The 72089-nt window shown below is 40.4% G+C and overlaps 3 protein-coding genes and 1 long non-coding RNA gene across 4 annotated transcripts; 2 read left to right on the top strand and 2 right to left on the bottom strand.

Annotated features, from left to right (window-relative positions):
- Nucleotides 1-21860: 21860 nt before the first annotated feature.
- On the top strand, nucleotides 21861-31564 carry LOC137075957 (uncharacterized). Its single transcript, XM_067444904.1, has 16 exons — nucleotides 21861-22060; nucleotides 22303-22399; nucleotides 22494-22565; nucleotides 22929-23324; nucleotides 23505-23606; nucleotides 24833-25065; nucleotides 25906-26084; nucleotides 27351-27444; nucleotides 27638-27985; nucleotides 28080-28197; nucleotides 28314-28405; nucleotides 29690-29807; nucleotides 29946-30050; nucleotides 30170-30340; nucleotides 30425-30592; nucleotides 30709-31564. The coding sequence occupies exons 1-16, from the start codon at nucleotides 21908-21910 to the stop codon at nucleotides 30948-30950; spliced, it is 2688 nt and encodes an 895-aa protein (XP_067301005.1). The 5' UTR covers nucleotides 21861-21907; the 3' UTR covers nucleotides 30951-31564.
- Nucleotides 31565-34779: 3215 nt separating this feature from the next.
- Nucleotides 34780-39416, bottom strand: LOC137075838 (uncharacterized). Its single transcript, XM_067444792.1, has 7 exons — nucleotides 38926-39416; nucleotides 36918-37083; nucleotides 36093-36290; nucleotides 35861-35953; nucleotides 35594-35686; nucleotides 35323-35415; nucleotides 34780-34865 (listed from the first exon to the last, which is right to left on the bottom strand). The coding sequence occupies exons 1-7, from the start codon at nucleotides 39163-39165 to the stop codon at nucleotides 34780-34782; spliced, it is 969 nt and encodes a 322-aa protein (XP_067300893.1). The 5' UTR covers nucleotides 39166-39416.
- Nucleotides 39417-42965: 3549 nt separating this feature from the next.
- LOC137075956 (uncharacterized) lies at nucleotides 42966-44945 on the top strand. The gene is made up of 3 exons (XR_010905129.1): nucleotides 42966-43898; nucleotides 44030-44278; nucleotides 44359-44945. It is a non-coding gene; the product is annotated as an uncharacterized lncRNA (long non-coding RNA).
- A 6854-nt stretch (nucleotides 44946-51799) lies between these two features.
- On the bottom strand, nucleotides 51800-53107 carry LOC137075837 (uncharacterized protein F54H12.2-like). Its single transcript, XM_067444790.1, has one exon. The coding sequence runs from the start codon at nucleotides 53105-53107 to the stop codon at nucleotides 51800-51802; it is 1308 nt and encodes a 435-aa protein (XP_067300891.1).
- Nucleotides 53108-72089: the final 18982 nt, after the last annotated feature.

Below are 72089 nucleotides of genomic sequence, written 5' to 3'. Positions count from 1 at the left end.
AAATGTATCATTATTTTATCTAGTCGTTTATTCTGTTATTTATTTTCATATCACATTTATTTATCTATTCATGCGTTTATTAATTTACATATGTGTATATTTATTTATTTATTTACTTATTCATTTATTTATTTTTAATTTGTGCAGGGTTGGTCCTCCATACAAGGCTGCATTTATTTAATTAAAAATGCAGTGAAATATTCTTCCAGTGTAAATCAGCTGTTTTCTGTGTGAATATATAGTAATGTGTAATTTATTCCTGTGATTAAAGCTGAATTTATCATCATTATCCCAGTCTTCAGTGTCACATGATCCTTTACTAATCATTCTAATATGAGGTTTTGATGCTCAAGGAACATTTATGACATCATTGTTGTCATTGTTGAACATAGTTTAGCTGCTCATGGTGCTGCTTCATTTTTGTGGAAACCTAGCCTGGATGCCAGCCGAACTCAGCCCCGCCCACAACATTTTTAGGTCCGGCGGTTCGGTCTGGCCTCGATCCATAGAGGAGTAATTATCTCTGAACAGAAACTGTTCCAATGAGATCATCAGATGAAACCAATGAGATCATCAGGGCGGGCTTTAGACGATGATGGACAGATGATCAACAGTAACGTAATCATGCACGTCATCAAAGGTACTTGGATTATATTTGTTTGAATCCTAAATGGAGAGCTTGTTTGTATATGCATTCACCTTCACAATTTCTCTCAAAAATGATGATCATGTTGGGTAAGTACTCTGTGTATCATTAAATTATGTTATTTTTTTACAACACCGGCTAAGATTGTTTTTTTCAGTGTGCATGCAGACAGGGTTGTGAAGTTTTTACAACAAAATGTGCCAACTGCAAAATGTGCCAGGTTGCCTGCTAAAATCACAACCCACTCATGGGTCTATATATCACATAACAGCCACTTAAACCCGCGGACATAGAACACAACCCACGGAAAAAAACGCAGACTTGGCAAGCCAGTGCTGTTGAGCTCTGTTGATATTTGACAATGTGTCGCTTCGTTGCTCTGATTGGTTGTAGGTCTATCCAATTGAGGTCTTTCCTGGTTCGGTTGAAACACACCCCATAATCACAACCCAATGGAGCAGTTTCAGACTCATATTGGCCCTCATTTATCAATCTTGCGTAGAAACTGGTGTATATGTTGTCTTAAGATTATGCTTACACTCCTCTCACCGCCTGATTTATGAAGCTGTGCGTACCTCTGCAATCCAGGTGTACGCAATACTTGCCCTTGATAAATGCCGCGGCTGAAACCGATCGTCATTAGAATAACATGCCCCTTTATATTCAAGTCTCCGCCTCCCCCACGCCCTCATTTTACGCCATGGACAAACAGAAGACGGCAAAGAAGCGAAACTTCTCTGACGTGGAGATCGGGTGCGCTCAATCATCTCACTAGTCCACTTTCAGGGCACTGATTAGGACATAAGTCAATGGGCTGACTCCCTGATCGGTGCTCTGACTACTGAACTATTGAGATGATTGAGCCGCGCCCATCAAGATCACCAGGGAAGTGGAAAAAAAAACCCGAAATTGTTTTATTTGAGAGTTTAAAGAGTGGAATTAAAGGCACCTACAAAAACAAAATATGGACACAAATAACGAGTACTGTTAATAGTGTGGAGATTGAGAAGCGCACTCCAGCAGTTTAAATCTGTTTGGATGATAAATTACCATCACTGCATTATTTTACAGCACGTTTTGAAAAAATTAGCATTTAATTTCGTATCACGGCACATGTATTGGGGTGTACAATAGTGATGATGATGTGATGTGGAGTACTACCATTCATTCACATTAATAATTACATGACAATTTGTAAGATTCTTCTTATTATTATGATCATTATTCTTAATGACGCTTGTTATTTAGAAGAAGAATGTCGTTTTTATTGATTTTATTATTATTTAAAAGAAGAAGGTCATTTTTATTATTTTGTCAGTCTGAATTATTTTAGTCCCATCCGTGCGCAGCTGCTGAGCCAGGCGGGCCTGAAACGTCAGATAAAGCGCACAGGCTCGCGACTGGAGGAATACTACATATGCCTACAAATCAAACGCTTTGGTAAAGTCACAAAAATTAAACATTGACGTTGATGTTGCACAAAAATAAACACTGAATGTTGTTGTTGTGGTTTTTAACAGTGGGTCATATAGCATATCTTGTCAGTGCGTTTTGTGGTGGTAGGAATTGCTTTTCTGCGCATTTTCCCACTAACTCAAACGTGCGTACACCACCTCCTGAGCTGGCGTAGGATTTGAGCGTGCCGTACGCCAACGTCCATATTGATAAATCTCAAAGTCACCGTGGGTTTGGGTGTACGCAAGGTGTACGCTGGAAATTTGGTGTACGCACTTTTGATAAATGAGGGCCATTCTGTCTAGAATTGAGTATGAACATGTCAGGCTAGTGGAAACCATTATACTACAGGGCTTGACATGTCCATGTCCTTTTCCTTTGGACAAGTAAATTGGTCATTTACTTGTCCGAGTAAAAATTTAGCTTGTCCGGAAAAAAGTTAGATTTGTGTGTTTTGTAACTATAACTTATTCTGAAGCAATATTCTCACCAGTGTTCAATCAGATTTTGACACATTTAAATCTGCATATGTTATATTTGTACCTTTTATAAAGGGGATTTTTACTCTTATTAAATATTAAAAATGTATTTCTCTGTTTTGTAATCTCATTACAAATGTTTAAATAGTACAGGGCTCGAATTAATCGTTTGAACGAACAACTCAATGACTCACTCATTAAGACGGTCACTTGCTGCCACCTACTGTAAGTTTATATTCATGTTTAAACATACTTTCCAACATTTCTTATTTGACTATTCAAAACTACAAATCTCAAAAATGTAATGCAGTTATAATTTTTCAGTGTAAATTATTGAATATGATTGGTAACAGCCCTTATAGTGTCTTATTTTAATTTAATGTATTGATCAAATTTAACAATATAAAATGAAACCTAAAGCATAACCCTGTATTAAAAAAGATTATAGGTAAAAATCCCCTTTATAAAAAGGTAAAAATATCACAAATATGCAGATTTAAATATGTCAAAAGCTGATTGAACACTGCCAGACAAGCACATTTTTTACTCGGACAAGTGAATGACCGATTTACTTGTCCAAAGGGATGCAAGGATGAAACTATCATATTAAACAATTTCAAACATGAAGTATAGCCATTAAACATTACAATGTAATTAAACTCCAAAAAAACTCCTTCCTTCACATAAACCCAACATAAATGCCATATTTACCTGTGCCCTGTCTGGTAGGAAATATACATAATTCTAAATAGTTATCAAACCGTCTGCACTGCGTAAATTAAACATAGCTGAATCGTTAGCTACAAAAGCTATTTAGACAATTTTCCCTCTTACCTTTGTTCTTTGTTCCTTAATGTTAATCAAAGAACAAAGGTAACAGAAAACCCGATTCTGGGATTCGTCTTTCTGTGCGTTGTCAGGACATTCACAGACAGCACGTAATGGGTGTATGACGAGGCTGCTTTTGCATATTTATGATTTTTTGTCTTTTCACTCTAACAGCTATTCACCAACAAGGAAGGGAGGAGGAGGACCCATACAATAAATATTTTAAAAAAGGAACTTTATGGATTGTTGTTATTTATGTGTATTTTTTTAAATGTTATTCAAGATGTTTTAAAGGTAATATTTTTCTCATTATTTACAATCATAAATGGACTTTACATTGAAATATATTAGTTACAGTGCAAAGTGTGACTTTATTTGGCCCAGCCCTTATGAAACAAAAATATATTGCAGTATATTGGAAAATATCATGTAATACATTAGGCAATATATTTACATATATGGGATTTAATATTCATATTCTCCAATATATTGAAAGCGGCAATCATTTGTATATTTTGCAATATATTACAGGAATATATATAATATATTGTATAATACCATCAATATATTATTCCATATTTCAAGTAATATTAGTAAATATATTTTCCTTTCATAAGGGAGAAACAGTATAATTGATGTCTAAAAGTTTGCAGTTGACATTTTGAAACGTTGAAAATACATCCACAATGACCACATTTTAACTAAAATGTAATCTTCTAGAGAAATCCTATGGACGTCGATATTGGACGTCCAAAACACGTCATGAAAAGACGTCATAAAAACTTTCATTCTGGCTCTTTAAAGCCTAGTTCAGACTGCACGATTTTCAAATTCGTCGGGTCTCTGCTCTATTCACACTGCATGACTATCTGGGGTATCATTCAGTCACTGCTGTGTTCACACTGCACGATGGTTTGATGACAGAGGAGTTCACACTGCATGACTGAACAAGAGGAAGAATCGCCGACAACTCTCTCTCTCTCCGGTGCGCAAACTACGTTTCCCAAACACACGTGCGATGTGACAAGTAAACAACGCGAAACATTTGTAAATAAAAAAACAAGTAAACAACACGAGAGCACACGTGCGTCAGCCCGGAGTTCTCGCGCGAGACTTGGAATTGTTATTAAAAATGATAAACTGCACAAAGTTTGCTTCAAATTGTATGTACACCGATTTGTGGAGAAAAAGAAAAAAAGATTATGGCGGGAAGAAATTGTTGGAGAGGCAGAGGGAGCCAGGATTGTGTTCTGCAAAGACAGTTTGAGGTAAATAAACAATTTTGTAATGTGCTGCTGCTGTGGCTGGATGTGCAAATGTTTGGGCTTTGTTTCTGTTCGATAGAATTGTAAATATATCTATTAAAATACTGAAATTCTGCTCTATAACTCCTCCCTGAACCTCTTGCTGCCCTGTATCTCACTCTCTCATTGGCTGTCGGTGTAATTTTCAGTCAGAACGCTGTTCACACAGCAGGAGTTTCAATCGCCGACAGGTCCAGATATTTAGCATGCCAAATATCTCACCGGCGTCGGCGATTCTCTCTGATCGCGTCTTTGATCATTCACACTGCGTGATTGTCACTCGCGTACACGAGCACCGATTTGCCCATGATCTCGGGCATTTGTCGGCGATTTCACAAAACCTGTCGGCGACTCAAAATCGGGGCAAAAATCGGGCAGTGTGAACTAGGCTTAAGGGATGTCCGTTCAACGTCCGATAATGACGTACAAACGGCGTCGAAAAAAGACGTCCAAATGACGTCATAAAAAGACGTCGTAAAAACTTTCATTCTAGCTCTAATAGGGACGTCTTTTCAACGTCCGACAACGACGTCGAAATTACGTCTTTTGGACGTCCCTTTGCTCAGTGGGAAGTTAACTCGTGTTTATTCAGAGCTCTCAGATACAAACAAAATAAACTCACACTCTCAAAAACTCGGTACAATAACACTTCCTCAGCAATCTTTCCCCAGCTCCGTTTCTCTCTGGCCCCATTTACACTGCATGGTTCAAGTGACCCAATTCCGATTTTTTCCTCTCATGTGGCACAGATCGGATCTGACATGTGAACGTGTAAGCAGTAAAAAACACATGAATTCCGATATCCTCATATGTGGTAATAAATCCGATATGATGTAAGCAGGTCGTCAAAAAAATCGGATATAGTCACCAAATCGGAATTGTGCATCAAGACCTGCAGTGTAAATGCATCCTAACGCCTGTTTCACACCAAGCGTGAGCAGCGCTTCAGCGTAACTACACCATGACTGCAGCTGCAGACGCGCGAGAGTATTCACACTGGAAGCGTTGGTGCAGCGTCACAGCAGCGGCTCCCACAATGATAGAGCCTATACCTGTCTGAGTATTAAATACTAAGCTAAACGAAAGTTTATTATATTTTCTGGCTAGTTTACTTTACTTTTTATAATACTTTCACCCAAACAGAATAATTAAAACAAGTTTAAATGGGTAAATCTACAGAAGATTTTTATTCTTCGTTTTCTTTAATGACATACTCCAGTTATTGTTAAAACACACCACATGTGCTTCTTTTGTGCATTTTGAGCGCTTTTGTGATATTATATTTATTTTGTCCATCAAAAGTGTGCTTTCACTTTACACCGTGACTGCAGCTGCAGACCGAGAGCCTTTACCTGTCTGAGTATTAAATACTAAACTAAACAAAAGTTTGTTATATTTTCTGGCTAGTTTACTTTATTTTTTATAATCATAACCATACTTTCACCCAAACTGAATAATCAAAACAAGTTTAAATTGCTAAAATCTTCCACAGATATTTTTTATTTTTCGTTTTCTTTTCTGACATACTCCAGTTATTGTTCAAATACACTACACGTGCTTCCTGTGTGCATTTTAGGTACTTTTTTTAGGCCGAAAAAAATATGCGCTGTAACGGCCATAAGTCTCTCTCTGGACTGGCAGGCAGCGCTGCAGCTGCTCAAAGCTCATGCCTGACTAAACCACGCCCCCTCTGCAGGTATTCTCATTTCAAATGGGAAGATGTCAGCCAATCACAACAGTGGGTGTTTTCACTGAAGACTCACAGCAGACACGCCTCTTGAAACAGAGCATTCTGGGCTAATAGAGTGCCAAATTCATGACGTCACTTTGTAGGCCAACCCGGAAGTTAGCGGCGCATGGGTTCCCTCGATCAAAAGCCTATGCATTTTCCCCATAGACTTTTGGACAATCGCAAAAAATAAGATCTGTGTTCAACAAAGAGTTATGACCCTTACACGTTTTGTCTATCAAGATAATCTTTACAAGTGAATCCAAAATGTATACCGTTTGAAGCCTAAGTAAAGCTGTCAGATATAAAATGCTAACGGTAGGCTATAAACGGACTACAGCACACATTCGCAGCTCTACGTCATCATCAAGCTTCCTCAAACTTTATTTAAAAAACACGTTAGCTCATTATGATCTGCGCTGTGTATGAGCACTTATCCACTTTTTCATGAGAAATATTGCCCATTCGTTTTTTCGAAAAATGTTAGAATCTAATTGGGTTTATGCATGCCTCTCTGAGATTTGTTTTCTCGTTTGTTAATGTTGTATTTATTCGTTTATTATTTTGTTAGTTTATATAAACCTTAATATTATTTTCTTTGTGATTAAGATTAGGCTATTATGCCAGATCATCGTGCCCCAAATAGACTTTAAAGATTATCTTTCACTGTATTATGTTTGATTGTATGTTTGCATACCATTTGCTAATTCGCCAGAAAAAAATGTGTTTTTACCACCTCAGACGCACTAACAACATAAGCTATAGCAGTATCAATTTACAATCGTATGTCATTTTCCTTAGACGATTGATCATATATCGAGGACAGAACCACTATAAATCTGGGCATGTAGAACAGTGCTGCTTTCATTCGACGACTTGTGGTTCTACCTCGGGACAAAACAAAACACTACAGTCTCTCCACAGAAATGAAGAACAATTTTTGGAAACACTACTATTTGAAAGGACTAAATATATAACTTTATGTGTATTAACTGAAAGGTAAACTTCTATGAACGAGAGGCTGAAATGCAGGCTAGTTTTTTTTTTTTTTTAATTAAACATTTACTTACAAAATTCAAAAGTGAATGAAGCGCGGGTTGGTGAGATTTCCTGTTTGTCACGATTACGTCTAAAGTCCCGGCCAAAGGATGTAGTCTCTTTTAGCAACTGCCGTTTTTAAAGCAGCACTTGGCAACTTTTGCTCTCGGGGTCGCCCTACAGTTGGGAAAAAATAATATCCTCAACTACTGTCGTAAGCTCTGTCATCCTACATCAGGGGATGCCATCGCGCGTGCATTTGTTGACATGACAACCCTGATAGCCCTGAATAACTTCATAAAAGCATCCCCGTGGGTTGGTGCAGCACTAACAGTTACGCCTGTTTCACACCGCAAGCGTGAGCAGCACTTCAGCGTAACTACACTGTGACTGCAGCTGCAGACGCGCGAGAGTATTCACACTGGAAGCGTTGGTGCAGCGTCACAGCAGCGGCTCCCACAATGATAGAGCCTATACCTGTCTGAGTATTAAATACTAAACTAAAATAAATTATTATATTTTCTGAGTAGTTTACATTACTTTTTATAATACTTCACCCAAACTATATAATTAAAACAAGTTTAAATGGGTAAATCTTCTACAGATGATTTTTATTCTTCGTTTTCTTTAATGACATACTCCAGTTATTGTTAAAACACACCACGTGCTTCTTGTGTGCATTTTGAGCGCTTTTGTGATATTATATTTATTTTGTCCATCAAAAGTGTGCTTTCGCTTTGCACCGTGACTGCAGCTGCAGACCGAGAGCCTTTACCTGTCTGAGTATTAAATACTAAACTAAACGAAGTTTTGTTATATTTTCTGGCTAGTTTACTTTATTCTTTATAATCATAACCATACTTTCACCCAAACTGAATAATTAAAACAAGTTTAAATAGCTAAAATCTTCCACAGATATTTTTTATTCTTCGTTTTCTTCTCTGACATACTCCAGTTATTGTTCAAATACACTACACGTGCTTCCTGTGTGCATTTTAGGCACTTTTTGTGTGAAATCACATTTATTTAAAAGTGTGCTTTCACTTTAATTGAGCAGCAGGAGCGTCAGCAGCGCAGCAGAAATATGCTGTTGTAAGTCGATTTATCATCACAAGAGTCTTGAAAATATATTATGAAGGTTGAAAAGTTACCTAGTGCTGATTTAATACACAATAAAGTTTTTAAACAAATCACAAGCAGGTTAGAACTAGTGTGTTTTATGTCATAGATCAAAACGTGAAAATATTTAGAGGCTTTGTTAACCACAGACCTTATTTCAGGCGATTTAGCAAAAACCCATTCAAAAAACCCATAGACTTTAGAGCGAGGGAACCGGAAGCCTACAAAGTGACACTCTATAGGCTCTATGCAGCGGGAATCGTGACGTGTTTCCGACTACACTCTCTACTGGGCTAACAGTTTCCGGAAAATGCTCTATCTTACGGGGGTTCAAGATGGCACCTTGTTAAGACGAAGTCTCCAGAGCTCGTGACCAAAACTTTGTTTTAGACAATCAAGCTGTATCCGCATTGTAGGCTACTTTATGATTGTTAGAGTAGGTGTCAGTACGTCATACTGCAAATATGCCAAAGTTTGAAAAACGCTAAGAGCGCCTAGATGCGGTCGACATTAGTATGAATGTTCATTATTATGTCTCTCCCGCTGGTAACGAGACAGATCTTTGCGCAACTTAGCTCCCTGTCACTCCAAGCAAGCCACCGGTTAATAAAAAAGGTAAAACTTCAAATCTAGATGAGCAGGCTGATTCTGCAATCATTTCCACACTGTCCTCGTTGATCAATTCCTCGATCTGACGCGCTTGAAGGAATGATTAGCGCTAACGCTCTTAAGATAGAAGGGCTGAAGAAAACTATAGACTTTGTATGTGCCGAAGTACAAGATCTAAAGACAGGGTCCCCGTGGAGTCTTAAAAAGTATTACATTTCAAAATCAAAATATAAGGCCTTAAAAAGTCTTAAATTCGCGGAAGCATTGCGTTCTAGGTCTTAAATAATGTTAATCAGGTCTTAATTTTCCTACGTCCATGTAAGGCTACCTCATTGAAATGCTCTCGCCTCCTGCAGCGTGCGAGTATGTGTGTGTGTATTTGTTCCTTGGTGTTTGTAGTTCTTTCTTTCGCTAGACCAACTATTGTTCGCTCTATTACAACTACAAATTAGACAAGCATGCCACTTATATTGCAGCCAATCAGCTTTCTTGTTATTGGCACGAGCCTCTTTTTTATCATACCCCACAGACGCATAAAACGGATTTTATTCTTCAGCTGAGTCTAACGGTTCTTGCAGTTCCGCGATCGTGAACGCGAAGGCGAATCTTTCTCACAATCTTGCTTAATGACCAAATAAAAGTATCATATACCCGATTGCACTAAAAGAGTTAATAACAGTGATGTAAACTTCGAACTCCGATGTCAGGCTGCGTGTGCTTGCTTCCTGTCAGCGCCTGCGCGAGTATATTGAATGTGTTAATACTAGGCTCATTAGCCTAACGTTACTCTCGAACGATGCACATTATGCACATGTCTATATCCTGATTTGAGTTAAAAAGTTTGGGACGTGTCAGTAAGCACTGGATCTGCACATTAGTACGTTTTCAAAGTGAAAGCAAACTAATATAGTTTAACAACATCACAAACGGGGAAAACAGCACTTACACTTAAAGGAACACTCCAACTTTTTTAGAAATAGGGCTTATTCCACTTTGCTACTTTGCTACATTTAGATATGTGGGGAAATGCATTTTAAGCTAAGCTAGCGGCGACCCTGCCAAATTAAAACAATGCATGCACTGAGACAAATGCATTTGCCACATATCTAAATGTCTAAAGAAGTTGAATAAGCCCTATTTATAAAAACTGTGGAGTGCTCCTCTTTGTAGATATGCATCTTTGTTGTATTTATGTCCTATTGTCATTTGTTTATAAGTGTATATTTTATTACTGACCGATTACTTGATTACGTAATTACTTGAAAACGTTTTACTTATATTAAGCAATTATTGCTGTGATTTACTTTTAAGATGTTTGTCATATTTCCCACCCCAAGCGATCGTGTTAAAGATAGCACACCACTGAACCAGCCTTTTTTGTAATACCAAACAAGATTCATGCATTTTGTCAGTTTTATTGCCATGTGTGACTGTTGTGCATCTAACATAATAATATGGTTAATGTTGCATCCTAATTATATATATATATATATATATATATATATATATATATATATATATATATATATATATATATATATATATATATATATATATATATATATATATATATATATATATATATGTTTTATATAAATACATATGCTAATCTTGGTGGGATTGAGCTATGAATAATAAGTTTCCTAATACTTTGTTCAATTTAAATAAATTAAATAATATAAGTTTAAGTAATTGAGTGATTTTGCATTTCCTATGCATGTTTTTTTATTGCGTGATATAGGTCTTATATTTTATTCATAATGGTCTTAAAAAGATCTTATAAAGTCTTAAATTTGACTTGGTGAAACCTGCAGATACCCTGTAAAGAACAATATGAAAGATGTAGATGCCAGGCTTAAAGCTTAAGAACGTCTCACAGGCACATGTGAAACACGCATTTGCATAGGTGGAATTTGAGATTATTTGGGGTTCCTGAATCTCACAAGGAAGATGTCAGATCCGTGGTACTTCGAATCTGCAGCGAGATTTACCCCGAGGCCAAGAGCAAGTACCCTGATGCTGTTGACACAGTGCATCGGGTAGGGAAAAGAGATGAAAGCACAAAAACATCGCGCCATCATCATGCAATTCACCTCACGGGTTGTCCGCGATGCCTTGTGGAAAGTAGCCAAAAAGTCTCAGTTTCTTAAAGATAACAACATGCGCTAAGCAGAGGATTTAACTTCTTCAGACCGGGAGAGACAGAAGAGTTTATGGCCGAGAGTAAAAGAGGCGAGGGATGCTGGAAAAACTGCCTATCACATCAGAGCGCGCGCGTTCATTGAAGGGGTGGAGATTCATTTGTGAATTCCATTAAAAATCACGCATCATTTCAAAAATGGTGACCATGACCTGTCATTATGACATTTGAGCTTTCTTCACATTACATTTCGTCGTATTACAGCTGGACCTTTTCAAATGGTCACGTGTTCCTCTCAGTTTTCTTCTCATTTACCAGTCAATTTCGAGTCAATTTTTGACTTTTTGCATTTGTTTATTTCTTTTTATTAATTGTTCACTGTTTATTTATTAATGTCATTATCGTTCATTTCACTTAATGCCAGGGGACTGAGAAACAATGTGAAACGCAAAGCCCTTTTTTTATTTGCTAAAAACCACAAATTTGTTTTTTTTTTTTTTTTCAAGAAACCCATTCCACGCGGAATGATGCAAAATTTTGAGACAGGGGTAGCTGCAGCTTGGAGTATTGGGCGTGGCGGGAGATAGGGGTGTGGTGAGAGGTTTCTTATTGGTCAAAAGAGCTTCCTCCTGGCAACTGCGTTAGCCAATCAGCAGTAACCATAGTTATACATCATTTCCTTTAGCTAAAAAAAAAACGTTATTTCCTTTAGAAGGAAAGAAAATGGTGGAGGTAATATATGCGCAATATAATTTGTTGGTCTTTTTCCTTGAAATCTTTCCGCTTTGGTAATTATTTAATTGTTGTTGACAAATACATGTTACAGTGAGATGAAATCAGTGATTGCATTTGCATTGAAGACTTCAAAGTCTGCGATTTATATCGATGCCCGTTCTGTGCTCTCAGTGTTTTTAGACCTTGTAAATATCACAAGATACACAGCCATTGGCAAAGCCTCAGACATTGCGCGGTTCGCAATGAACGTAAGTATGAGTTAAGTTGTGAAAGGCATGCATGTTATAACTTGTTAAGGTTAAAGATAACGTGAATGTTCATGTTACGTATCATAATTTGAAATTTATTTATTTATTGTTTTGCTTTATATATGATTTTTTTTGTTTAATTGTTTGTTTATGATTTTTATAGATTTGATCATCTTTGACTGCCAGTTGGAATGCAGACAAGCCAAACACTTTCACTTCTTCCACTGCTCAAAAACCCTGATTAAAAAGTCTGATTTTATAAAGCACATAAATATGTGCAAAGTAGTCAAACAGACAGTGCCTTTGTCTCCTCCCAGTAGTGACACTGCTCCAAAACCGATCCAGTGTGCGTCTTTGTCTCCTCCCAGTAGTGACACTGCTCCAAAACCGATCCAGTGTGCGTCTTTGTCTCCTCCCAGTAGTGACACTGCTCCAAAACCGATCCAGTGTGCGTCTTTGTCTCCTCCCCGTAATGACACTGCTCCAAAACCGATCCAGTGTGCGTCTTTGTCTCCTCCCAGTAGTGACACTGCTCCAAAACCGATCCAGTGTGCGTCTTTGTCTCCTCCCAGTAGTGACACTGCTCCAAAACCGATCCAGTGTGCGTCTTTGTCTCCTCCCCGTAATGACACTGCTCCAAAACCGATCCAGTGTGCGTCTTTGTCTCCTCCCAGTAGTGACACTGGTCCAAAGATGGTCCAGTGTGCGTCTTTGTCTCCTCCCAGTAGTGACACTGCTCCAAAGATGGTCCAGTGTGCGTCTTTGTCTCCTCCCAGTAGTGACACTGCTCCAAAGATGGTCCAGTGTGTGTCTTTGTCTCCTCCCAGTAGTGACACAGATTCAACCGGTCCAGGCAGTTAGTTTTCCTGCTCAGAGACAACACCACGCCGCAAGCAACAAAAACTGTGTCTTTTGCACCTCTTTGTGATGACACAGATAAAACCCGCTTGAAATATGTTTGTAGAAAACAGGGGGAAAGATTATGTTGTCCCCAATGTAATCTGTGCGTTTTAATAAAAAAACTCAAGAAACATATACAAAGGGCACACTTGAATATTGAACCTGATATCACTGCACAGTCTCACCTTCAAAGTCAGAGTATTGACCCAAAAAATGCAGTTTTTGCTGTTGCAAAATCATCTAAAGGCCCTTGTATACCCATTCATGTTATCAAAAAAACATGGGGCATTCCACACAAGGTGACTTGTGAACTTGACGTCTGCAATTCTGTAATGGATTTTAAAAGAAGACGTGGCATGCGATCTTGTCAGTGTACACAGTTAAAATCAGTGGATTACTGCAGATCTGATGCTGGAAATGTTGTCCTGCATGAAGAGGCTTTAAGAGAAATGGTACAGCACAAATGGTTTTCAGAGGAACGCAAAAGACAGTGCTTAAATTCTCAGAAAAAAGCTGAAGAATAAAATGTGTTTTGCATCCTATGTGTGCAAGAGTCCTTGGTAGTCCATCCTATATGCACTATGTGTCTGTTTTTGAGCCAAAAGTTTCATTCTATAACCGATTGGAAAGAATCATGGTTGTTTATAATGCAAAAAAACAACACAACGCATTGCCCTTGTACTCGGCCAAGATGCTCCTGTATACACAAGGCTGTGTGCAAATGGTATCTTTTCCAAACCAACAGAAAAATATTCCAAAGAGTGAAGAGCACAGAGGTGGACTTGACCTGTAAGACTCCATTGCCGGTAGACACTGGACTTTCTGATTCAGAAAAAGATTATACTGAGAACATTGTGTACCCTCCAAAAACTGAGAACATCAAGAACAATACCTTCTTCCCTACCCATCTCAGCAGCCAATTTAGATAAAAGAATTCTCAACAGTTTTGGTTCCAGATGAAATACACTGTTCATCGTGTTCTGAACCCCTTAGGTCGGGGACACACTGCAAGCGTGTCGTGAGCGTCTCGGCTGCGTGGCGTGTCCGTTTTTATTTCGGCTCCCATGTTAACCGGTTAGAGCTTGCATACTGCCTGCGTCACACGCGCGGTCCGAGCACGCGTGCATGCTTCAAATACAAGAGACGCCTATTTTTCACGCGACACACGAGCGTGTTGGAAGCGTTTCTATGCAAAATAGCATAGGAAAAGATGTTTATATGCCATTTTGACATGAATACATATTAATAAATGACATTTTCATGTTTGAAAGTCTTTAGGTTAACATAAATGCAGATATAGGCCTACTTGTAATAATAAAAAACAACATAATTATCGATTTTGAAATATTAAACCTGTCAATACAGAACGAAATATTCTGTAGCCTATTTTGCCGTCAATACCATAGATATGTATGGTCAATAGGCTACTGCCGACGTTGGCTTTGCTGTATCAATAGGCAATATATTTATATTTAACATGAAGTATAGGGCTTCCCAGCAGCAGCAGCGCCGCGTCAGACATGCTTCTGGTGTGCAAAGAAGGAGAAAACGCCAGGCAGCCGCCTCGCGGCTGACACGCAACAGAAACGCCACGCTTGCAGTGTGTCTCCGGCCTTAGTGATCCTTTGCTCATCTCTAATGAAGCTAAAATTGTCACAACAATTGGGATAATTGAAGGTTGGTATTTATTTGTTACTAGTAAATTTTTACTTCAATAATGTGTGTTAAGATTAGCTGCTTATTTTGTTTGTTTTTGTTTTTAGGTGTTGAAACCTATTGCAAGACATGCCCAGTGTGTGGACTTGAAACCAGATTTTAGACTGACAAGACAGTCATTGTTTAGCATTGTTCAAATTCTCTGCCATCCTTCTGACCAAGGATGGAGACTTGAGATCCAGGTGTCTGTGTTTGTGTACCGGTTAGTGAGTGCAACATCGTACAGATTAGTGGCAAACACATTTCATATCCAACCAGCGGCGTAGCACCAAATTTTGGGCCCTTGGTACAAACTATCTTGCTGGGCCTCCGTACCAAATACCATAGTGATACCAATGGGTGGGGTGTTGCATTTTTATCATAAAAACACTTCAAATGTAAACAAAATAAGCCATTTGTACACAAATGCTATATAAATGTTAGTGCATGTATATGTATGTATAGAAAACTGACTTCTAAGGGGCTAAAAAGTGTTAAGTGTTTCCTACAGTTAAGTTTATTTTAATGCTGGAACAGGCAGCCCATGGCTGTGTCAAAACAAGCATTGTGGACTGCTTTCTCAGATATGTTACAGAATCAGACAGAATGATCCTAGAATCGTGCCATTCACATTTTGAAGATGTGGACAAAGAAGAGCTGTTTGAGATCATGGATCATCATAACTGTCGAAGAGTCCCAAGAGCAGATAATATTATACAGCTCTTGGAGGAGATGGCACATCAGAAGCTGATTCAAGAACCTGCATTTGTGATAGAGCAGTGGCATGGTGTGCTTTCATCTATAAGAATTGAGCTGCAGGACATCGCAGCTGCCTATGATGAACTACAGCCGACATCAAGAAAGGTCTTTAAGTCAATCGTCTACCCTGCTACGATGAATGTACAACAAAAACACACTGGCAGCTATCTAAGTACATTTCTTAGAGAAGCAGATAAACAACACCTGTCACTCTTCCTTCGGTTTTGCACCGGGTCAGAATTGTTCTTGGGAGAGAACATCACTGTTAGCTTCAGACAGTTGGAAGGCTTTCAGAGACAACCCATTGCATACACATGTGGCTGTTACCTGGAGCTGCCTGTGAATTATGATAACTACCCAGAGTTTCGTCATGAAATGAACAGTGTTAGAGAGCAACATATGGGTCATGGATATAGTCTAGTACATTTAGTACAGACTTACTAGAAGAAAGGTTAGACTTCAACAACATAATTAAAGTCACAGCAGGCTTTACACTTTTATTTCTTTTTCAAAACATGCTTTAGTTTACTTTTTCACATTCCCAAAGTTCCTGTTAATATTTTCTCTAGTGCCAAAGGTTGAAAGGGCCAGTTACAACTTTACAAGTTTCTAGAATTATTTGAATTATTATTGGAGAATCACTTAGAGCTTGAATCACAGAACCAGGTAATCAAATAACAGAAACTGTGCAATGAAGAGTATTTTAAGATATTTTACTGGTATGCATAGTAAGGATAGTTCACCCAAACATGTGTCTTCTGCTGAACAAAAAATAAAATATTGTCATAAAATATTTTAAAGAATGTTGGTGAGCAGAGAGTTGCTGGTATCCATCAACTTCCATAGTAGGAAAAAAAAAGTCAATGGCTACTGTCAACTGTTCACCAACATTCTTTAAAATATATTCCTTTCTGTTCAGCAGAAATAAGAAACTCATACAACTTGAGGGTGTGTACACTGTAAAAAAAAAAATCCGTACAAATAGGGCACAATGTAGGCTACTGTATATGAAGGAATTTTCCGTATAGTTTTTTTTTACAGATGTTTTTCCTGTATTCTGAGTTACACATTGCATTAGTTTGTGTTTTAAGGGTCAACGGAAATGTCTTTAAAATTACTGGATAATAGGCTATACTGGCAGAAAATTACCAGTAGCTACATTATCCGTTTTTATTTTTTAATTTTTTAGTCTAGGAGAGAGCGGGGCACAACCTAATGCCTTTTGACTTTCTCAGTTTGTGTAAATCCACTCGGGGTTCAGAGTATTTAATATTTCCCACATTAATTTCACACGTCTAGTACAATTATGTGGTTTTGTTTCATTAATACAGTGTGTACTTTTTTCTTGATTTACCCCGAAAGAATGGAAATTAAATGTGACAACATGCACCAGTTTCGAATGTTATCACATGCCCCATTGGCAGGGTCCATTATAACATGACCAAATGACAGCTTCAAATGGTACCTGATATAATCAGAAAATATCCAAGTCAAACTAAAATATTTTGTCAATAAAACAGAATTATTAACTTTTAAAATTAAAATAATGGCATTTTTTTAATAATTAAAAAATATAGCCTACAAATATTTGAGTTTGACAACAAACACATCAATAAACACAGCTACAGGCCTACAAGATAGTTAAAAACATAATAATAATAAATAATAATTTCTGATCTTTATTCACCTTCTCATGGTCTCTCAAAAGAATTCATAAAAGTATATAATATAATATCATATTTCTAATAGGGGCTCATTATAACGCAGTGTTACAACACATCCCACCCCATGTGCGCAACTGGGATTTAAACCTGACTTGTTTCGTCTTCTGGTTAGATCAGCATTAAATAACTAAATCGGTTAACTGTTTAATAACAGATATAAGATTAAAATAATAACAGATTTGTCTTATTTGAAAGAAATACAAAAAACATAGTAAAAAATAAACTTAAGACATTTACGTTTGCTATGGTAAAATGTTAAAACGATTTTTTAATTTTGATGCAATTTTTTCTCAAAATTATATTAATATAGCAACTAGTAAATACACAAAGTTTCGTCATTCTGGCATGTGTGTAAAGTTTTAAACCATGTGTGTTACAACTAACCCCACGTTAGGTTGTGTGCTGCGCTCCCCTAAATGATATCCCTATAACTATATCCCTTTAAAGTGATCTGGTGACGGAATAGACAAAATATAATAAAATAATAACTGTAGTTTTGACTTCAAACATCAGGTATGTGTAAGTTAAAAATACATCTAAACAATGCATTTAAAATAATCATGGGTTGTGGTTGTGTGTGTGTGTGTATGTGTGTGTACTCAGCGCAGTAAAAAGTCCCGGCCGAAACATCTTTCCTCACACCTCCCCCTCACTCTCTCATTTCTGTCAATAGGGAGATGTGAGGGAAGATGTTTCGGCCGGGACTTTTTACTGCGCTGAGCCAAAGTACTCTCAGAAGTGCTCTACCGCCATACATTATAGTTCTCCTTTTTAATCCGATTAGAAACGCGCCACGTTTTATTTTGTCACCATACTTAATCGTTCAACTACTTGTGTAACTGTATTTAAATAGGGGAAACGTGGAGGTGTTTGGTACTTCTAACTTGATCTCTGTTTGGTTCCATAGTGAATGAACTGGGCTTAGGGAGCTAAGCTAAATCCTATCAGATCGTCACTGCGTGTCAGAGAGATTAAGTGCACGCACTGAGACGAGAGAGGTATGTATCAACTCGTTTAAGTTAAGGGAATAACATAGTTTAATATGAAAAGGCAGTGAAGTATCCCTTTAACCCTTAGGCTCTTCATTCTTAAAAGAGGGTCTAACAAGCCTAAGCCTCCCTTTTCAACATGTCCTATCATTGTGTCGTACGCAATCTTAACTGGTTTCCCATCCCATATAAATGTTTTAATACTGGCTTTCAACCTTTTATAAACCCAAATGGGTAATGGAGTTACTTCTAAAGAATACCACAACATCTGTTCAATATAATGATTGTGTCGCCGTGTGAGTCTCACAGCACTAACGCTGCATGAGTATGATTACATTTAACATCATAAATGAGCTGATGAGCTCTTGTGATGAGAGCTGAGGTAATCGGTACATTCACAACGCGTATTGAGTCTGGCGCGTGTTTCAGTTCATGCCTTTGGAAGCTTAACTTTCATAGAAATTAATTTGAGAAGTTAAAAAACACATTGATCACCATAGCTCCGTTTAAATGAGTGCCTGTAGCTGCGAGCTGTGCTGCGAGTGTGATCTCCCATCCCCATGCATGGGTTGAACACGTGGAAATAGCTCCCTCTGCTGGCTGTAGTCTTTAGACTCTGGCCAAAAATTCCAAAGATGACCAAAATATCGTCAATTTGCGTCATAGGAGGAATTTTTCCAGAAATAAAATGCATAAATCTCTTGTCTCAGGGGGATATGAACTCTAACAATATTTTAGTATTTTACCCATAGCACCTTCAATGCACTCAGTGTCCTTTAGGATTAAAGTTGTATTGTCTGCGTATTAGTATATTTTTTGTTCTTTTTCTATTCCACCAAACCCAACTCCTTTAATACTTTCATCCTATTAGTTAACTGTATCTCTAAATTCTCCCTATAATTGAACACGCTTGATTTGTTGTTATTGTTTCTGGTAAAACCTTTATTTGCCAAGACGTTGGCTAAAATTTTCAAATCTCCTTTATTGTATCATCCTTTTGTCTATTTTCTTCTTAGCTAAAAAATAATTGTGTGCACCTTTCCCCTTCTATTACATTTTTCGCCCTACTTCTTATCACAGCCCCTCTACATTTTTCTCCTTTGATCTCTTTCAATCTATTCTCATATACTAAAATTGTTTCTATATTCCCATTCTGTTTTTGTAATTCTTCTTTCAAAACCTTTCTAACTGTCTGCTGTTCTTTCCGCTTTATCTTTTGTATCAAGCTGCTTGTTGAATATTTCTTTATCTCATACTTTACATTATCCCACCATACCCTCTTATCTTCATCATACATTCCATTCCCTCTCTCATTCATTATTTCTTCTATCTTCATTTTTTACCCTTCAGCTTTTATAGTTCATTTTTTACACATCCAGCCTGATCTCACACACAAAACGTATATATTTAGACGTAAATAAAAACGATCCAATTCGTATATATATTTACGTATTATAGTGTATTTTACGTTTAATATGGACGTCATTTCAGGTTCGATACGTATCTATATTTACGTGAAAACAACCTGAAATACGTATAGATTCAACGTTTATCCGTTAAGGCATGTATGCTTTTAAATCGTATCTGGTGAATTTATATTTAATTAATATTTTAAATATTAACTTGCTTCGTCTTATGAACTATAAACGTTATGATTCTGTGTTTTTGATGTCAAATTAATAAGAATCGGACGAAACCAAAAAAGTGCGCGTTCCCGAACACCTGTTGGAGTCGGACTCATTTCAGAGTTGCAACAGACTCTGTTAACATTGCGGTTTGGACGTCTGTTTTTCCAGGTGAGGACATTTATTTATTTACTTTCTTTTCATTTATGTTTGTTTTATGAAATAAGATGATTTTAAGCGCATTTGTTGCTTTTTGTCCTGTTAGATAACAACAGATTGCTGTCTTGTAATAGAAAAAGTGGATCGACTGTATTAATGCTAACGTTAGGTTTTAGCATTGGAGAGATAGGGGTGCGTTTCAATCAGCTTTCTAGTTTAGTAGTCAGGTGGGCTGGCTCCCTCATCAGTGCCCTGACTACTGAACTAGGGAGCTTGAGACGCACGTCACGCTCCCAGGGTGACCAGACGTACCCGTTTTCCGGGGACAGTCCCGGTTTTTGGTGTTCTGTCCCCGAAAATGTCCCCGTTTTACATCTCGTTCAAAACAACCTTCACATTGCAAATAAAGGCGCTAAACCAACATACAGGAGCCTGTGAGATACGCTGATTCTACTTGTTTACTACCGCTAACGTTACTTACTTCATGAATAACGTAACGAGGGCATAGCGCATTATTGTCAAATATCAATAGAAACATCTGGCGCGTCTCATCTCACTAGTTCACTAGTCAGGGCACTGATTAGGACATAAGTCAATGGGCTGACTACCTGATCAGTGTCCTGACACTGAACTAGTGAGATGATTGAGACGCGCCCATCGTTATCGCTTTCGAGGTAACGTTAGTGAGTGACATAGGGTGCATCTCAATCAGCTCCCTAGTTCAGTTGTCAGGGCACTGATCAGGAAGTCAGCCCATGACGTATGTACTGAACAGTGCCCTGACTAGTGGACTAGGGAGCTGATTGAAACGCAGGGATACTAACTATTCATGTTAAATTAAATTAAAACTGTATACATGTGCATAATAAAAGAGCCTCAAGAAGGTGCGGGATTGTTTTGTCCCCAAGTTTTGCAGTCACAAAGTGTTACCCCACACTTAAATATAAAAAAACCTAAACATTAAGAAAAGCACATACTCTGCTTAAAATAAGCCTAAAATGCAAAAGACCAACTCAGGATAGTTAATTGCAAGCACATTTCAAACAAAACGTTTGAATTAAAGTAATTTATATAGTACAAACTTGTGACAAAAAAAGAAATACAATTATAAATGTTAAAATGTTTTTAAAATAGTTTTATTAATCATATTTATTCATTTTTTAATGTTAAGTAATGTTATAATATAGTTTTGAACTGCTTGTGGTTACTATTAAGTTTTCAAATTATTATTATTATTATTTTTTTTGGCGGGTTCGTTGAATTGTATTAAATCTTGACCAAAAATCCTAATAATCTAACGAAATCATTATAATTATTAATGGTAATATAATATAGGGAGCCTCTAACAACAATAACAAAACATTCAAACAAATATTGTCCCTGTTTTTTAATTAAAAGATAATAACAAATGAGATTTTAGTGATATTTAGACAACTCAAATAGGAAATGTCCCCAGTTGCCTTTTCAGAAATCTGGTCACCTTAGTTTAATACTATATCTAATATAATAAATATATTCATAATTATTTTGATGCATTTATTGTTTGTTTGTTTGTTTGTTTGTTTGTTTGTTTTTGACATGTTCAGATCACACTATGACAGATAGTGTCAACAAACTTGATGAGCTAGTAAAAAAAGGGCGCGCAGTTGCTGCAGCCCTCGATGAGGTGTATGACCGCAGCCAAATTGATGCCCTCATTAAAAAAAAACGTACTGAACCTGCACAAATGGACCTTTGTCAGATAGTCAAACAAGGACAGACGATTATTCAAGGACTTGGCCACGAGAGTTCCAAGAATAATCTCAACCATATTCTGAAGGAATCCAGAGAGCTGTTTGACCAACCAAACAAAAATGACCCAAAGGTCCAACCAGTCATGGTAAAGTAATATAATGTAGTTTTTGAACATCCAAATTTTAAGGCAATCAGTATAACATTTGACTGAACAATTTAAGAATATTATTAAATTGATGGAACATTAGATATTATGTAAATATTTTAAATTTTAGTATTAATTTTTACTACCATTCAGACAGTCATAATCCTATCAATTTTGGTATCCATAACAAAACGTCAGATTTTAATGATGCACAGATATAGTGTAATGTTGGATTTTCACAGACAAAGAGGAAAAAAAGGATCCAGTCCAGCTGTAAAGTCAAGTGTAAAATAAGAGAGAAGTCATGTCTGCAAAGGACAGAATCTCCTACTTCACATGGTAAGGTTTTGTCATCCTAAAGGAAAATAATGTATTATAATTGTACATTAGATTTTTAAATAACAATGATGTTTTGACTTACTTTTACATTCAGATTCAAGGGTCAGCCAATCAAGGGCATGTCCAAAGCCAACAGAATCTGTTCCAGACCAGGGTCCAGATCATGGTTGGTTAGGCCTATTTGATTTTTTTAGATTTTTATTTATTTATTTATTTATTTATTTATTTTTACATTTATTAGGTCTTTTTGTAAATTCATGTCTTTATTTTTGGATATAAATGATATGCAACTACATTTTTCATGATGTGCAAAGATCCCCATATGAGCCCCAGTAGCCCCAAATGATTTTGATCTATGATACTTATATAAAATGCTTTGTCTAAACTTAACTGTGCCGTACATTGTGACAAAAAGCAATTATCTGTAGTAAGGTAACTGCACTGTCACATTAGACAGGAGACTGTTTTGTTACTCTCAGTGGTGTACATAATTTGCAATTGTTTTTTTGGGGGGGTGGGTGGGTCACAGATTCTCTTCTACACGAGTTGCAAGACCTGCTGTCAGTGGCTAGTTCTACCCTTCATTGTGAGAGTACCCCACATTCAGCATCATTGCATTGGGGCACTAGGACAACAGCTTCATCAGAAAGATGGAGGGAGGCTAGACCCTTGTTAATCAGCAACAGACTTGCAACAGAGCATATCACAACACAGTTGTGTTCACAGTGCAAGGCAAAGGTGGCGGTGGTCAAATGCAAAGACTGTTTGCCTAAACAATACACCTGCATTGACTGCGACTGTGCTATACACCGTACACAAGTGTTTCACAACAGAAGCACTATGATTTCAGGCTTCCACAAGGCTGTACCTCCCACCACAGTGGTAAAGCAGAACTCTGATGGGCAGTATTTTCACCATCATGAAGGTACTGTCTTATTTTAGTTTTTGAATAATTACTTTCTAATAAATGTAATTAAAAATGTAATTCTTAAAATAGTCACATAAATATAAGCTGCCATTGTCAAACTTTCTTTTAAATTTTTTATTGAACTTGCGAAGTTATGAACTGAAACAATTTTTTTTATGTTTGCTTGTTTTTTTGTAGATCGACTCTTACCAATGGCACTACCTAATTCCATATGCAGTTGTGGTGAAGAAACGTACAGTGTTGGCATAGGGAGGTCCATTACTTTAATTAACATGAAGGGTAAGTGTGAGTGCGTGCTAGTGAGTCCGTGTGAGTGAGTGAGTGTGTGAGTGAGTGTGTGAGTGAGTGTGTGAGTGAGTGTGTGAGTGTGTGAGTGAGCGTGTGAGTGTGCGAACGAGCAATTGAGCGAGTGTGTGTGGGAGCAAGAGTGTGAGCGAGTGAGTGAGTGTGTGTGAGTGAGTGAGTGAGTGTGTGAGTGAGTGTGTGAGTGAGTGAGTGAGTGAGTGAGTGAGTGAGTGAGTGAGTGAGTGTGTGAGTGAGTGTGTGAGTGAGTGTGTGAGTGAGTGAGTGTGTGAGTGTGTGTGTGTGAGTGAGTGTGCGAGTGAGTGTGCGAGTGAGTGTGCGAGTGAGTGTGTGTGAGTGTGAGTGTGAGTGAGTGTGCGAGTGAGTGTGAGTGAGTGTGAGTGAGTGAGTGTGCGAGTGTGTGAGTGAGCGTTTGAGTGTGAACGAGAAATTGAGCGAGTGTGTGTGTGAGCGAGTGAGTGTGTGAGTGAGTGTGTGAGTGAGTGTGTGAGTGAGTGTGTGAGTGAATGAGTGTGTGAGTGAGTGTGTGAGTGAGTGTGTGAGTGAGTGTGTGTGTGTGCGTGTGAGTGTGCGTGTGAGTGTGCGAGTGAGTGTGCGAGTGAGTGTGCGAGTGTGAGAGAGTGTGTGAGTGTGAGTGAGCGTGCGAGCGTGAGCGTGTGAGCGAGCGTGTGAGTGAGTGTGTGAGTGAGTGTGAGTGAGTGTGCGAGCGAGTGAGTGTGCGAGCGTGAGCGTGTGAGTGAGTGAGCGATTGAGTCAGTGTGAAAGCGAGTGAGTGAGCGAATACTAACATCTGCCCTTTCATTTATGCATGTTTATTATTTGAAAATTAAATGCATTTATGTACTCCAATTTTTTAAATGTCTTTGGCCATAATTACTATTTTGCTATTTATTTTTTTAATAAATGTAGCAGTAATTAAGCTGCTACACATTTACTGCAGTAGCCAATTTGTGTATTTCTGTTGGTTGATATTAAACCAACATGTTGGTTTGCTTTACGAGCACATTTCATATGCTATAGTATGAATAATATCAGCACCTGATTTGTATAATTTGTTTAGATTATTCTTGTCTATAGAAGACAAAATAATATATAAGTCATTGGCTGAAGCTGTCTTTATGCATTTAAATGTGTGTACTCCGCTTGGGCCATCATTTGCATTCTATCATTACTCATCTAATTTACTGAAAATTATTTTATAGGTCGCTACGAACTGTCTTTGCCCCATCTTCACTGTCCTATATGCAGAGAAACATGGATACCAGGTGTGGTAGAAATGCAGAACAGTGGTTACTGGCCTGCAACCATGAACGCCTGTACCATCTATGATGAAGAAGTCTTCATGTCATTCGAAGACCTAAAAATGGCTGCTCCAGGAATGTCCCGTTTAGCATTCTTAAGAATGCTTAACATGAAGACAGAGCACTATGGCAGAGTGAGTACCTTTCTCATACACTGAGCATTAAAATTGTGTATTGACAATAGAAACAAATGTCTATTGTTGAGCTCCAACCTCATACGAGCAAAGCAGGAGATGAGCAATGTAGGGTCCTGTTTACTCCTAGTTTGAGATGCATTTTGGTTGATCAGATCACAAATAGACGAAGGAGACACATTCTCATTTACATCTGTATTTTAAATCTGTCTTTACTATGACAGCAATCTGGTCAAATTAGTTTTTCGACTACCTCTGGAAGTGGACAAGCTCAAAATGTTTTAGACCTGTATTTAGTGGCGTCCACTTATGATCAACCAAATTACATCTTAATACCAGGTGTAAACAGAAACATAAATGTGCTCAAACCAGCCCATCTGGAAACAACAATTATCCATTTGATTATCTAGTAATCAACCAATCATGCAGTGTAGTTAATAAACTTAAAATGGTTTACAATAATGATCTAAATGTTAAAAGCTACTGACTCCAGGATTTCCACACACATAACTGTCTCTAGCATTTACCCAGAATGGTGACCAAAAAAAGTGGTCTGTGAGTAAAAACACCTTGATGATGAATAACAATTGTCAGACTGATTCAAACTGACAAAGTTTATGGTAACTCTTTTGTAAAATTGTGAGCAGAAAATAATATCCTTTTAGAATGGCTTTTTGCTATTTTGTTTGCACAATGAGGACCTACATAATATTATTCTTTCTGTTTTAATGTTTAAATGTGATCAGTATATTTAACTTATGGAGGATAGTAAATGTGGAAAAGACTTATATTAGAGTCTTTAAATTTTAGGTTTGTTCATTGTTTCCATGCATCTTCTAGACTGGCACATTATGTGGTGATGCGTTTCTGAAGAGCTATTTCGAATGGAACATCTGCCGTTATGAGGTTGAAAAGATCTGCGGTGAACAAAATTTCAAGTGCCCAGCTTGTTCCCCTCTAATGCTGGCAGTTGCTGTGGACGGCAACAGAAAACTTCATCGGTTCAAAAAGGCTGGGAAGTAAGTGTTTAGTTGTTGTTATTGGCTGAATTTTACTTTTTGTATTTTTTTATACTATTATGACTTAAAGGTGTCATGAACTGGCTTTTTTAATTTTTTTATACTGTTGTCTGAGATCAACTAATGACGTTTGTGTGGTTTTTATATTGAAATACATAACTAATAAGTAATAGGCTATTTTCTACACTGGTTTTGAGGCTCACTCCAAAACGCTGGGTTTTGATGGGCCCACAGCTAGGATTGGAGAAGATTTGCATATTTAATGAGCTTCAGCTCCGCTGTCATATCTATGCCCCTGTCAGTTCACATGTGGGAGAGATTATTTTAAGAGCAGCAACTGCAAAGATTCTCTCGATCACAGGCTTGTAAACGTCTTTATCAAGCGCAAACAATGATTTATTTCTCGTCCACCCACGATTGATTGGAATATTATTTCTGTATTACATGGCCCATACCATCGGTCGATATAAGTGCGAACTGTACGCACACACACGTGCGCGTACGTACACGGGCGTACGTTTTATTACACAGCCCACGGACTATTATTACTACATATAAAAAAGACGTTTTACTCACATAAGTTTATTGCACCATTCCTTTCGGATCCAATATAGAAGGAACAGCATTGTGTCTGAAAATCCAGCACCTGAGACTTGTTTACAAACAATTCCGCAGTGAAATGAAGCGAAAACATGCATTCTTCCCCACGTTCATTAAAAATAAAATTAAGTATCACACATTCCGAATATTAGGATATGAAGTAAGCTTATGCAGCGACTGTACTCTTCCACAATATCTTGCTATCTTCTTCCATGTGTTTATTGCTGCTGGCTAGCGATCGACCGAACAGCTCCATGAGTCGGTGGACGGGGTTGCTAAATTACACGTGCTGTAGAGGCGATGTTTCGTCGCGCGATGACGTAAGGATGAAGCACATGATCATTTTCTGGGCCTGGTGTCTGTAAAAGCTTTTCTTTGACTAACAAGGAAGTTTTCAGCTCTGAAACTTACAGTAAATATTTTTATATTACCATGACCATTTATAGATAAAAAGCTCAAGGGAAAGTTGATTTCTCAGTTCATCACCCCTTTAATGTCTTATGTCAGTAGTATTACAAAGACCATAGAGAAGAATGTTTCATACTGTGAAGATTTTCTATTCATACCTTTTCTATTATTGTCACAACAGTTCTTTGAATAACCCTGAAGTTGTTTTTTCTTAAGATTGTGTTCATTGTTGTTTAAAAATTTAATTTGTTTTATTAGTTCAGAGGGCTCTGCCTACTTCGAAGGGTTGTTTCTTTGCAAAGATGATGAGGTTTCCTCTTTTGTTCAATATATCCGTGAAAAAGTGCAACACGTAAGTCTACTATATTGCCTCAGATTGCTTGCATGTACACATTATGATTCATGATTTGTTTGTGAAAAGTGTTATACACTGATTTCACATACAAAGTCATGTGTACACAGTTCATGAATCAGGCATATCGGCTTGTTTTTTATGTCTATCCCAAAAGCCAGATTTTCCTTTTATTATTTTGTATTTCATTTAGGTGGGAGGCAAAGGTGTCTGTGGATCTGCAGAGTTTGCAGCTGCAAAAGAGTTTTCCAGAAAGACCAGCAGTAAACTGGATGAGGAGGGAATTGAAGTCGCTGTCTGTAGGCATGGTGTTCTTTTGAAGGCACTCAATATGTTTAGAGGAGAGATCTATGCATATCCTTTGTACTTGCAGAAAGAGCTCTGCACAGAAAATGCAACTTTCTTTTGTGCTGACATCATGTGCAAATACTGGCCATACCTAATCAAAGTTTGCCAGGCCTGCCCGGAACTGAGAAATCTTCTGAACATGAAGCCATTCCTCTCAGTAATGCATGCGAAAGTACATGGCATAAAATGTGAGGTATTTCACACCAAAGTGTTCATATTGCCTCTTTTAAATGTTGTTATATATTCTGATAAAACCTTCATGTAATACACTTTTCCTCTCTCAATAGATCAAATGGAGTGGAAGCTTTCAAACTGGTGCTGCATATACCATGGGGGAAGAAGTGGAACAAGCGAATAGCTTTTTATCAAGGATTGGTATAAGCACTAAGTTCATGTTCAAAGCAGGTTAGTATGTTTATTTGTATCGTGGCCCTCAATTAACTATATTCCAAATATTTACATTTTCAAATGAGACTTTGTTGTTAAGTCTATATATGAAATTAGTTTGTTTTGATTGACAGGACGCACAGATTTGCTCACATTGCAGTGCATGAGGTGGAACAAAATGAAGGTTCAAAATATGTGCCAAACTCTTTGCACAAGATACCAAAAGGCAATCTTTATTTATATTATTCTTTATTATCTGTTAAATGTGAAGCATCAATCTCTTCTAAAGTGCCAGGAAAGTATTTGAATGAATGTTTGTTTTTAGGCATTTCCTCACAAAATGTTGTCTCGTCTTCATCCAAGTCAAAATTATAGACAGACACATTATTGAATTGTTCAAATCATTGAATTGTTCAACATTCTGATTATACCTTTCAAATATTCAGAGCACAGTTTGGAAAAATGTATGTGAACTCCTAGACTAATGACTTCTACAAAAGCTAATGACAGTTACAGTAATCCAGACTGTAGATCAATAGATGTGCTGTGGAATGACCACTACAGATCTATCCACACCACATATCCTAAAATATAAATGAAATGAAGCAGTTCTATAGGGAAAAGTGGTCAATTTATGTATAAAACCAACTAATCATATAATCTTGCCATTGTAACAAACTACATTACTGGTTTGTAGGGCTGTAACGATACACCAAACCCACGATTCGGTTCGTATCACGATTTTTGACCCACGGTACGATACAAACCTCGATATGGGGGGGACAAAACAGTTTTATTCTGTACAGTATTCTGTAGCCTATTTTGCTGTCAATACCATATATCTGTATGGTCAATAGGCTACTGCCGACGTTTTCTTTGCGGTACCAATAGGCAATATATATTTAACATGAAGTATAGGGCCTCCTGTACATCAATACCAACAGAAACGCCGCGTCAGACACGCTTCTGGTGTGCAAAGAAAGAGAAAACGCCACGCAGCCGCCCCGCGGATGACACGCAACAGAAACGCCGCGTCAGACACGCTTCTGGTGTGCAAAGAAAGAGAAAACGCCACGCAGCCGCCCCGCGGATGACACGCAACAGAAACGCCACGTCAGACACGCTTCTGGTGTGCAAAGAAAGAGAAAACGCCACGCAGCCGCCCCGCGGATGACACGCAACAGAAACGCCACGCTCACACCACGTTGCCAGCCGGTTGGGGAAGCTTCTTGAAACACTTAACAAGTGTTTCTTAACTTAACAACACGGCAAATTGTGTGGGTCTTGTCAACTACACGATTGCCATCCTTGTTCTCCACCGGGTAGCTGAAATGTTGCCATACTGCTGACTTAAAAGTTGGACCTGGACAGGAAGGATAATTCTGGCAGTTGGAAGGGGTGTGTTGCGATTCTGCCTTCTCACATCGCGATACAGGTTCGTGGGCCTGCGTATTGCGATTTCGATTTCATATCGCATATCGTTACAGCCCTACTGGTTTGTATGTTTCAGACTCAGCAGAATCTCAAAAAAGAGACCGAAAGCCTACAAGACATGAAAACGGAACTGGCTGTAGATGATGGTGTACTCCATCAGTGGGTCACAGATGTACAGGAGTGGGCCCACACTAGTATGTAACCGCTACAATAAGTACATTTATACTGTCATTTTGTGTACAATTGCAAAACACTATCACTGCATTGTGCTACAACTTGTAATTGATCAAACAGTTTTAGTTTATTAAAATTTACATGTAATTTTTTTACAGCAACTGTTAGGGACAGTGATGCTGCAATCCAGCCAATAAGGAACACAATAGAAGAATTGTCTTTGTGCATTAAACAACGGCAGCATCGTCTTTACAGACACACCGGTAATTTAAATTTTTAGGAATGAACGTATTCATTTACTTAGGCATTATTATTAATACTACTATTATTGTTGTTCAAAATAACAAATGGCAAAAAAATGCCAATGTCCATTGTGTTTCAGCCACAAACAAAGGACGAAATAAAATAAGAAGAAAAATAAATGAGGAGAGAAAAAAGCTGGCTTCTGCAGTTGAGCAGTACAATGACCTTGCTGACCCTTCCCTTAACATTCTGTCTGTTGAGGAGGTCCTTCAAAATGACTATGTTTTCCCCTGGCAGCTAGCAGTACAAGGTCAGTGAAGCATAGCGTCAGTATTCACATTGAAATATTTAATCAATATTTATTTTATTGACATTAATTACCTGTATTATGTAGATGGTGTCAACCTCTTAACAAAGAAGAAGGTCTTTGACAAGGTGATGCTAACTCAACGACTACAGGAAGAACTGATTATTCTCATTCAAGAGGCAAAGCAGCACTGGCTTTATCTAAGAAGTGAAGAACACAAACTGAACCGTTTGCTTGACAGCATCATTTCAGATGGTAAGAACCTAAAAATGTTACATTATTTCATAATTACAATTCATAAAATACATAATTTTTTGATCCCAAATGAAATAATTACTTCTGTCATGTTTGTTTGTGTGTTTGTTTTCTAGTTAACCCCTGGAATCTTCCAGACGATGGGATTCAAGGACTTCGGTGTGTGTTGCAGAGAAAATTACATCAGCTAAGAGCTCACCAGGACACTGTCAAAAGAAGTTATCATGCAATAGACAGCATAACAGAACATATTACTGTTGAAGAATGTGAACATTCAAGCTTGCCAGAACACCCGGAAGACCTTTACTCAAGCAGTACTGATCAGAGCTCTGATGAAGATGATGAACTTTTGCTGTAGTTATTAATATAAATAACATGCTAAATACCTTGCATATTATTAGTCTCTCTTATGCTATCTATTACTCACCTTCTGCTTCTCAGTCTTTCTGTTTCCTCTCTTTCACTTATTTTTAAAGAGGTGGTTGCATGCAATTTCACTTTTTTAACTTTAGTTAGTTTGTAATGTTGCTGCTTGAGCATAAACAGTATCAATCTAAGCGTTTTTCGGAGGGATGGGCTTCATAGACGCAGGAAGCAAATGAGCCATTCAAAGGAAAGTGGAGACAGCAGGTCAAATATATGGCATTTAAAAAAAAAAGAAGTGTTGTTATACATGTTATACTGTACGACATGTTATACTGCGCCCCATAAACAACCAAGCCTAGAAAAAAAATGCAACCACCCCTTTAATCTTTCCCTCTTTGTGTCTGCAAATGAGTGCTTGCACCATGGGAGAAAAAAAAAGATGAACTTAACCTGAGTAGGAAGGGGTATTAAGAAGCTGACATTAAGTTATCCATTTTGTTATTTTTGTCTCGCTGGGATTGGGGGATGTATGGGAAGTGTTTTGAGACATGTTTTTTTGTTGTTGTGTTAAATAGAAGATTATTTCAAATTAACAATGATGTTAAATAAAAAAGTGGACATATTTACGTGTGTGTGTGTGAGTGTGTATTAAGAAAAAACAGCTATAGTTGTAATTTTAGTGACAAATGATTTGGTATACAAGTATTGGTATACTTTTCTACTACAAGCTAATTTTTACATTTTTATTAATACAATTATTTTAATCATTAATAAATGGTTTAGTTCTTCATGAGCCATACATTAATTAATGAGTCATACAATAACTCAGTATGTGTGCATTAGTTAAGAATGAATTAATGCTTATTAGTGCACCTGTATTGTAAAGTGTTACCATCTGCAATTTAATAATTTATGTAATAATGAACAAAATATCTAAGGTGTCAGTGTGTTTAGATGTTAAAACCACAAAATTAGTGTAAACCCTCAGATTTATATGACAACAGTATGACTTTAAGAAGGAAACTTCTGTGTTATGCAAAACAGTAATGGGTACAGGGGAAAAAATGCAATGAAATGAATTAGTAAGCTTATGGTGTATCCGCAATTGACGACAAAACAACAGTAATTAAGACAATACATATGCCTTTCTAAAAGATCCTTTAAAAGAGGTTGCTGTTGATATGGGTAAAATAGTGTTTGTTCAGTACTTAGCTAATATGAAATTTGGGACAACAATGCAACAGTAGTGGCCCCTGTAAGAGCAACAAAATTCACATTTCAAATGGCTGTAACTTAAAGTCCAGTTAGTGTATCAAAGACAAAATCTGCAGGAGAACTACTTATGCTATGTGTACTAAATAATTTGGGCACAGTTTCCAGACATATAGTGGGTACGGAAAGTTTTGAGACCCCCTTAAATTTCTCACTCTTTGTTATAATGCAGCCATTTGCAAAAATCATTTAAGTTATTTTTTTTCTTATTAATGTTCACATAGCACCGCATATTGACATTTTTGCAGATTTATTAAAAAAGAAAAACTGAAATATCTCATGGTCCTAAGCATTCAGACCCTTTGCCCAGTATTTAGTAGAAGCGCCCTTTTGATCTTATACAGCCATGAGTCTTTTTGGGAAAGATGCAACAAGTTTTTTACACCTGGATTTGGGGATCCTCTGCCATTCCTCCTTGCAGATCCTCTCCAGTTCTGTCAGGTTAGATGGTAAACGTTGGTGGACAGCCATTTTCAGGTCTCTCCAGAGATGCTCAATTGGGTTTAAGTCGGGGCTCTGGCTGGACCATTCAAGAACAGTCATGGAGTTGTTGTGAAGCCACTCCATTATTTTATCTGTGTGCTTAGGGTCATTGTCTGGTTGGAAGGTGAACCTTCGGCCTAGTCGGAGGTCTTGAGCACTCTGGAGAAGGTTTTCCTCCAGGATATCCCTGTACTTGGCCGCATTCATCTTACCCTCGATTGCAACCAGTCGTCCTGTCCTTGCAGCTGAAAAACATCCCCCGATCCCCCATAACATGATGCTGCAACCACCATGCTTTACTGTTGGGACTTATTGGACAGGTGATGAGCAGCAGTGCCTGGTTTTCTCTACACATACTGCTTATAATTAAGACCAAAAGTTTTATCTTGGTCTCTCACCATCTTGTAGTCCTTCAGGTGTTTTTTTTTTTAACAAACTCCATGCAGGCTTTCATGTGTCTTGCACTGAGGAGAGGCTTCAGTCATGCTACTCTGGCGTAAAGTCCCGACTGGTGGAGGGCTGCAGTGATGGTTGACCTTCTACAACTTTCTCCCATCTCCCGACTGCATCTCTGGAGCTCATTCACAGTGATCTTTGAGTTCTACTTTACCTCTCTCACCAAGGCGCTTCTCCTCCGATTGCTCAGTTTAGCCATACAGCCAGCTCTTTGACCTTATGATTCTCATTTGTTCTGACATGCACTGTGAGCTGTAAGGTCTTATATAGACAGGTGTGTGGCTTTCCTAATCAAGTCCAATCAGTAAATCAAACACAGCTGGACTCAAATGCAGGTGTAGAACCATCTCAAGGATGATCGGAAGAAATGGACAGCACCTGAGTTAAATATATGAGTGTCACAGCAAGGGTCTGAATACTGAGGACTGTGATATTTCAGTTTTTCTTTTTTAATAAATCTTCAAAAATGTCAACAATTCTGTTTTTCTGTCAATATGGGGTACTGTGTGTACATTAATGAGAAAACTTTTTTTTTTAGCAAATGGCTGCAATATAACAAAGAGTGAAAAATGTAAGGGGGTCTGAATACTTTCCGTACCCACTGTATATGGAAAGGTGGTATAACACAATGGTTCCCAAACCTGTCCTGAAGGACCCCTAGCACTGCACATTTAGCATGTTTCCCTCATCAGAAACACCTGATCCAACTCATCAGCTCATTAGTAGAGATGGCAAGACCTGGGTGTGTCTGATAAGGGAGACATACAAAATGTGCAGTGCTGTGGGTCCACCTGGACAGGTTTGGGAACCACTGGCATAATGTGCTTTTTGTTGTTGGTTTAGTTTTTTTTCCAAGTGCTCACAGTAAAATATAAAATATCAGCCTTTCCCTCATATAAAACGTTGCACAATTAACATATTTAGACATCAATTTGTCCATTAGAGAAATTATTTCACATTTATCGCTTCATTACAAAACGTTTTAAACTACATTACCCATATGTCTCCTTCAGTCTATCAATGGAAGAGGGAAACATGGTACTGTAGTTCTTTGAAGTATGAGGAAATGCTTAGGCTTAGGATCTCGGTAAAATAATTATTTCTTACAACATAGAGACTATTTATAGTTAACTTAATGTATTACTAACATAATAATGACACCAAAACATATTTTGTAACGTGAAACACCGTTGTATATGGGTTTAAAGATTGTCCAACCACAGCGAGTTCTGCGTCATAGACACAGCCAATGACAACCCAGTTGAACAGAGGCGTCACACTTACTTTTCCATTTATGGTAAATTACAGACCTTTTCCGCCGACTGAAGTGATAGATTCCTCAAATATGTATTTCTTCTTACTAAATAAATGTAAAAAGGGACAGCTCTAGTAATTCGAATGAACGATGATACAGAAAATAAATGGAATGTCTGCAAAAGTAATTTACCTAATTTAAAGTATGTTTAACAGTTTGACACAGTCACATGCCTATTAAAAGTTTTGCCACAAAAAAATTCCAACATAAACCACTTTGACAACATTACATTACGTCTCCATTCTTTGATATTTGAAGCAGTTTTTGTGTAATTACCAAAATATATATTTCTGTCTTAACTACTTAAAGATGTTAAATAATTTATTGATTGTAGCACTAACACTAGCTGTAGTTCAACAGCAGCACTGGAGTCTTCTTGGTCTACAGAGTGAGTGTAATTGGATAGATTAGATATACAGACAGACAGACAGGCAGGCAGGCAGGCAGGCAGACAGACAGGAAGACAGACAGACAGACAGACAGACAGACAGACAGATAGATAGACAGACAGACAGACACACAGACAGACAGACAGATAGATAGATAGATAGATAGATAGATAGATAGATAGATAGATAGATAGATAGATAGATAGATAGATAGATAGATAGATAGATAGACAGGCAGATAGACAGACAGACAGACAGACAGACAGATGATAGATAGATAGATAGACAGACAGACAGACAGACAGATAGATAGATAGACAGACAGACAGACAGACAGACAGACAGATAGATAGATAGACAGACAGACAGACAGACAGACAGATAGATAGATAGACAGACAGACAGACAGACAGACAGACAGTTGTTAATGCAAGTCAGTACAGTGTTACCTTGAATAGATTTTGGGACAGACTCTTGAGCAGTCGCTGCTGTAACAGAGGCTCTGGAGTGGGACAGAACAGCAGCACTGGAGTCTTCTTTGTCTACAGAGTGAGTGTAAGTGGATAGATTAGATATACAGACAGACGGACAGACAGACAGATAGATAAATAGACAGGCAGACAGGCAGGCAGGCAGGCAGACAGACAGACAGACAGACAGACAGACAGACAGACAGACAGACAGACAGACAGTTGTTAATGCAAGTCAGTACAGTGTTACCTTGAATAGATTTTGGGACAGACTCTTGAGCAGTCGCTGCTGTAACAGAGGCTCTGGAGTGGGACAGAACAGCAGCACTGGAGTCTTCTTGGTCTACAGAGTGAGTGTAAGTGGATAGATTAGATATACAGACAGACAGACAGACAGACAGACAGACAGGCAGGCAGGCAGACAGGCAGGCAGACAGACAGACAGATAGATAGATAGATAGATAAACAGACAGACAGACAGACAGACAGTTGTTAATGCAAGTCAGTACAGTGTTACCTTGAATAGATTTTGGGACAGACTCTTGAGCAGTCGCTGCTGTAACAGAGGCTCTGGAGTGGGACAGAACAGCAGCACTGGAGTCTTCTTTGTCTACAGAGTGAGTGTAAGTGGATAGATTAGATATACAGACAGACAGACAGACAGGCAGGCAGACAGACAGACAGACAGACAGACAGACAGACAGACAGACAGACAGAATCTATCAACTAAATAGATTATACATAATTACCTTTAGACATCTCCAGGATCCTCTTTTTTATTGGTGGCTCGAGGGTGTTAGAGGATTGAGACTTGGGTTGAGAAGGGTTGAGATCCACTGGCGTAAGGATCAATGTAAAAAGATCCTCCACGCCAGTGCTCTCACTGGGACCCTCCCCTTCAGGAACCACTGTGGCATTTATTTCACTGTCCATGGCAGAATATTTCACTATACAAATAGCAGAGCAAATCACATCAATTTCAATAGCATATCTTTAAGGCTAAGCTTCACACCACAGCCCCATTAAACTAAGTAGTAATATTTAATATTGCTATTTAAGACACACATAACACATAAAAGTAGGACAACCTAATAATATAATAGTACAATTAAACAAATTTTAAACTGTAATTTGCCTTGATATGTTTGCTTTCACTATACAATAAGGTTGAATTCATTAAAGCAAGTTTGACCACTTAAAAGAAAACACTGGAATTACCATGTTTATCTTTATAAACAAAAGTATGCTATTGGGATCACAAAAAATGGGATCACACAGCCATCATAATGCAAATGAAATCTCTAAGAGATGAATGCAGTTTTGTGAACAGGGTGCAAATCAATTCCAGAAGAAACAAAGACCTTAGATACTGGAGGAAACAGCTGGTCAAGTGTCTACATTAAAATGAGCCTGATATTGACATGACCTGAAAAGCTGCTCAGTAAGAAAGGAACCATTGCTCCAAATGTCAAACCTTAATGAAATAACACTACTTTACATTGACTGGCATTAAATTGGTTTCACTAAGATATGGTTAAAACTGCAACATGGAAAATCTGTAGCTGGACAGTTACCTTTTAGAACACTTGAAAAAATATTTGTCATTGTGTCGATTGACACTTTCTCCTGTGGGGATAAAAAGGAATAGGGTGTTATTACATCCGCTGTAAAACACCCCGACACATCCCTTTTCCCCAGGAGAAGCAGAGGATATTTCCCCATGGCATGAAATTTGTGCATCTGTAATCACAAGGGTAAAAAATTAGTCTGACATGAAAAGGAAAATGCTGAAAATTACTTTTGTTTAAATTAATAAGGGATTGCACAGGTGCCTGTCATATAATTAGAATTTTTAGAAGTTTTTTTATTTCACTATTTCCATTCAAAAAGTGAAACTTGTATATTATATTCATTCATTACACACAGACTGATATATTTCAAATGTGTATTTGTTTTAATTCTGGTGATTATAACCGACAACTAAGGAAAATCCCAAATTCAGTATCTCAGAAAATTAGAATATTGTGAAAAGGTTCAATATTGAAGACACAGCCACACTCTAATCAGCTAATTAACTCAAAACACCTGCAAAGGCCTTTTAATGGTCTCTCAGTCTAGTTCTGTAGGCTACACTATCATGGGAAAAACTGCTGACTTGACAGTTGTCCAAAAGATGACTGAGGACAAGACACAAAAGGTTATTGCAAAAGAGGCTGGCTATTCACAGAGCTCTGCATCCAAACAAATTAATAGAGAGGCGAAGGGAAGGAAAAGATGTGGCAGAAAAAAGTGTACAAGCAATAGGGATTACCGTGCCCTGGAGAGGATTGTGAAACAAAACCCATTCAAAAATGTGGGGAGATTCACAAAGAGTGGACTGCAGCTGGAGTAAGTGCTTCAAGAACCACTATGCACAGGCATATCTAACAACAGACAGAGTCAGAAGAGTGTCATCTAGGCTAAAGACAAAAAGGACTGGACTGCTGCTGAGTGGTCCAAAGTTATGTTCTCTGATTAAAGTAAATTTGCATTTCCTTTGGAAATCAGGGTCCCAGAGTCTGGAGGAAGAGAGATGCACACAATCAACGTTGCTTGAGGTCCAGTGTAAAGTTTTGACAGTCAGTGATGGTTTGGGGAGCCATGTCATCTGTTGGTGTTGGTCCGCTGTGTTTTCTGAGGTCCAAGGTCAACACAGCCATATTCAAGGCAGTTTTAGAGCACTTCATGCTTCCTGCTGCTGACCAACTTTATGGAGATGCAGATTTAATTTTCCAACAGAACTTGGCACCTGCACATAGTGACAAAGCAACCAGTACCTGGTTTAAGGACCTGTTCTTAATTGGCCAGCAAACTCGCCTGGCCTTAACCCCATAGAAAATCTATTCGGTATTGTGAAGAGGAAGATGTGATATGCCAGACCAAACAATGCAGAAGAGCTGAAGGCCACTATCAGAGCAACCTGGGCTCTCATAACACCTGAGCAGAGCCACAGACGGATCGACTCCATGCCACGCCGCATCGCTGCAGTAATTCAGACTAAAGGAGCCCCAGCTAAGTATTGAGTGCTGTACATGCTGATACTTTTCATGTTCATACTTTTCATTTGGCCAAGATTTCTAAAAAATCCTTTCTTTGTATTGGTCTTAAGTAATATTCTAATTTTCTGATAAACTGAATTTGGGATTTTCCTTGGTTATCAGTTATAATCATCAAAATTAAAAGAAAAACATTTGAAATATATCAGTCTGTGTGTAATGAATGAATATAATATACAAGTTTCACTTTTAGAATGGAATTAGTGAAATAAATAATGATATTGTAAATATTTGACCAGCACCAGTAATATATATATATATATATATATATATATTTTTTTTTTTGCTAAAGCCATTGTAACACACACACACACACACACACACACACACACACACACACACACACACACACACACACACACACACACACACACACACACACACACACACACACACACACACACACACACAATACAGTTCATCGTGCTTCATACTCGGGAAGGCCAACTTTGACATGTGAATGTATTTAATTAATATAGTGACTTACCAGAACATTGGCTGCATTTACAAGTTTGCAAAAATTGTTTCCTTTTTTCATGTTTTTTACCCATTTGTCGTTTATTTTTTGTTTGGCAGCTTTTGTTGCCTTTTTCATTTCCTGCTTTTGTCCACAGTGCTTGCAGGTTTTGCAAGCCACAGATATGTGGACATTGCATGACCCGCATTCTTTAAAAGTGGACCCAGGCATCCTGTGATAAACAAAAAGTACACATTTTTCCATGAGCATACATATAGCAAGTAATTCACTTTAATGTTGTATTATTGTTATGCTTCTAAAAACAAGTAAAATGCCCATGTTGATTAACGCTGCCTGTTTTGAAATGTCATAAATTAGTTAGTAAATTAGTAATAAGAAAATCCACTCTGACCTAACGAGCTCATACAACATGCTAAATTATTAATGAAGCCTAAAAAGATCACGTTAGATGATGATTAGTAATGTATAATCAACGTGATTTTGCATATGGATAACATAGCACGTCTAATGTTACGCGGCTAAGTTAAGTTACACATTTTAATACATCATTTCAAAGAGTTTAACAGATCACTGAGAAATAGCATATCAAGTGACATCTAATACTGAATAACTAATATAAAAGTACTTAATTTATAATCTACTTTCAATACAATATCAGAGAACAACCAAAAAAGAAGGAAAACGTACTTTTCTTACCTGTTAGCTATTTTTTCTTTGAACTTTTCGCGTAGGCCTACGCAATTCGCGGGAGATTGTGCAAAAGGAGAAACACCGGAAATGCAAGCGCAAAGCTGATACAGTTATTATTATTATTATTATTATTTACTTACATGATAAAATAATTTAAAAATGCAACACAAAAATACACAGATTTTTGTTAACAATAATAATAATAATATAGATATTTATTTATGTGTTTTCCCCGGTTGTCGCTCATATATATATATATATATATATATATATATATATATATATATATATATATATATATATACTCGATCTTGACTATCTATATATAGCCTACAAACGGTTAATATGCACAATTACCCTAACAGTCTAAAATGATGTGCCCATTCAATATATAACATAACAATAAATAACAAATCCAATGCAATATTGATGCCACAGTTGTCTCACAAACCATACCAATAATTATAATTGGCAAACGGTACAGAGGAAGTTATTGACATGGAGTCGACAACTGGAATTCCAATAATAGCAGTCTTCTTAGGCAGAAACGAAACGGCGTGAATCATACGCTACTCTGCACTTTGAGTTAATTTGGACGCCAATTAATGTATTATTATTATTATTATTATTATTATTAATATAATAATAATAATAATAATAATAATAATAATAATAATAATAATAATAATAGGCTAATAATAATACAAATGTTACGTACAATCTGATCAATATGAGAAACATGTAAAACACAGTTTTGTAGTCAGTAGGCTAATAATGCAGACGGTGATATTAAATTACCAAATTCAACATAAATTTGCCTATACTTTGCTACTGGAAAGCAGAATGAATGCAGCATTAATGCAACGTGTTTTCCCCATCGAAACCCGTAGGCTACGTGTTGCGTTCATATATTTTTGGCTCATCAAAAAGGATTTTGATATTTTAATGATCACTGTTTTCTCACATTACGGCAGTTTAAGGGTTGCACTAATGATTCTAGCCTGTCATCACCCTCCGTCTGCTGCTTGATCTACATCAGTGTTTAAAATTAAGTGGTGCAACAAATCGATTTAAAATAAAAGCCATAGGCTACATACAAACCATAGAATAACGTTCAACTATAAAATAACGTTTGCTTAATTTAATCATTATTGGTGCAAACAGTGTTTACATTAAGCGTTTTAAATGCGTCACACTATTTAAGTGAGCAGGTATGAGTAGTAATAGGATTCAGCTTATGACAAAAAGATTTATGGCTTTGACCTTTTGACCTTTTGCCCGATTGAACTTCCGGGGTCACGGTCATGGAGGGGTTTCCGGTATGATTTATGACGTGACCTTTTGACCTTCCGGGGGTTATGGGGATTACGGGTATAATTTATGATGTGCCCTTTGACCTTCCGGGGTTGGTGGGGATTACCGGTGTAATATATAATGTTTTGACAGATGTTTTTTATCCTTTGAAGTGGGTATGATAAAGTTTTTATCCTTTGAAGAGGGTATAATATATGATGTTTTGAAGTCGTTAATAATATATGAAGTCGTTAATAATGATAATATATGTTGTTTTTTATCCTTTGAAGAGGGTATGATATATATTTGTGACGGAAAGTTTTATCCTTTGAAGTTCGGGCTATCAGGACCCTCCTCCTCCTCATTCCCTATTATCATGCTGTACTGTGAAGTGTATCTCACACAAGCCTTCTCTGTTAAGTCTTATATGTTTTTAAAATAATAGAAACGAAAATCTACCCCGCAAAAGTTGAATGTTTATAAAAATAGTTTAATAAAAAACAATAATGAACCAACCATCTCGGTTTTAAATAAAATGGAGTCACAAAAATTAGCAAATTGTATCAAAAAGTGTTTATAGAGTCAAAGTAAAAAAACACACTGGTTATAAAGCAATACAATGTATGAAACGGTTCACACAAAATCATTTAGAGATATTATTTAGCAATATTTAGTGAACCTGCATCTAACATTCCACATCTTTTAAAAACAAAGCTCCCATACCATGTAGGCATCCTATTTCCTGAATATCTCCCGAAGCAGCCTCTCTTACCCATGGGTCGGGTGTGTGCGTTTGCAATCCTGACAGCTTGTTGTTTTTAATATCTATACCGCTTCAGATCTCACCTAAAATACGGACTCGTTCTACCCTTTTGAAACGTAGCTCATCCATGGTTGTCGGGGGTGTGTGACAGTATGCCGTGAAATATGCTACACTGTATCACAGGTCACAACACGCTAGTGACCTGTGAGGCAAAAAGTCATAGTGCAATGATGCCATCTATTGGACACAGCGGCCTATTTTTCCTACAATATATGCCGGCTTCTATATAAATAAAGCTGTCTGCGTGTCTGGGAAAACCATAGATATTTTGGAGATACCATCAAAATCATTTAGAGATATTTAGACAGTCTGCATCTAACATGGCACATCTTTTTTAAAAAACATAGTTTCTTAACACGCATCCGAATGTCTCCGAAGCGGCCTCTCTCACCCGTGGGATGTGGTGTGTGCGTGTGTATTGCGACAGTTGCTAGCCGTAAATATCTACACCGCTTCAGATCCCTGGTAATATACGAGCCAATTATCCCATTTTGAAACGTAGCTCATCCACGGGTGTTGGGGGTGTCTGACAGCAAGCCGTGTAAGGCCCCACAGGTCGTGACCTGTGAGACGAAAATTCATAGTGCAATGACGCCATCTATTGGACGCGGCGGTGTATTTTTTCCTACAAAACAGGTTATCTACCATATAAATAAAGCTGTCTGGGTGTCCGGGAAAACCATTGATATTATTTTGGAGATACCATCACGGCTCGTCATCCCTCTCAGCAAAAATGCAAAACGGTATGTATTTTTTTTTCTTTATATTTAATGCTATAATGCTTTGAACATACAATTTGGTTATTAACATGTTTTATCTGTTATAAGTATAATCAGCCTTATTGCTTTAACCGTCGTTCTACTGCTATAATGGTTTATTTGTGGATTTCAAGCATGCATTGATGGTCTGATGTTTTTTCTGCGACATACTCGCTTTAAATCCATATCAGTTTAATATAAATGTTGTGTGGATTGTTCTACTGCTATAATGGTTTATTTGTGGATTTCAAGCATGCATTGATGGTCTGTAACATACTCTCTTTAAATCCATATCAGTTTAATATAAATGTACTACCGCTATGACGTTTTAAAACATATTTTGTGACAGACGCAACTTATTAATGTAGATTGTAAATCTGATTGTAATTAGATTTCATTTTAAAAATATATCAAAAAGACATATTCTGGCCTCACTATTTGTTTTTTAAATCCGTACGTGGTGCGACCGTTCGGTTAGGTTGTTCTATCCGCTTAAATCTTATATCAAATTAGTTTTTTACCAGTACGTGATTATAATGGGCTTTTATTATGAAAATGTCGGTCTAACAGGAAGCGGCCGATAGCCGCTTAGCAGCTATGCTGCGATTATCTATTCTATTTATGTTTTTTTAATTCTGCTTACGCTAAATCGTTATTCACCGTTGCGTTATCTTTGTTTTTTATTAAGGCGGCATAGCGTTACTGTTTACCCTCGTGGTTATGAAGCACGGCCCCTGTTAGGAAAAACGTGGTTTAGCTTAGCGGCGCGTGCTACATTGCTAACAGCTCTTAAACCTTATGATATCCTCTAGCAAAAGTAGTTTTGATGTTTATCCGGTTCACAAGGGCGATCGATCTGTTTTTTGATATATCTACGGTATATTTTAAAAAACATAAAATCATGTTTTAGTCGCCGTCTTAAACGCCTACGGCTCTCCGGCGCCACCGGCCGTCCCGGAGTTAAAACTATATCCGGTAATGGTGAAATTGCGCACCCTACCGTGCCGGAGTGATATAACACACCACATCGCTGATACGGGCGACAGCCGGCTCTCCAGCGCCACCCGCTCCCCCGGAGTTAAAACTATATCCGGTTATGGTGAAATTGCTCACCCTAGTGCGTCGGAGTGATATAACATTCTGAAAATAATGTTTTATTTCAGGATTCAGCCATTATACGTCATCTATCTGTAGGCGGGTCATCAAACAGGCGTATAAAACGACTCACAATTGTTTTCCATTCATAACAGAGGTTTTTCCCGGCAGGTTTGGATATTGAAACCTAGCAGCGATCTTTTTTCTATTCATTCATAAATTATAAAACGATCTTATTTAAATTTTCTTGCTCTCTTTAATTATTTATTTATTTTTATTTACAGCGACCGCTCAGACGATCAACGCGGACAGCACTGCGGACGGTAAAATAAAACCGTAGCAGCTATATTTTTATGTATATATTTTTGTATATATTTATCTCTCAATGTTCTATGAGAAAACAACCGTATTTATTTATTTATTTTAGATTTCATTTATTTTCTAACTCAACCAGACTTCCCGCTGGTCGACCTCACTGGAGAAGACGATGAAGAGGAGACCGTCAGCGTAACAGATAGCCAAGACGGACCAGACCCTGCACCGCCGCAGCACACTGAGAATCAAGTAGTCCCTACCACATCGAGTTTAGACCAGACCTCTGAACCTAGCGACGAGCCTTTGAGAAAGAAGGCCAGAGAATCGCTTTGCCCTCCTCCCCCGCAGAACAGTCCGGCGCTGAGTTGTGACAGTCTATTTCCCGACGGTGAGATTAGCTACATTATTTTATTTAAACTCAATTTCTACTATTCCATTAAGTTTTTTTGTTATATTTCTACATGGCAGGGCCTGGTGGAAGTACCGACGACGCGGCTAACTGGAATACGCCTCAACGTGCCGCTTGGGTCAGTAGTTCTTGGACGAGCTCAAACGCCGGTCATACCCCATATCCTTTTCAGTCGCCATCGGAACAAGACATCGAAGTCCAAGAGGCGTCGCCTGTGCCTAGCCCCGCTGACACCCCACACACTGATACACCTTCTATAGAGACATTAGGTCAACAGTTTAGCACCAGCCATGAGGCTATAAACAGGAGATTGATTGAGCTGAGTAGCGAGTCACGCGACACAAACAGGAGATTGATTGAGCAGAGTAGTGAGTTGCGTGACGCAAACAGGAGATTGATTGAGCTGAGTAGTGAGTTGCGCGACACTCGACGTAGATTAGATGCATGCGGGAGTGAGGTTCGAGCCTCACGTCTCGAGACGCGCCGCCATGATGATTTCATTCAAAATATGTACTGCGAAATATTTCGCTGTATCCATACCATGAAATCAATCCTGGATGTGGAATCTGATAGAAGGGGTCGACAGTTAGCCCAATACCACCGTGAATTGGTACTTATGTTTCATCATCTTATTCACGTCCTCATAGATACAATGGATGAGTAAACATTTACATGTAATACATTAAACTTTTATACCTTAGTTGTTTTTCTTTAGCCAACATGTATTGATTTTATATACCATCTATTTTTCTACATATATACTCTACGATATTTCATATATGCTTTTTTATATTTTCTACATATATACTCTATGATATTTCATGTATGCTTTTTATATTCTATGATATTTCATGTATGCATTTTTATATTCTATGATATTTCATGTATGCTTTTTATATTTTTCTACCAATACCCTATAATATTGTTATATTTCATGTATGTTTTTATATTTTTCTACATATGGTCTATGATATTTCATGTATGCATTCCACATATACTCTATGATTGTGAGATATTTCATGTTTTAGTCTGAAATCTAAAATGGATGGATCAAAAAGCTTTTGCGCAGACGACACAGAACTGTCACCAGACGAGATTGATATGCTAAGTATACTACCGGATGATCTTTTAACACCTTCAGATTCTTTAGAACAGTATTTGTTTAATCTAGATTTCCCATCAACCTCGACCGATTTGGATCTTTTTGAATTAGCCGTAAATTCAAACGTGAATTAGTACGATCATGCGCTAAGCATAGACAATAATCCTGTTGTACAATACGGGGGCGTTTTAAATAATCAACTACCAACGCGTACTGACGACGACATTACAGAACAGCCTGTCGCCGATGATAATTCACAACCGTCGACCGGGGGAGCGAGACCAGCTTCAGGTAATGTCGATGCTCTACTTGTGACTGACCCTGCCGTACAGACTCGATTAAGCAGTACGGACGTTGATACGCTGATTCGAGAAGGAGGGTTAGTAACGGTTATCATGTTTTACCACGACCTCGTTTCAATAGCGTGTCGTTGAGAAGAAGCATGAATCTGAGAGAGATTAACTCTACAGATTTGGCCTCTTATCACACCCGCTTACACGACTTGCTGAGCGAGATCGTCGGCTTTGCTAGAGAAATCGGTAGCGACGCTCCCGCGATCAATATGACCATGTCCGCACCCGCTCTACAAACACCCGTCAGTGGTGTTTTAACATCGGGTAATGATTACAGCGTCGATTTACTAATGGAACAATTTGAAAAAGTTTTACAGAGCAACGATGGGTTATTATCGGACGACGTCGTCGAGATCGACGCCACCGTAGCCATGAACAGACAAGGAGGGGGTCGTCCTCGTCGTAAACTTACAGATTTAGCCGTCTGTCAGGTCATCAAAAAGAAAAAGAGCTGCTTATTTACCCCCATAAATTTATCAAATAATTTATGCTTTTCTATTTGTCTCGCTCGTTTTCTTAACCCTCAACTACCCGAGAACGAGTTAGAAAAACTGGCTACCTCCATCCAAAACGCTGCCGGCTTCTCAATCCACAACCCGATCGCTCTTAGCGACATAGCCTCGTTTGAACGAGCGCTAGACATTAAAATCGTCGTATTTCACAGATCGAACGCCATGATCTTAGAAACGTACAAAACCTGTGACGATCCCCATCCCAAAACGACGTTCCTGTATCTGTATAACAATCATTACTACATGATATTGAGTCTGACCGGCTTCTTAGGTTCGTCATACGTCTGTCAATTTTGTTACAAAAGTTACACCAGCCCCAGAACCCATCAATGTAAACACGCCTGTAATATCTGTTTTGACGTTGATTGTCATAGGTTTCCTAAAAGAACCATACATTGTCCCGATTGCTCGCGTTACTGTAAATCGAGCTATTGCTTCGAAATGCATAAAAAAAACTCACCTCCGGGTCAGGAATACCCCGCCTGCGATATCATAAAATACTGTAAACTATGCGGCAGACGTTACAATGTAAAAGGGGGTGAGAAGAATACAAACCACATATGCCCCGCGGACAAATGCGTCCATTGTCGTGAGGAACTGGCGGATGGTGGGGTGCATCAATGTTTCATACAACCCCTAGTGCCTAAGGAAAAATGCGAGAAATACATTTTCTACGATTTTGAAACGCGCTACGAAAACGGTAGACACGTGGCAAATTTTGTTTGCGCGATCACATTCAAAGGTCAGAAATTTACGGCTGAGGGTACCGACTGCATCGCTAAGCTAATCGACCGCTTCAGACAACCCCGATATAACGGGTACTGCTTCATAGCTCATTACGCATCCAGATTCGACGCCTTTCTAATTCTCGAGTATTTTTGCAATGCCGGGATCGGGATTGAGATCATAATGCAAGGCTGTAAAATTATTTTCATGTACGACGAGTCGTTTGCCCAGCGGTATATCGATAGCTATGCATTTTTTCCAATGGCGTTAGCAAAAATGCCCGCGGCGCTAGACTTAGAAACGATGACTGGAAAAACATACTTTCCGCACATGTTTAACATTGCTGAAAACGCTAACTACGTCGGACCTTACCCCGACAAAAAGTTCTACAACTACGATAACATGTCGGATAAAGACCGCGAAAAGTTCGACGCGTGGTACAGCACGGTTCAGGGCGAACGGTTTGACTTTAGGCAAGAACTGTACACGTACGGCGTTAACGACGTCGTCTTATTACGCGAAGGCTGTATGAAATACCGCGAGGCGTTCATAGAATGCGCCAAACTCGACCCTTTTGCATTCACGACGATCGCCAGTTGTTTAATGGGGGTCTTCAAAACGCATTATCTCGACAGAAACACGCTCGCTCTCACACATAACAAAGCGTACATCCGTCAGAATAAGTGCTACTCAAACGGATCGATCGAATGGCTCGAGTACGTTAAGAAAAGTCGAAAAGCAGACGTTCACCACGCTGTAAACCACGGCGAAGTTTCGATCGGTAAGTACTTTTTAGACGGCTACTATGAGCAGGACGGTGTGAGGCACGGGTTAGAATACGCGGGGTGCGTCTTCCACGGGCACTGCTGTCGCTTTGAACCTCATCAGACACACCCCTTGTCGGGAGTACCCTACGGGGTTCTCAGGAGACAGTTTGAGGATAAGGTTGAAATTCTGCAGAATGCGTACGGTTTACAAATCGAGGTTCTTTGGGAATGCGAATGGAACGCCATGAAAAAGACCGACCCCTCTGTGATAGAATTTATGGCTAATTATTCTGCCCCAGAGAGACTGAGACCTCGAGAGGCGTTGTTTGGTGGGCGCACTAACGCTTATAAGCTCTATCACAAAGTGAGCGGGGACGAGAAAATACGTTACCTTGATTTCACTTCGTTATATCCTTACTGTCAGGCTACGAAAAGCTACCCGATCGAACACCCGCAGATCATTTTTAATGATTTTGAACCGATTGAAAATTATTACGGTCTTATCAAAGCAACCGTGTACCCTCCCCGCAAATACTGCACCCGGTCCTCCCTTACAGATGTCAGGGAAAACTGATGTTTCCGTTGTGCAGAACCTGCGCTCACGATCAAAACCAGACCACAAGCTGTACCCACACGAATGAGGAAAGAGCGCTGTCGGGTTGTTGGGTATCTATAGAGCTTTTAAAAGCCGTCGAGAAGGGCTATGTGGTAGCCAAGATCGACGAGGTTTGGCATTTCCCGCAGCGGTCAGACACGTTGTTTGACGGATATGTAAAAACGTTTCTACGTTTGAAACAACAAGCGTCGGGCTACCCGTTGAACGTTGTCACGGACGCTGAGAAAGAGACCTACATACGTGAGTATTTTGAAAAAGAGGGGATTCAACTCGACCCCGAAAAGATCAAGTACAACGCTGCCCAGAGGGCTATCACTAAATTAATTCTGAATAGTTTGTGGGGACGATTCTCTTTAAGACCGAACTTACCTCAAACGACTCTGGTGAGCGACCCCGAAGTTTTCACCAGAATCGTTTTCGGTAATACTGACACGTTGTCCTATTTCTCATTCGTCTCAGACGACGTGGCGCTCGTCCAGCATAAGCCGCTCAAAGACGATGTTTGTAAGGCTCGCGATGTTAACGTGTTTATAGGCGCGTTCACTACCGCGCACGCGCGACTGGAATTGTACGCATTGATGGACCGACTCGGCGACCGTCTACTATACTCGGACACAGACAGCGTCATATTCGTGTCTAGGCCCGGCGACTGGGAGCCGCCTCTCGGGGATCATTTGGGCGAACTGACTAGCGAAATCGAATATGACGATTTTATCACAGAGTTTTGTTCCAGCGGTCCGAAATCTTATGGCTTTCGCACATGCAAAGGTACGGTGTGTATGAAAGCGAAGGGTATAACGCTGAATGCTAAAAATTCCCAAACCATCCGTCTGGAATCCCTGATCGGTCTGGTTGACAGTTATGTGACGTCGCCTAATAGTGGCGAATACATCCTAGCTCAAACGGAAAACATTGTGAGGAATAAAAAGACTCTCACATTGCACAACAAATCAGTCGTTAAAAGGTTTAAGGTGGTGTATAATAAACGCAGGCTTTTGCCCGATTACACCACACTTCCTTATGGCTACTGATCAGATGACGCACGGACGACCGCAGGATGTTTCCGATTATTTTGATTTCAGACTACAACATCCATTCAGTTCTGTTTTAAGTGGACCGTCAAATTCTGGAAAATCTTATTTTGTAAAACTTTTGTTGGAAAAAGGCTTGAATGTAATTTCCAAGAAAATTGAAAACATTGTATGGTTGTATGATTGTTGGCAACCTTTGTATGATGATGTACTGAAATTGTATGACATTAAATTTGTGCACGGAATACCGGAGAGTCTGAATGATGATGATTTGCTACCTGTCACTAAAACAAATCTTCTCATCGTGGATGATTTGATGGAGCAGGCCAGTGGTAACTCCGAGCTTCAAAGGGTATTTGTGAATTTTGTTCATCATCGAAATTTAAGTTGTGTTTACATCGTTCAAAATGCGTTTGTACAGGGTAAATTCAGCCGAACCATTAGTTTAAACACCAATTATATGATTCTGTTTAAAAACCCTCGGGATGTCAATCAAGTAGCGCTGCTAGCGCGCCAAATGTACCCCGGAAACACAAAATACTTCATGGAGTGCTATCACGACGCGGTCAACCGACCTTTTGGCTACTTAATGATAGACTATAAAGCAAAAACTCCCGAGCAGTACCGTCTCAGAACAGGATTGCTTTCCGACCGTCAAGTGGTTTATATCCCGAAAAAAAGAAGAACGTGATCAACATGTCAGCCAGACTTTGTAAACATCTCCCTGTGTTAAAGCTACTACATAAAGCTTCTCCAAAACAACGACGACTTATTTTACAATCGGCGTCCGACGAGTTCATTTTATCCCTGTGTGAAGTGGCTCTTAACATTCTCTACGGAACGATTCCGGTCAATCGTCAACAGTACAGAAAACTGAAAAAGAGAAAAGCCGAAATTAAATTTGTCGCCGATAAAAAAATAGGCATAGAGGCCAAGAAACGAGTCATCAACCAGAAGGGCGGATTCCTTTTGCCGCTCCTGAGCGTGGCCATACCATTTCTTTCGAGCTTGATAGCAAATAGATAGGATGGAGTATGCGGAGAAGATGTATTTAGTCCCGCAACATCAATTGGATAGGATGAAAACTGAAAACCCCCGCGAGAGTATTCAACAGACGGTGGAAAACGAATTGGATGGATCCATGAGAAATATTTTACTCCGCACTGATTTGAGCCCTTACGAAAAAGCAAAGCTTTACGCCAATACCCTAAGCAGGTTTTTGAACGTCGTTAAACAAGGCGATCGTGAGGCCGGTGTTTTAACGCTCACCCTACCGGACCCCCCTAATAAAGACGAGCTACCGACTACCACAGCCGTTGAAGATGACGGTGCTGATGTGCACGTGATGGATGAAGTTCTGAAGAATGTGCCTTCGAGAAGTGTGAAAAACAGCAGATACATATTAGACAAGATGTCTAAAGCTAAAGAACTAAGTGCGTGGAACGAATCGGGTGAGTTTGTGTTCAGGGGTAAAGCCGTGAAAGGCTCGCACATGCTCGATTTATTAAAAAACATTACGGCTCCGCAAAAGGTTCGGGATAACAGGAGACCTATAGGATGGTCGGAGTTTCTACGCGCCTTTGCAGAATTAAACATTCCTTTTTCTACGGTGCCGAATCAACAGGTGAGGGGTGCAATTCAGTCTCTAAAGAGTAAACCCGACTCCCCCACACAAACCCTTGCCAGAACTTCTAAAAGAGGACGAAAATATTCACGCTCTCTTTTTCCAGAGCCCGAAGACTCCGTGTTTAAATCCCCAACTATCGATCGAAGACAATGGTTGGAATTTTAACGAACCCTTCTATTTTGTATCCATTGTATGATTCAATAAAAAAGACTATCAAATATAATAGTTTTAAGATTTTTATTTATATGCCAAACATGTCTGCACACAGTGAAGGCAGGAAAACATTTCATTATTACAAACATACGGTCTTAATCTCCTCACAAAAAGGGACACCATTTTATCATTTTTTATGTAATCATCGGTGTATAGTTTCATCACATGGTTATAGTCACATCCTCTGGCTAAATGATATAGAAAAAACACACAGTGCTGACCGCAGGTATCCGATGAATAATCCTGGACGCGTCTGTCGGAATATAATACCGCGGAGTCATTGGCTGTTAGAAAGTTATTGATGGTGATTGGAAACCTCTGGCTTTTGGGCGGGTTGCCGAAGCTGTCGAAAAAACATGTGGGTCCTTCCTCGCTTAAATAAACCGCGATCCAATGCTCGCCCGGTAACCAGGAAGGGTGGGTGTTAATGATCGCCATTGACGGTAAGATCCTTAGGGTTTTTTTGGGTAGTTGATCGCTCGGTAGAACCCCGAGAAAATGAGTCCCGCATGTGATTTTATCCATGACGGCCGTGAGTTGCAGCGTGTTCATCTCAATAGTAGTCTATCAGCACTTGACGTCTGTTAGATACTTCAATGATGGAGTCGAATACCGCGTAAATGATTAAATTAATGGTATTCGGCAGCGGTTGTCTGAAACGAGCTTCGACTCTGATATTCCCGGACTTGATTAGCGAAACGTGCTGACCGCACTCTTCGTCGGGTGTGAGGTTAAATGCGTAAAGCGTGTATCCGTTCAGGAAATCATTCCTGCCGATAGCGAGCGGTTGATCTTTAAGATGTCTCCCGGTCGCCATCACCAGCTGATAATATTCCCGTACCGCCATTCCATCGCTGAAATTGGGCTGAAGAGGCTTCGTGGGGACCTGCTGTCCGTCAAGGTACACCGCTAAAAATTCTAAGTTATAACGATGAAAGGCGAATGGATTTTTCGTGTAGGAGCCGGTGAAGGCGTCGTTGTCGACCATACCTATGACGATAGACTTGGGTAGCGTTCCTAAAAACAGATTTTCTTGATTCGAAACACGAGCCCCTGCGGGTATGGAGAATGATTTTAGACTGACCCTATCGACGGGGTACTTTGCCGTTGTCGAGAGTAGTGTCTGGGCGTGTGCCAGTCTCACCGGCGGTGATACAGAAACTTTCTTGACAAATAGGGATGCAGCCACTATATTTAATTTGTAAGCCACGTCGTCGGACCTCATCAGACAGAATTCATCTTTTGCTCTAATAAATCTTATCTTAATGTCAACCCCGTTTATCAAAAGTTTCTCCTGGAAGAATATATCGCTGTGTATGGGCACAAGGAGTTCCACCTCCTTGCTTTCGCTGGTGTAGCTCGATCTCTTTGTCAGCCCCGCGTTATTGCCTGCGGGGTCGTGGACATTCATCTGACCCGCGGTGTCCTTGTAAAACAAGCCGGAGGCGAAAATAGATTCCAGAGTATCTTTACCGTAGTTGATCAGACTTTCTATGATGCAGCGATAAGGATAGGTGCTCGAACTTTGAGATATCAGACGATCGCCCAGGGTTACGTCGACTTGTGAAAATATGGTGGCTCCGGGGTAGTTGATCAGCCCTACCTTCGCCGGGTGTGCAATCACATCACCGTTAGGTTTCGTGATTTTCACCCGTAGATAGAGCATGGTGTTGTTGAGATCCAAATAATCATCGCCGTTGCCCGCGATAAAAAATTCCAACGGAGCGGAGTCGGATATGGCCGATAAAGGGGCCACTTCTAAATAGCCATTTTTCTCAATAACGGTCTGCGTCATCGGGACCGTAAATAAGTCCAGCTCCGACTTGATGCATTCTCCCGACATGCGATGCAGTAACGCCATGTTAGAATATAGATTTTGAGGCTCTCTTGATCGATACGTTTCGACTAACAGACTTCTTGCGCTTTCTGCGTGCGAGTGAGAGCCTGTTTGATCCGCTCGCCGCTTTCTTCTTCTTCTTCTGTGCTAGCCATTGACCACGCCTCCTCACACCGGACGGCTTAGACATTCTCTTACGGGCCATGACCATTAGCCCGGACCCGTCTTGAGCTTTATCGTTATGGGCCCGCGTCAATACGTTTGAGACGACGTCGGATACTATATTTCTAGCCGCCGATTTTAGGTGAGGTTTCGCGATGCTAAATCCTCTTTTTAACAGAGGTATGGCCATCCTGAAAAGGCCTCTAAATAAACCGCCTAGCCCCGCCCCATACATAACCCCGCCCCCTGCATACCCCGGTAAGCCGCTGCCGGCTTGATTTTGGTAATAGCTTACATAGTCCGAGGTATTGGTCTCTCTAGGTGTATAATAAACCATTTTTAAAGAATCGGGATACGTTTTGGTTTAAAGTGAAGTTTTACTATGACTTTCCCGTAAGAAAATGCTACCTCGTTGTTTTGATCGTCCTTCAACTCTATGATGATGCTGTCGATGTGATCCTTGTTGACCGATGCGTAATGGGGGTTGTCGTATCTGGCAATGACCGCGTCGTTGCTTTTACCCGTTATATGTACGCATCTCAAGAGGGGTACGTGCGAATCGCCGACCGATTGATATTGGATGACGTCTGTGTAAACGTACATCGTGTAGAACCCCGCGTTGATATCCGCTTGATGAGGTGCGTACGAGATGACGGTCTTAGGGTGCTTTCACACCTACCTTGTTTGGTCCGGATTTTCGGACTTTTCAGTTTGGTACGAACCAAAATAACAGGTGTGAAACCTCCCTCGGACCATGGTCCGGACCAAACAGACGAAATTTGGTCCGACGTCAAGAGGTAGTCTCGGTCCGGACCAAACTGAACAAAGGTTCGGTTCGTTTCTTGTGTGAAAGCATTTTCTGTATAGTTCGGACTTTCAGACCATTTACAGGAAGTTCTGGTGTAGGATTAGTGAAAAAACACAGATTAAACTCACAGCACATGCAGTGATGGAGCGCGCAGCATTTTAAACAGAACCGCTTGTGTAGTCATGTCAGTTCGCGTGAACGGCGTGCTCTGCTTGTGAATATATATATATATATATATATATATATATATATATATATATAATGTTCTAATGTCTGTGAGACAAGTATATGCTGACTTTCGTTTATTTATGAGACCGCTCCAGTTCATGTGCAACGCAAATGATCACTCCGTCACGGGATGTCTGCTATATTATTTATTTAAGCTTATTTATTAAATTCAGGCAAATGATGAAACATTTATTAATATTAAGATACAAAATACAAAGCTTTCTACAAAACAAATCTTAATGAAGTGGTCAAAATTATTTCTGACTCGATGTCTTTGACATATATTGCACATCTGTGCACGTTTCATAATCAATATAGCCTAGATGAAATTTAAAAATAACATTATAGTATTTAAACATTACTATAAAATAAAACAAATTGTTTGGCTAAAAAGCCTATCTTCTAGGAGCTCCTCCTTTCCTTGCACAACGAGGACGTTCATTAGATGGATTTGCCTCGAGTATAGTTGGTGCTGTAGATAGTAGTGCCATAATATTAACAGTATTGCCAATGATATGCGTCTGTTCATTCATTCTTGTCAAAGTTAGCCGCTGAATTGACAACACACTGACGTCAGACGCACGTCCGCTAACAAACCAATCAATGTTAAGATGCAGCCCACATAGATGATGACGACAGGACGCCAGTGCGTCATGTAAAGTTCTTTGGTGCGCTGACATAACTGCAATGTGAAAGCAAACCAAAAAGAACCAAATGTCCAAACACAAACTTTGGTTCGGACCTTGGTGCGGACTTTCAGGTGTGAAAACGCCCTTAGTAAAATCGGGTTCTTTATGATAGCTTAAACCTCCGAGAGGTTTTTGCGTCATTCCTAAAAGGATGGCCAGTTTCCCTCGGAAACTCATCGAAATGTTGGGTTTCGCTACCAGATAGACCTTGTTTTTTAATTCGTCGTGATGCAATACGGCCGAGGGCGTGAGATGTTGGTTTATAGCACGGAGGATCGCTTGAATGTTTACGTAGTAACCGCCGTTTATGTTCAATTTTGAAATGATAGAAATACCAATATGTGTGGAGGTGCCGTCGGGGGGTTCCGGGGCCTTATGTAGAATGAAATGTCCATCTTCGTCATTAAAGATGTACCAACTTCTAGGATATTCGATTTCGGCGAGTCCGACTTCCCATTCTCCTTTCAAGTTTATGGGCTTAGCCAACCTGGTTGTATAGCAGGCTATACGATTTTCAGGATAAACCGACGCCGACGCATTGCACGGCAAGGTGACGTAGAACCCGTGATCATCCATGACGATCCTTCGTCCCGTATGGGTCGGCCCCGTTAACGACGCATCGTTTTAAGGAGATTGCAAGTCCAGCAGAGTTTTTTTATCTATATAACTATTAAATTTTGACGGCCATCCGAGCCATTTCACTAGAACAAGCGTAGATTTCCCTTGTTTTTTCTGACCTAAAATCTTTTCCACTTTAAAAGATTTGTTTTTACTAACAATTATTTTTTGCAGCTCTTTTTCATAAAAAACCCCGTCGATGACTTCACCGTCATAATCGGTGAGTCTGTAGACCGGGGGTTGTCGCGGGATACGAGAGGCCACGGTGAAAAATTCTTCCGTGTAGTTCTGCTCGTAACCTTTGGCGAACGGACCTCTGACTTTAGAAATCCTAACGACGTCGCCGACTTTGAAATTAAATAGGGGTTTAACCCCGGTCTTCTTTATATCGCCGTACAAGTTTTGAAACACTTGATCCTCATTTACTTTGTCCACGTCCACGGGTCTCATTCTGATACTTCGATGATAACTCGTGTTGTACCCCTGAATAATGTCTTGTAAAACATCTACGTATCTGCGCGAATTTGTAGCCGTTAAAAATCTCCACATGCGACTTTTTAACGTTCTATTAAACCGTTCCACAACGCTGGCTTTCAAATCCGTGGCGGTAGCAAAGTGATTGATGTCGTGCTTTTTCATCATATCTTGAAAATGCTTGTTAAAAAACTCCGTTCCCTGATCCGTCTGCAGTTTCTGAGGTACACGCCCCTCATCGAGTATAGACTTGAAAGCTTTAGTAACCTCAATGCCGCTCTTATTTTTCAACACTCGAACCCACGAGTACTTGCTAAATACGTCTATACAGGTCAGCAGAAATTTATTACCGTCATTATCCTTGGCGTAGGCGGTCATATCGACAAGATCGGCCTGGAACTGCGTATCGACCCCGTACACAACCACTCTATTTCGTTTGTATTTTATAGGAGCTGTTTTGTGTAATGTGTAAGCATCCTCACCGGCCAACCATTCTGAAACCTCTTTATCGCTTAGACGAACCCCGCTATCTTTTAAGACGGCGTCTTTTAATCGCTTTTTACCCCCTAAAGAACCAGGGTTGGATGGTGTATAATAAGTCTTTTTCATGAGCTCCGACATGATGTCGTTTCAGCCGTTGCAAAAAGAATAATGCGTACAATGATTTTGAATCAATCTTTTATTAAAAAAGTTACAGAATACAAAAGTAAAATGGATACAATGAAATAACAGATCATGTAATCCAAGTACATAAAAAACAGATATAATGATGTTAATATAGCAACATCTAAGTAATAACTTACGGGATACAAAGTAAGTTAAAAATGAATATAATATTGTTACAGGATATAATGGCTAGTAAAAAATTATGATGGTAATAATCACATCAATGAAAGTCTAACCAGAAAAGAAAATCTCTGCAGGCCATCATGTTTTGGGCTAGGATGTAATCGATAAACATTGCGACAATTTTCTCAACAATGTTTTCCATTTCGTCAATTTTGGTTAATTCATTTTCATCATTTTCATCATACCCGCGTGTACTCAATATCAGTGTAGAACATACGTCCGCCACATAGGTACAGGAACACAACAGGTCTGTGATTCCAATCTCAGACTGTGATTGAAACAGCATATCTAGAACCTCTTTCATCATGACATCGGGTGGTTTGGTACCGTCTGCGCATTTGTCCGTCAAATCATCCCATGAATTAGGTATTCCTCTAATTAACACCATATTTTTCTTGAGATTCGCTTCACGCCTCGTGTCAGTGTCAATTGGAAAACCGGGGTTGGATGCATCCGCAATAATCTTATGCAACAGATTGCTCATCTGGTTTCTGTAATGATCTTTAAACATGAATTCCACACAACTCTTTAGGCTGCAGTTCGCACCCATGCTGGAGGGATCTTGATCGCTAGCCATTCACAATCGAAAGACCTTCCCAGAGATCAACCACGTCGTAGACTATATCCTTGCAGGGTGCGTCCAGAAGTCTCCCCCTGATTTCTTCTAGCTTGGCCGCTATGAACGGCTCGTCTTTCAATTCGTGCAGGATAGTACAGACTGTTCCTTGAATACGATGAGGGTTAGATTTTAACCCGCAGCGGTTTAGGAGAATAGTGATGATGCCGTGAAAGAAGGGTTTAAACAACTTGCCTGATAGCTCGTCAAAGTGTGTGTCCAAAAAGAAGTTGGGTGGGTCAAACAGGCAGGAATGCTGCAGCTGGCTAGGATGGTTAATCGCACAACCCTGGCATTCGTCCTTGAGCTTGTCGGAGATGAGATGTTCCAGCAGCAGCACGGTCGCGGCTTTTATGATTTTGAATCCGACGTCGCTGAAACATCCGTCTGTAGCGTCGTAACAGCCTTTATCAGCGGAGAGGTAAGTCAGGTTGTGTGATCCGATGTCCGAAGCGAATTTATCCAGCCAGTCCTTGTGGAGATCCGGCGGTTCGGGGGAGAAAGTTAGACTATGGTCGCACGCGTTGTCATCAGGAGGGTCGAGAATGCTGCCGAAAGAGATACCGCAGCTACAGACATGAGCGGGGTCTGATGATGCTTCTTCAGTCATGACTTATAAATGACGCATGGGTGGGTCTCTGCGGCGAGGTTTTTGATGCGCGTAGTGAATGGGCGTGGACGCTATAGCTTCAGTGCTGCTGCGCACGCATTTGTCGGGGTGGAACAGCTGCACTTTAACTTTGCTGTATCCGTCATGCATGTCACACCATTTGAACATTTTGTTTATGTTCGGGAAAATATCTTTCAGCAGATCCATATCGCCCCAGTTGAACAATAATTGCATTTCAAACAGATCGTTATGCTCGGTAGGTATGACAGCCCTCGCTCGAACGTTGCTGAGTTTCGTGTTCTCTTTACAGCAGAATATGTAAACAGATTCCTTCACCATCTTTTTAGTGTGATCACCCACCACACGGTACCGGACATTCGGGGTTACACTGTCCCACTCTGCAACGTACAAAGGTTCTTCACCGCAGTCTTTCAGATCCCTCCAGACAAAATTGTAAAAAAGATTCCAGTCTTTTTCAGGAAATACAACGCAGGGGTCTTCCACGGCCTGAAACTCTCCATGGTTGTCGGTAGTGTAGAGCGTAACAGTACGAGTCGGTTTATGAAATCTGTACCCGAATACGCGTCCGCTGCCCATGTTAAATTCAGCTGTTTTCCATTCGGTAACTTCGTGGAGAAAATCTGTCAGACGGATGTGACCGTACGGTTTTCTCGGTGCCCTAGGCAGTCTTTCCGGCGAATTAGGGGGGGATAAACCATCCATCCTCATGTAGCTCATGATTCTCTTTTGTAGAACAGACTACACATCGATCAGTTTATATACGTTGCTACGGAATGAGGAGGAGGAGGAGGGTCCTGATAGCCCGAACTTCAAAGGATAAAACTTTCCGTCACAAATATATATCATACCCTCTTCAAAGGATAAAAAACAACATATATTATCATTATTAACGACTTCATATATTATTAACGACTTCAAAAACATCATATATTATACCCTCTTCAAAGGATAAAAACTTTATCATACCCACTTCAAAGGATAAAAACATCTGTCAAAAACATTATATATTACACCGGTAATCCCCACCAACCCCGGAAGGTCAAAGGGCATGTCATAAATTATACCCGTAATCCCCATGAACCCCCGGAAGGGCAAAAGGTCACGTCATAAATCATACCGGAAACCCCTCCATGACCGTGACCCCGGAAGTTCAATCGGGCAAAAGGTCAAAGCCATAAATCTTTTTGTCACATGCCGCATTATATTACTACTGGTATGGATCATAAGTGCCAAAACGTGCATCTTGTTCACACATTTTTGTTTTAAGAAGGAAATTTGACAGGCTTGTGTGCTGTGCTGCAGTTAAATGGAGTTCTACAGCGGTTGCTCTCCAAGGCTCCGCGACAGTCACATGACTGAAAACTACAGGCTACACGTATGCATTTATACGTAATTAATGTGCAAAGACGTTAGAAATGTACGTGTATAAAGCCAAAATACGTCCATATTGTACGCATATGCGTCCATTCAACGTCAAATGCATACGATTTCCTTGAACAAACTTTACGTACAGATCAACACGTATTTCCATGAGATCACGTTGACACATCATACCCTCTTTACTTAACATCCCATGGTCACTTAAAGAAGTCATCTTATAATATATCTTATCAATATTTTTCTTCATATTCCTTTTAATCAACATAAAATCTATTCTACTTTGCTTCATTTGATCTTTTACCAACTGAAGTCTAGAGAAAAGTATCTTATACCCTCATTCCTCTCTCCATATGTCTGTCTGTTATGATCATATCCATTAATTTGAGCAATTCCTCTCTCTTTTATACACCATATAATTTGCTATATCCATTCTACTGAAAACTGTATTAAAATCACACATTAGAATAAGCCTTTCCCTTTTTCGTATCAAGCCATTTAAATGATTAAAAAACATCTTCCTTTCCGCCTCTGTGTTTGGTTCATGTACATTACACAAAACATTTTCCCCTCCTATAGCCATTTTTACAATAATGCCCTTTCCTTCTTTATATGATATGATATATGATTTCAACATCACTCACATTTCCTTTAAATAACACAGCAACTCCTTTCCCTTTGCCCCCTTCTCCATTACTATAATAAATTCCTTCTTTCCATCTTCTTTTGAAACTATCAATCATGTTTCCTGCAATAATATTGCATCAGCTTTTTTGCATAACTCTTTCCACACTAGTTAATCCCCTCACATTGATTGAAACAATACAAAGGTTCATTACAAACAACACATTCATGTTTCATCCCCCCCCCCATTAAAACTCCATATTGGTTTGTACTAAGTTAATTCTCCTTCTCTGCCCCTTTTCTCTGCTTTCTTCTACATTTGGCTTATTCATTATTCCTCCTTTCATTCCCCTCCTAAGCTCCTCCAAATTGACTTCTATACATTCTTCTACTTGTTCCCTCTCATTTTTATCCTCCCTCCTTTTTTTTTCTTGCATCACCCACTGGGCCCCCAATACGTTCTTCCATACTTCCCTCTATCTCCATCTCCTTCCCCTCTCTTCTCTCCACCTCCTTATCTCCACCCTTTCCTTGCTCATTCCCTTTACTGTCCTCATTGCCCTCAACAACCCCATTCTCCTCTTCTTTGTTATTTACAGTGCACATCATTTCCATATTATTCTCAGGTTCACTAACTTCATGTTCACTTTTACAGTCACATCTCATGAATGCTTTTCTGCAATCAGGACATTTGTCCGCTTTACAGTCTTTTGCAAAATGTCCTTGCTCACAGCATTCAAAACATTTAAAGTCAGGACAGTCCCTGAAGATATGCCCTGGCTGCATACACATACGGCAGAGTTTTTCCTGTCCATCATGGATTACTCTTAAGTACTGAGTGCCCTCTGTCATCTCGAATTTTGCACTATATGGCAGGGATGTTACCTCTTTAGGATACTTGACTTTAACATACCTCGTTCCATCCGTAATGTTCGTTCCCGGACACAACCTTCTCTTTATTTTCATCACGGGAGTCACTCCCCAAAACTTCAATTTGCCCTCAATCTGTTCATCCTCTAAATATGCTGGCAGGTGTAGAAAATACACCATGTGTTCTTTTACCTCCAACCTCCTTACATCAAAGAGTTGTCCTTTTATTTCCATACCATCCAGAGACACATAAATGAAACCTGCACCTTCAAAAGTCAACTCATACTCATTCCAATGCTTGGGCCTCACTGCCAACAGCTTGCCAAAACCAATCTTCTGCGATACAACTTTAATGATGTCTTCTGCTTTTACCTCCTTGTTATCCCTCAGATCAATCACCACCGTCTGCTCTTTGAAATAATCCACTTGCTTCTTGATGTTCCAATGCCCGTCTCGATCCCTGTTCACTCCATTAGCCTCTCTTGATCCTTTGTCTCCTCCGTTTCGCTCAGTTCGTTCATCTAGTCCTCCTTCCATTCCTAGGTCTTTGCCATGTGGTCCGTCCATTGTAGAAAAAAACTAAGGATTGCTTCCAAGCAGATCAACTGCTTGGAGCTTAAACGTGTGCCTCTTAAATTAAAAACAAATCTTCTCGCACACTATTGAAACAAAAAACTAAAAAACAAAAACAAATAAAACTTATGAAGAGCCTTTCACTTCCAACTTCCTTTGCTCTCTAGCGCTCAGGGTGGTATGGCCATAAGCGAAAGCTCCTGCTCCATTTGGGCAATTTAAGCCATTCAAACCCCCTATTTTTTTTTTCTTTCTTTAATTAAGCAAAAATGCTTACAGCACCTAGTATTCCCAGGCGGTCTCCCATCCAAATACTAACCAGGCCAGACCCTGCTTAGCTTCCGAGATCAGATGAGATCGGGCATGTTTTTTTTTTTTTTTATTATTATCAAAAAGTACAAAAATAATATTTACATAACCCATATTACATTCTGTACCTCACTCAAAACCATAACATTTTAAATCAATTTAGCGTATACAGCATGTTCTTTAAATTTAACCACCTTACATCACTCAAATGAAAACAGGCACAAAAAAATAAAATAAAAATGAACCAAACTTGACTTTTCAGAAATTTAAACTAAACCCCTCTTTTGTACATATAAATCCACTTTCTTCTACAAATGCACTTTCAAAGTCGTCTTTACTTAGGTATTTCCACATTAAGTACACATTCTTTCTTACAATACTCTTGAACATTTCCACCACATTTACTTTCTTTTTCTCATAATATGCTGTGTTCCTTCTCACCCATATTGCATACCTAGCATTGCTCAAAATTAAATTCCAGAAGTTCACCTTCCTATCCTTATGATTTGTACATTCACCAAACAAAAACAGTTTTTTCCACTCATTCCCTTCAACCTCTTTCCCCATTCCATCTTTTATCAATTTTCTCATTTTTCCATGGAACTCCTCCAGTTCCTTGCACTCAAAAAAAAAAAATGCATTAATGTTTCAGGCTCAGTCCCACATACATCACATTCCCTACTCACATTTCTATTTATCTGATGGATTACCACCTTTGTGTAAATCCTGTTATGTCTTAACTTAAAATCTAAATTTTCACAGTCCAGTCCATTATATTTCACATTTAGGTTTTTCCATATTGCTTTCACATTTAAATCAGGAAAAATTATTGGCCATACTGCCTCTGATGCAGGCGTCTTGATCTCTTTTCTGACCATCATTTTATATACAGTTTTCACATTTATCTCCCACAAAAACTTCTTTCTCTCATTTTCCATAATATACATTTCTGGTATTCCCCACTCCCCCACTTTTACAGTTTCACTTTCAATCCTTTCTACCCACTTTTCAGGCAGGCTTTTTTTTAATGTTTTCACATTCACCATCCACTTTTGCTTTCCCAATTTCCTCATCCCACCCCACCACACAGTCATATACTGCCCTATTTGGCATAAACCCTTTCACATATTCATATGTCAAATCTTTTACTTTTCTCACCCCTGCCCTCATAAATAATTTGTTATATAACATATTCCCTCCCCTCCTTATCCTCGGGTTCAGAAAAATTGGCTGATTGTGAATCTGATTTATACTTTCACATTCATACTTTACATTTGTTAGAAATTCACCCCACGCAGAGAACACTTCTTGATAAAATAAAGGCAATTTTTCAAACATTGGCTTTTTTAAAACCATGAACAGCCCTTCCTCTCCACACCCTCCTCCATCGCTTAGATATTTACCCATATACCCCTTCCATCCGTACTCTATTTTACCATATAAATATTTTATTATTGTCTTTACTCTTATTGCCTTCCTTTTCACATCCAAATCTACCAATTTCAATCCTCCCTCACTGTAATCTGCTATTAGTGTTTTTGCAGATATTTTTACACCTTTCCCACCCCACACAAAGATATTCACCGCCTCTTTTATTCCGTTCAGTGCCCAGTCTGGTAAATCGATTGCTCCTATTATATAATTACACTTTGTTAACATTAATGAATTAACCACCACCACCTTACCTCTTAGTCTCAGTTCCCTTTGTTTCTAGAGCTGTAACACTTGCTTAATTTTATTTATCACCCCTGCCCATGTTGCATCTCTAGCCTCTTTTGTATTCTCACCTATATTTACCCCTAATATTTTTATAAAATCTTTTGTTATTTTAAAAGGAATATCTGACCCTTCTAACCTTATTCCTCCTATACTCATTATCTCTGATTTTTCCACATTTATTTTGGCACCTGACACTTCCCCATATTTATCTATCTGTTTTCTGATTCTGTTTACACTGTCTATATTTCTAACTGTGAAAGTTATATCGTCCGCATACTGATGTATTATACTCAAACCCCCCTTCGGTATTTGTATACCTTTTATTTCTCTATCCCTTTTAATAAGTGTCGCTAGAGGCTCCGCTGTTATTGAGTATAATATTGCCGATAACGGGCACCCTTGCCTCACTGACCTCTCTAGCTTGAACGGCTCTGTTAACACCCCATTGACTTTTACGCAACTTTTTGCGTTTGCATATATTAGCTTTATCCATCTCAGCATTCTCTCTCCGAACCCAAATCTCTCCATCGTCTGCTCTATGAAGCTATGCTTACCTTTGTCAGTATTTTGTAATCAGTATTTAAAAGACTCAGCGGTCTGTAATTCTCTAATTTTAGTGGACTCCCTTTATTTTTATATAATATTGTGATTACCCCCAATCCCATTGATTCCGGCATTTCACCTCTCTCCTCCATATTTCTATAAACCCTCCATAATATTGGTGCTACAGTATCTTCAAAGGTCTTATAAAATTCATGCGTTAAGCCGTCTGTGCCTAGACTTTTATTCTTCTTAGTCTGTTTTATAGCTTCTTTTATCTCTCTAATACCTATGTCCCCTTCACATACATTTTTCTCACTTTCACTCAACCTCGCACTTACAGAACTCAAAACTTCCTCCATATACCCCTGCTTCACCCCTTCTTTCTTAAATAGGTTCTTATAAAATATTTCTACTTCTTCTATTATTTCTACATAATCCGTGATCTTATCCCCTTTTTCATTTTCCAGCTCTGTTATATACTTTTTCCTTTGCTTTTTCTTTTCTAAGTTTAGGAAAAACGGCTCAGGTTATGTATATAACCCTTGTTCCCTGAGAGGGAACGAGCACTGAGTCGGAACGACGAAATGGGGATGCTCCCTAAGCATCAGCGGCTCTGAAGTCTGAATAGAAACTAGACCAATCCGATTGGCGTGCGTGATGACGTCATTGTGACGGCGTACCCGGAAGTATAAAAGGGGAGCCGGCGCATAATGGCGGCAGTTATTTGCTCTGAAGCATGCGCTCCAGGCGTGCCGAGGTGTGGCGGCGCGACGCAGTGCTCGTTCCCTCTCAGGGAACAAGGGTTATATACATAACCCGAGCCGTTCCCTTTATAGAGGGAACTTCACACTGCGTCGGAACGACGAAATGGGGATGAGTACCCACTAGGCCACACCGAGGGTAGCGCCTGCCCTAGTGTGAAGCCGGAAACCGGGCACAACTAGGACTGGAGCACCCTAGCACCAGGCGTCGCAGGGAGATCCAGGCTGTAAAACCTGATAAAGGTGTGCGGGGTGGCCCACCCAGCCGCCTCACAGATATCCAGCAAGGGGACCCCAGAAAGGAGGGCCACTGAAGAGGCCATGCCTCTGGTGGAATGAGCCCTCACGGCCAAGGGTGAAGGCAAACTGCGCACCCGATAGGCCATGGTTATTGCCTGGACAATCCAATTACTGATTGTCAGAGTAGAAGCAGGCAACCCTTTCTTAGGTGAACCAAAACACACTAACAGCTGCTGAGATCTCCTCCATTGTGCAGACTTCTCCAAATAGACTCTAAGTGCCCTAACCGGGCAGAGTAGGTGAAGTCTCCCTTCTTCCGCCATCACATGAGGCGGAGGATGAAATGCCTGTAGAACCAGTGACCTGACCACCCTTGATGGGACCTTAGGTACGTAACCCGGCCTAGGATGTAAAATAGCCTTTACTCCACCCGGGGCAAACTCCAGGCAAGTTGGCGTTACCGCCAAGGCCTGGAGATCTCCCACTCTCCTAAGAGAGGTAATAGCGAGGAGAAAAGCTACTTTAAAAGTCAGGTGTTTTGGTTCTGCCAGCTCCAGTGGCTCGAAGGGGGCCTCAGCCAACCCTCCGAGAACCACTGCCAAGTCCCAAGTAGGAACTCTGGACTGAGCCACAGGCCTCATCCTCCGAGCCCCACGGAGGAACTGTACAACCAGCTGGTGCCTACCCAAAGGCCCATCACCCAGAGGTGTGTGGAAAGCCGCAATGGCAGCCACGTACACCTTGAGTGTGGACGGGGTCAGACCCGCAGAGAAACGATCTTGGAGGAACTCCAGCACTGAAGCCACCGGGCAGTTAACTGGGTCCACCTCACGTTCCCCGCACCAAGTGGAAAAGACATTCCACTTGAGGCTGTACAGTCTCCTGGTAGATGGAGCCCTGGAGCTGAGTAAGGTCTCAACCACCCCTGCCGACAGGCCAGCCTCTAGGTACCTGGCCCCATCAGGGGCCAGACCCAAAGGTTCCAAATCTCTGGTCGGGGGTGAAATATCGTGCCCGCCGCCTGAGACAGGAGATCCCTCCTCAGAGGAATCTGCCATGGTTGACCTGCCAGCAGAGCTATGATGTCTGAGAACCAAACTCGGGTCGGCCAACGGGGCGCCACTAGAAGTAGGCTGACCCCCTGTTGACGAACCCTCTCCAGGACTCCCGGGAGCAGAGCGATCGGGGGAAAGGCGTACAGACGCAGCCTCGGCCACGTCTGCACCCTGGCATCCAACCCCAGCGGGGCTGGATGCGTGGGAGAAAACCACAGTGGACAGTGGGACGTCTCTCGAGACGCAAACAGGTCCACTTCCACTGGGCCGAACCTCTCGCATATGGCCTCCACCACATGTGGGTGGAGCCGCCACTCCCCGGGCCTCAGCCCCTGCCTTGACAGGATGTCTGCTCCCTGATTTTGAACCCCTGGGACATACATTGCCCTGATGGACAACAGTTTCCCTTGGGACCATAGGAGAATCAGATGCGCCAGTCTGCATAGAGGGCGCGATCTCAACCCTCCCTGGTGATTGAGGTACGCTACGACAGCCATATTGTCTGTCCGTACCAGGACATGTTGGCCGCGGAGGTCCGGGAAAAAGCTCCTGAGAGCTTTGTAGACCGCCATCATCTCCAGGCAGTTGATGTGCCAGGAGGAATGACGGCCCTTCCACGGGCCCCTCGCAAAGCGGCCGTCCATGACCGCGCCCCAACCAGTGAGGGAGGCGTCTGTTGAAAAGGATCTCCGGCAACAGGACGCTCCCAACACTGGCCCCTGGGACAGAAACCAAGGTTTCTTCCATATGACTAGGGAACGAAGGCATCTGCGCGTTACCCTGATCATACGGAACGGATTCCCTCTGGGGGAAAACCCCTTGGTTTTCAGCCACCACTGGAGGGGTCTCATGTGCAGCAGGCCAAACGGTATCACGTTGGACGCTGCCGCCATGTGCCCCAGCACTCTCTGAAAGCGCTTCACAGTGATGCTGTGGCCTAGCCTTATTCCCGAGACCATCGCCCGTACGGTCTCGACTCGCGCGGGAGACAATTATGCCCGCATCGTAGTCGAATCCCATACTATCCCTAGGAACATAATCCTCTGGGATGGCGTCAACACGCTCTTCTTCATGTTGAGTCTCAGCCCCAAGCACTTTATATGGGTCAGAACGACATCTCGATGCCGAACTGCCATATCGTACGACTGGGCCAATATGAGCCAGTCGTCGATGTAATTCAATACACGGATGCCCAGAAGCCTCATTGGAGCCAGAGCTGCATCCATGCATTTCGTGAAAGTGCGTGGGGAGAGGGCTAGGCCGAAGGGAAGTACTCGATATTGGTATGCTTCGCCCCCGAAAGCGAACCTCAGATACTTCCTGTGACACGGAAGGATGGGGATATGAAAATATGCGTCCTTCAGATCTATCGTGACGAACCAGTCCTCGGACTGGATCTGACTCACGATGGTGGGGATCGTGAGCATTTTGAATCTGAACCTCCTTAGAGATCGATTCAAATGCCGCAGATCTAGAATTGGACGTAACCCCCCCATCCTTTTTGGGAACTATAAATTACCGGCTGTAGAACCCGGACTCCCTTTCCAGCGGAGGAACCTGTTCTATGGCTCCCTTCGCCAGTAAGGTTTTTACTTCTAGCTCCATTACCCGAGCCTGCTCTGGTACCACTGCAGTCCAGTTTAACCCCCTGAATTTCGGAGGAGGGTGACCGAACTGCAGTCTGTAACCTCTCTCTACAGTACGCAGGACCCAAGTAGAAATACTCGGAAGGCATTTCCATGCGCCAAGATAATCTACTAAGGGAACCAGCCTCTCGAGGCTGGCGTCGGGTGTTACACGAGCTTTACATTTTGCCTCACATTCACCCATTCATACACCGACGGCGATGTCAACCATGCAAGGCGCCATCCAGCTCGTCGGGAGCAGCTGGGGTTAGGTGTCTTGCTCATGGACACCTCGACACTTGGTCAGGTGGAACCGGGGATTGAACCACCAACCTTCTGGTTTGTAGACAACCTACATGAACCACTGAGCCACTGCCGCCCCACTGCCGGTTGTCTCTTCGTGGGAGGGACCGCCCTTAGAAGCCCTGCCGTGGCTAGGACTTCTTCCCGGCAGCCTTCCGCGCCTGAAGGACGTTCCGTAGATCGCCCTTAGGAGCGGTTGGCTGCTGGTGAGAGTGCCGCTTCTGTTGCCAGGCTCCCGGAGGAGGGGCTCTAGAGGCGACGCTCTCCTTTTGCATCTGCCGATGCGAGGAGCTGGCAGACGGCTGAGGCTGCCCGCTAGGGCCAGCCTTCCCTGGTTTAGAGCGGCGAGGGAGGAATTGCTGGAAGGCCGCTGACTGCTTCTTCGCCTCCTGGTGTCTGGAGACCATGGCGTTAACCGCGTCCCCAAACAACCCAGAAGGCGAGATCGGGGAGTCAAGGAGAAAATATCTATCTTTCTCCTTTATCCCCGACAAATTCAGCCAGAGATGTCTCTCCACAGTTACCATGCCAGCTAAGGAGCGGCCAATGGCACGGGCCGTCTCCTTGGTAATGCGGAGAGACAAATCCGCGGCCTTCCGCAGCTCTAAAATGTCCTCCGGAGAGGGACCTTCCCCCTCGTCCAACTCTTTCAGGAGGTCGGCCTGGTAAGCCTGCAGAATGGAAAGAGTGTGCAGGGAACTTCCAGCCCGACCAGCCGCCATATAAGCCTTGCCCACCAAAGCCGAGGTGTCACGACATGGCTTGGTGGGCAGCACCGGAGCTTTCAGGGACGATGCCGATTCGAGCAAAAGATAGCTCGCGAGAGCATCTTCCACCCGCGGCATCGCCCCATAGCCCGCCTCGCGTGCCCCCAGGACATTGGAATAATCCAACACTGGGGGATTGAAAGAAAGAAACCGGTCGTCCAGCCTGCTGGGTGGCTGGACTTCCTGCGTTTCTTGTGGCCAATCGATCTTTAATTTGGCCACCGCCCAGGTCAACACCTCGACCAGCTCCTCATGGGCGGGCGGATGAAACGTGCAGATTCCCGCTTCATCCCCCGCCTCGATGCCCGCGCCCTCCGGCTCCTCAGAACCGGAGAGAACGAGCATCTGACCCTCCACCCCGGGGGAAGATGCCGCAGAGCGGGCTTCCACACGGGGAGGAAGATCATCAGAACTGTCAGAGGAGGATTGGGAAGGTGCCGCAGCAGTCCCAAAACCCTCTGACAAGTCCCGCTGTGAGCCCCATGATCTGCGACGCCGAGCCGCCTCAGCGACCGCGGGTCCAGAACCACGGGGCTCACGAGGCTGTCCGGTCTCATCGAACACGGCCAGCCGAGAGCGGAGCAGTCTGAGTGTCAGCCGCTCGCAATGTTCACAGGCGGCTCCCTCGAGAGCCGCCCGAGCGTGCTGAACAACCAGACACTGCACACAAAGCATGTGTGTATCCGAGCCCGAGATGTAACGAGGGCAAGGATGCACACACTGCTTGAACTCTCTTTCCATCTTTCACACTTTTTAAACTAGTCACACACACAATCTCAATCGCAACTGGACAGAACAACAGTAAATAGACAGACAATGTAACAGAGAGCGCCTGCTGAAGAGCAAAGACCATTATGCGCCGGCTCCCCTTTTATACTTACGGGTACGCCGTCACAATGACGTCATCACGCACGCCAATCGGATTGGTCTAGTTTCTATTCAGACTTCAGAGCCGCTGATGCTTGGGAGCATCCCCATTTCGTCGTTCCGACGCAGTGTGAAGTTCCCTCGATAAAGGGAACTTTGTACTTCTTTCCCCCTCTAACGCATACTGCGCTCTGCTCCTTATTATAGCACCTTTACTTTTTTCTCTTTCGTGTTCCTCTATTTCTGCTCTTATCTGTAGAAAACGTTCTTTGTCTTGCTCAGGATTACTTTCTATTTTTTCTGCTTCCCTCTTCAACTCATTTTCCAATGCCTCAAACTTACACCTTCTCCTAAAATCCCTTTGTTTTGCATATCTAATGCTTCTTTTTTTAATTAACTCTTTCATTTCTTCCCACCATACACATACGTTCTCTTCAAATAAAACATTTTCCATTTCATAAGCAATACATTTTCTGATGTTTTCTTTGTATGCCTCTTCTTTTAGCAAGTCAGCATTCAAAGCCCACATTCCTCCCCCCCTTTCTTCCTCATTAACACCCATCTTTACCATCATCATCGCATGATCACTTACTCCCACAAATTTATATCTCACATTTTTTACATATTTTAACATTTCTCTTTTAGCTAAACATAAATCAATACGACTTTGTTTTAAAACACCCATCACCACTTGCCTTCTAGAGAAGTCTTTTTTGTAGGGATTCTCATCCCTCCATACATCCACAATGTCCTCGTTCAGCATCCATTCAATTAAAAGTTTTCTGGATGCATCAGATTTAAAGTTCGCACTACATGACACATCCAACCTTGTGCACCATACATTGAAATCACCAACTACTATGAAGTTCCCTTTACACAATGGCTTGATTGCTTTGAAAACTTCCTTTCTTTTAATTTCTATGTTGGGCGCATAGATGTTTATCAACCTGAAGCGTTCCCCTTGAAACACAAATTCAGTCACCAACAGTCTCCCCTTACTATCCTTGTATACTTGCTTCACTCCCTTTAGTCTATCTCCTTTTATCTGGGTTGCCACTCCACAGGATTTTACAGTCCCATGATTCACTATACAGTCACCTTCCCATCTCTTTTTTATGTTTTCCATCATTTCATCAGACCAATGAGTTTCTTGCAAACACAGTATATCCGCTTTTAAAAACCTTTTCACTTTCTCAAACTTATTCATGTCTCTTAACCCATTGCTGTTTAGACAGGCGATGTTCAGGATGCCACACATGACAAGTATCAAGATTTTAAGCATAGCCAAACTCATTTTGGTAAATCCAGACACTTACTTTCCGCCGTATACTCCTTCAGATCTTTCTTCTTCCTCTTCTTCTGCACCTTTTTCTCTTCACCCGTGTCCATGTCCTCTTCATCAAACGACACTGGACTCTCTGGCACCCCTCCACACTCCTCCACCTGCAGCTTTTCATTTTGCCTTTTCACACCGCCAGCCTCCTGACTCTCTCCACCACCATTCGCTGTCTCCACTTCTCCATCTTCACACCTCTCCCTCTCCTTTCCAGGTTCCGCTCTCCTCACCTTCTTTTTCCTTTCTCTTTCCCTCTGCTTTAGCCCTGGAGCTTCCTCCTCCTTACCGCTCACATTCTCCCCTGCTCTCCGCTCCGCTGTTTCTTCTTCTCCACTCCGTGCATCTCTTGTAGTCACTTCACCTTCCTCTCCATTGGTCTCCTCTTCTTCAAACACCTCGTACAGATCCGAGTCTCCCTCATTACTGTTTACCTCTTCCATCTCCGTCGGTGTTTTACACACACACAATCCAGGTCTCATGTTGCATATAGCACAGTTCGCCTCCTTACACTCTCTGGCATAATGTCCTTGCTCACCACATTTAAAACATCTGAAACTTGGACAGTCTCTCACAATGTGTCCAGGCTTGATGCACAGACGGCAGACTTTCACCTGTCTGTCGTGGATCACTCTAAAGTGCTCCGTCCCTCCAAGTGTTTCGAACTTTGTTGAATACGGCAGCGACTTCACCACATCATTAAATTTTACTTTTAAAAATCTGGTCCCATCCGCGATGTCCGTCCCTGGCCACATCCTTCTTTTTATCTTTGAGGCAGCTTTCACTCCCCATTCCGTCAGCTTCTTTAAAATCTCCTCATCCTAAATGTACGTCGGCAGCCCTAGAAACGAGACTACCATCTCCGTACAGTCCACCTCCTTCGCCATCACCCGACTGTTTTTTATCTTTAGCCCGTCCAACAGCTTCTCCTTTCCTTTTCCCTCTTCCATAGTCAACTCATACTC

Source organism: Pseudorasbora parva, chromosome 5 (assembly GCF_024679245.1).
Source record: "Pseudorasbora parva isolate DD20220531a chromosome 5, ASM2467924v1, whole genome shotgun sequence".
Taxonomy (NCBI): Eukaryota; Metazoa; Chordata; class Actinopteri; order Cypriniformes; family Gobionidae; genus Pseudorasbora; species Pseudorasbora parva.
This window is presented reverse-complemented; position numbering and strand designations above follow the sequence as displayed.

Coding starts and splice junctions, on each gene's coding strand:
- LOC137075957 (XM_067444904.1), top strand. CDS start 21,908: ATGGACCTTTGTCAGATAGTCAAACAAGGACAGACGATTATTCAAGGA. Junction 28,198..28,313: donor TAAGTTCATGTTCAAAGCAG/GTTAGTATGTTT, acceptor TTTGATTGACAG/GACGCACAGATTTGCTCACA. Junction 30,341..30,424: donor CTGGCAGCTAGCAGTACAAG/GTCAGTGAAGCA, acceptor TGTATTATGTAG/ATGGTGTCAACCTCTTAACA.
- LOC137075838 (XM_067444792.1), bottom strand. CDS start 39,165: ATGCTCATGGAAAAATGTGTACTTTTTGTTTATCACAGGATGCCTGGG. Junction 36,291..36,917: donor TTTTTCAAGTGTTCTAAAAG/GTAACTGTCCAG, acceptor CTATTTGTATAG/TGAAATATTCTGCCATGGAC. Junction 35,416..35,593: donor TGTCCCAAAATCTATTCAAG/GTAACACTGTAC, acceptor CTCACTCTGTAG/ACAAAGAAGACTCCAGTGCT.
- LOC137075837 (XM_067444790.1), bottom strand. CDS start 53,107: ATGGCGTTACTGCATCGCATGTCGGGAGAATGCATCAAGTCGGAGCTG.